This window comes from Eriocheir sinensis, chromosome 20, assembly GCF_024679095.1.
Source record: "Eriocheir sinensis breed Jianghai 21 chromosome 20, ASM2467909v1, whole genome shotgun sequence".
NCBI classification, from domain to species: domain Eukaryota; kingdom Metazoa; phylum Arthropoda; class Malacostraca; order Decapoda; family Varunidae; genus Eriocheir; species Eriocheir sinensis.
Window position 1 is genome coordinate 16085219 of NC_066528.1, and position 70022 is coordinate 16155240.

The 70022-nt window shown below is 42.9% G+C and overlaps 5 protein-coding genes and 2 long non-coding RNA genes across 12 annotated transcripts in view; 3 read left to right on the forward strand and 4 right to left on the reverse strand.

The window, feature by feature from the left end:
• Positions 1-7400: 7400 nt before the first annotated feature.
• Positions 7401-22893, forward strand: LOC127001262 (probable caffeoyl-CoA O-methyltransferase 2). Of its 3 annotated transcripts, XM_050865624.1 has the most exons (6): positions 7401-7468; positions 10157-10248; positions 19989-20073; positions 20850-20973; positions 21560-21671; positions 22161-22892. In XM_050865624.1, exons 3-6 carry the CDS (start codon positions 20006-20008, stop codon positions 22520-22522), a joined length of 666 nt encoding a protein of 221 aa, XP_050721581.1. In that variant the 5' UTR covers positions 7401-7468; positions 10157-10248; positions 19989-20005; the 3' UTR covers positions 22523-22892. The 3 variants fall into 3 exon arrangements, with proteins under 3 accessions (XP_050721581.1, XP_050721580.1, XP_050721582.1); XM_050865623.1 differs by lacking the exons at positions 7401-7468; positions 10157-10248 and adding an exon at positions 18495-18820; XM_050865625.1 differs by lacking the exons at positions 7401-7468; positions 10157-10248 and having other exon boundaries at positions 19997-20073; positions 22161-22893.
• Positions 11598-17803, reverse strand: LOC127001264 (uncharacterized). Its single transcript, XR_007754978.1, has 2 exons — positions 13052-17803; positions 11598-12968 (listed from the first exon to the last, which is right to left on the reverse strand). It is a non-coding gene; the product is annotated as an uncharacterized LOC127001264 (long non-coding RNA).
• A 1131-nt stretch (positions 22894-24024) lies between the features above and the next one.
• LOC127001266 (cytoplasmic tRNA 2-thiolation protein 1-like) lies at positions 24025-57818 on the forward strand. 2 transcript variants are annotated; one of them, XM_050865630.1, is made up of 8 exons: positions 24025-24176; positions 47157-47215; positions 48082-48208; positions 49773-49877; positions 51496-51614; positions 53638-53826; positions 54942-55146; positions 57472-57818. In XM_050865630.1, the coding sequence occupies exons 2-8, from the start codon at positions 47168-47170 to the stop codon at positions 57768-57770; spliced, it is 1092 nt and encodes a 363-aa protein (XP_050721587.1). In that variant the 5' UTR covers positions 24025-24176; positions 47157-47167; the 3' UTR covers positions 57771-57818. The 2 variants fall into 2 exon arrangements, with proteins under 2 accessions (XP_050721587.1, XP_050721586.1); XM_050865629.1 differs by lacking the exon at positions 24025-24176 and adding an exon at positions 44900-45085.
• On the reverse strand, positions 27234-33173 carry LOC127001269 (cytochrome c oxidase assembly protein COX20, mitochondrial-like). Its single transcript, XM_050865632.1, has 5 exons — positions 33022-33173; positions 30607-30759; positions 29489-29661; positions 27499-28803; positions 27234-27333 (listed from the first exon to the last, which is right to left on the reverse strand). Exons 2-4 carry the CDS (start codon positions 30625-30627, stop codon positions 28680-28682), a joined length of 318 nt encoding a protein of 105 aa, XP_050721589.1. The 5' UTR covers positions 30628-30759; positions 33022-33173; the 3' UTR covers positions 27234-27333; positions 27499-28679.
• Positions 37847-43327, reverse strand: LOC127001265 (uncharacterized). 3 transcript variants are annotated; one of them, XM_050865628.1, is made up of 4 exons: positions 42604-43327; positions 42400-42504; positions 39013-41330; positions 37847-38890 (listed from the first exon to the last, which is right to left on the reverse strand). In XM_050865628.1, exons 1-3 carry the CDS (start codon positions 43265-43267, stop codon positions 40912-40914), a joined length of 1188 nt encoding a protein of 395 aa, XP_050721585.1. In that variant the 5' UTR covers positions 43268-43327; the 3' UTR covers positions 37847-38890; positions 39013-40911. The 3 variants fall into 3 exon arrangements, with proteins under 3 accessions (XP_050721585.1, XP_050721583.1, XP_050721584.1); XM_050865626.1 differs by having other exon boundaries at positions 42400-43327; XM_050865627.1 differs by lacking the exon at positions 37847-38890 and having other exon boundaries at positions 38988-41330; positions 42400-43327.
• A 2798-nt stretch (positions 57819-60616) lies between the features above and the next one.
• The window catches only part of LOC127001267 (paired mesoderm homeobox protein 2B-like), a 132660-nt gene continuing 123254 nt past the window's right edge, over positions 60617-70022 (forward strand). The window contains exon 1 of the mRNA XM_050865631.1: positions 60617-62008. Coding sequence (XP_050721588.1) covers positions 61711-62008 — 298 coding nt within the window. The 5' untranslated portion in view covers positions 60617-61710. The remainder of the gene's footprint in view (positions 62009-70022) is intronic.
• Positions 61872-70022, reverse strand: part of LOC127001270 (uncharacterized) — an 88566-nt gene continuing 80415 nt past the window's right edge. The window contains exon 4 of the long non-coding RNA XR_007754980.1: positions 61872-62001. This is a non-coding gene — a long non-coding RNA (uncharacterized LOC127001270). The remainder of the gene's footprint in view (positions 62002-70022) is intronic.

Consider the following 70022-nt stretch of genomic DNA (forward strand, 5'->3'; position numbering starts at 1 on the left):
CGCAAATACACCTTCAAACTACTACCAGAGGATATAAACTTCTAAGGTAAACTTTTAGGAGTCATACGGAGCAATCTTGAGAGTGGGCGGCGATGGGCTTGTACTGCATATTCAAACTCTTCCGCGCACAAACACACACATTTGGCAAGGCTTTCGTAGGAGTGGCGGGCATTTCCAGGGGTAGTTTTATGACCCTAGTGGCGGTTTGATGAGATTTCTGCACCAAAAACTCTTCCGCGCCCAGACACACATTTGACAAGGCTTGTTTTATGACCCTAGTGGCGGTTTGATGAGATTTCTGCAGCAAATACTCTTCCGCGCCCAGACACACACATTTGACAAGGCTTTCGTAGGAGTGGTGAGCATTTCCAAGGGTAGTTTTATGACCCTAGTGGTGGTTTGACGCGGCTTCTGCACCAAAAACTCTTCCGCGCACAAACACACACATTTGACAAGGCTTTCGTAGGAGTGGTGAGCTTTTCCAGGGGGTAGTTTTATGACCCTAGTGGTGGTTTGATGAGATTTCTGCAGCAAATACTCTTCCGCGCACAAACACACACAGTTGACAAGGCTTTCGTAGGAGTGGTGAGCTTTTCCAGGGGTTTATTACTATGACTCTGGTTTGATGATGAGATTTCTGCAAATAGCTTTCGTAGTTTTCGTAGGGTGAGCTTTTCCAGGGGGTAGTTTTATGACCCTAGTGGTGGACACATTTGACAAGGCTTTTCTAGGAGTTGTGGGCATTTCCAAGAGTAGTTTTATGACCATAGTGGCGGTTTGATACACATTTGACAAGGCTTTCGTAGGAGTGGTGGGCATTTCCAAGGGTAGTTTTATGACCCTAGTGGTGGTTTGACGCGGCTTCTGCACCAATAACTCTTCCGCGCCCAAACACACACAGTTGACAAGGCTTTCGTAGGAGTGGTGAGCTTTTCCAGGGGGTAGTTTTATGACCCTAGTGGTGGTTTGATGAGATTTCTGCAGCAAATACTCTTCCGCACACAAACACACACATTTGGCAAGGCTTTCGTAGGAGTGGTGAGCTTTTCCAAGGCTAGTTTTATGACTCTAGTGGTGGTTTGACGCGGCTTCAGCACCAAAATCTCTTCCGCGCATAAACACACACATTTGTTTATGACTCTAGTGGTGGTTTGATGAGATTTCTGCAGCAAATACTCTTCCGCGCACAAACACACACAGTTGACAAGGCTTTCGTAGGAGTGGTGAGCTTTTCCAGGGGGTAGTTTTATGACCCTAGTGGTGGTTTGATGAGATTTCTGCAGCAAATACTCTTCCGCGCCCAGACACACACATTTGACAAGGCTTTTCTAGGAGTTGTGGGCATTTCCAAGAGTAGTTTTATGACCATAGTGGCGGTTTGATCAGTTGACAAGGCTTTCGTAGGAGTGGTGAGCTTTTCCAGGGGTAGTTTTATGACCTTAGTGGTGGTTTAATGAGATTTCTGCAGCAAATACTCTTCCGCGCCCAGACACACACATTTGACAAGGCTTTCGTAGGAGCGGTGGGCATTTCCAGGGGTAGTTTTATGGCCCTAGTGGTGGTTTAATGAGACTTCTGCACTATGAACTTAAAACACACTCATGATAACCCGTCTAATCTTTTTTGTGGTCTTTAAAAATATTTGCTATGAGCGCCAAGAGCGTTTGAGAATAGGGGCCACTATATATACTAACCTCTAACAACTTCTCCAGCTAGCTTCATCAACTTAACTAACTTCATTTCACTTCACTAAACTTAACTTCGCTGTCCAATCTTCCCTACCTTCCTCGACTCAAACATCTAACTTCCCTTATTTTTTTGACAAACTAACCTCTAACAACTTCTCCAGCTAACTTCACTACCTTACTAACCTCATTTCACTTCACTAAACTTCTTAACTACGCTGTCCACGCTTCCCTACCTTCCTCGACTCAAACATCCAACTTCCCTTACTTCTCTAACTGACAAACTCACCTCTAACAACTTCTCCAGCTAACTTCACTAACTAACTAATTTAATTTCACTTCACTAAACTTCTTAACTTCGCTGTCCAGTCTTCTCTACCTTCCTGGACTCAAGCATCTAACTTCCATTACTTCTCTAACTGACAAACTCACCTCTAACAACTTCTCCAGCTAACTTCACTAACTTACTAACCTCATTTCACTTCACTAAACTTCTTAACTTCGCCCTCCAGTCTTCTCTACCTTCCTGGACTCAAACATCTAACTTCCCTTATATTTCTCTAACTAACTGACAAACTAACCTCTAACAACTTCTTCGGTGTTATCAGAGAGGGGAGAGGGAGGCAAAGGGAGAGGAAGGGCAGGTCAGAGAGCAGAGAGGTCACCAGGACTTCCCAAGACTGAAACTTTTCCTGATTTGCGTAAAAAAAAAATGTACTGAGATCACAAAAATCCTCAAGGAAGAAAATTTACTGGGAGTGATTTTCCGTGAAGCAATTCTTTCTATCGGGGAGGAAATCCAGTCCGGGAGATATTTTTCCAGGAGATATGTCCCACCCCGCCCCTCGAAGCCTTATCAAGACAGATCTGAATGCGTTAAAAGTGTGGTCCATATATTAGAACCTATCGCACTGTCATCACGTCTGTTTTCCAAGGCCACAGAGATGATTGCCCGGGTTTCCATGGATGATTTCCCCCGTTCAAGACACAGAAGTCGGGTAAAGATAGATTTTTTTTTTTTTACAGCTAAAGAAACAGCTCAAGGGCAACAAAAAAAAAGGTATAAAAAGAAAAAGCCCGCTAATCGCTGTTCCCAAAGAATGAGTTTATTTTTGCAGGTACCTAAACAACAAAGAAGAAGGGAGGAACATATCATCCTAGCCCCCAGGCGGTACATATATAGTTTGACGACTAGTATAATACATGTGGAGGTATTTAGCACCATGAAACGAAAAGGCACAATGGTTGCCCGTCCGCTAAGATTGGCACGGATTTCGCCTTCACTGGTAGCCTGGTTACACATACTCCCAGGTCTTTCTTTGCCTCTGTGGTGGATAGTGGAGTGTTTCCCATGTGGTATTGGTATGCTGGATATTCCCTCCCAAGGTGCAGGACTTTACATTTGTCTTCGTTGAATTGTAGCAGCCACTTTTTGTTCCATTCCTGTAGCTTGGGGATGTCTTCTGGTAGGAAATCCGCAGTCAAAGGGGTAGAAGACAAGTCCTAAAAAAAAAAAGAGAAAAAAAAGCCTTGAACTATCACCAGCATTACAAAACAGGCCATGGAAATCACAAGAACTTCTACGAGATGCTTTTCAGACAGGCGAAGTGAGGCGCCGATACGATTAAGCACAATGGTAGGAGACAAGTGCTAAAAAAGAATAAAAATAAAAACTTGAACTATCACCAGCATCACAAAACAGGCCATGGAAATCACAAGAACTTCTACGAGAGGCTTTTCAGACATGGGAAGTGAGGCGCCGATACGGTTAAGCACAATGGTAGGAGACAAGCGCTAAAAAAATGAAAATAAAAACTTGAACAATCACCAGCATCACAAAACAGGCCATGGAAATCACGAGAACTTCTATAGACGAGAGGCTTTTCAGACGGGGAAGGGAGACGCCGATACGGTTAAGAATACGTGCTCATATGTCATCCCAAGCATATAATTATCAAGATCCTGGACGAACAACTGTGAAAGAAACCAATTTTCCGTGAGGCAATTCTTTCAGACGGAGAGGAAATCCAGTTGAATATATATTAAAGTTTCCTAGAGACAGATTCTTTCGGGGGGTACACACACACACACACACACACACACACACACACACACACACATATTTGAGACGGCTTTCGTATATGGATAGTTTTATGAGCCAAGTAATGGGATGACAAGGCTTCTACACCGTGAATGTGAAAAAAATATATGTAAGTTTCATAGAGGCAGACTCTGGTCCATATTCTTAAATAGTTCGGGGCATACACACCCATATTTGATAACGTTTTTCGTATATAGGGAGTTCATTAGCCTAGTATAGTAAGGTTTCTGCACCATGAATGTGAGAAAAAAAAAGAGTATATGTTTCCAGACTTATAAGTCCATTTTTTTCCGACATTTCGGGGCGTACACACCCATGTTTGATCAGGCTTTCGGATATGGGTAGTTTTATGAGCCTAGAGATGGTTTGACAAGGTTTCTGCACCATGAATTACTATTGCGTGTATACAACAAAGGAAAAGGGGGAGAGACACGCCAGTCCTCGTCGACAGAACGACTCGGTCGGCTAGATTTCGATCGCCGATAGAGTCGGTCTGTCGGCACCCTGCTACGGGCCGCGAGTAGGCTAAGCCCGCGCTCCCCCGCGCAGGGAGGGAGCATCTTCGGACAAGGGCCCGTTCCCCTAGTGATACAAGGGGTAAATCTTTAACAACAACAACAACAAAGGAAAAGGGAGGAACCTGCCATTCTAAGCTCCAGGCAATACATAGTGATAGTTTGACATAGCCTCTGAAGTGATTGAGTAGTCGTGGCCGTGATCGGCGTCTTGCTCCACGCGGAAAGTGCTTTGTCGACATGATGGCTGTCAGGGCCAAGGGCGTGAAGGATTTGTGTTACGTTTGTGAGGATTTCACAGGCGAAAGGTGGACTGGATGCTGTTTGTGCCCGAAATGGTGTCATGTGAAGTGTGCTCATTTGTCTGGAATTAAGCAGGAGAATAGTATAGAGGTTTTGCAGTGACGTCACGAAATAGCGTCGTCTGCACCTTGTGCGTCGTCTGCAAACCCGCTGGTGGTCACCTCCCCAGCAGAGTGAGCAGACGGACCACGTGTGCCCCATCCCCAAGTCACTACCCGCGGGCAAATGGCAGGACCTTCAGCATCATTTGTGTTAAGTGATTACGCGAGATCGCTTGAGAATGCCGCGAAGCTAAGATACATCGAAAAAAATCAGTGCTTTTGGAGGAGACTGGTAGACTGGCTGTCTAGCTGGCTGGCTGGCTGGTTGACTGGTGGGTTGACTGGTTGCCTGGTGGGTTGATTGGCTGGCTGATTGGTAAACTGACTGTCTGTCTAACTGTCCGACTGGATGGCTGACTGGTTGACTGGATGACTGACTGGCTGATTGGTTGGCTGGCTGGCTGGTCGACTGGCTGATTGGTTGGTTGGCTGACCGTCTGGCTGGTCGGTTGACTGGCTGTCCCTCTACCTGGCCGATCTCCTGTTGCTGACCAGTGATGCCCAGGTAGGCAGCACAGGCAGGCAAACAGGTGAGGGCAAGTGACGACAGGTGAGGGCAGGTGACGGCAAGTCACCTTACACTACGCACTCTTGGTCACTTCCCTGCGTACACTTATATACTCCGCCCAGCACTGAGCTCTGTCCCTCTGTGCACTTTGCTTCCACTGAGTTTCCTTTCCTATTTTCTTCCCCTGCTTGAACACCGCCATGCGTGTTTACCTCCGCCAGTTCATGTGAATCCCGTTCCGGAGTAATCCCCCGCCACACAGTAAGCTAGGGGACCCGGGGCAATACCTAAATGAGTGTTACCTCATACAATAATCTGATCAGTCTTGCCTGTAATATTTACCTCTGACAAAATGAGCACTGCAGAGTCGAGATGTTGCAGACGGCCGCCAGTTTTCCCTCCTCACAGCTGCTATCCACTTCCCCCGCTCTTCTGGATTCGCTGGAACTCTATAAAATGACACAGCATCTCTCCCGTGTCGGTTAGAACATCCAACCACACAGCATACTTATCCCATGACGAACACACAGAGCATTTGTGCAACCGCCACCAAGGTTTGCTTTGATAAGTGACCACCACCACTGACCACCAAGATGGCCGTGCAGACCAACGCTACCCCCGCACCCCCACTGATGACGTCAGCTGCAAAACCTCTATACCTAAAATTCTTTACTTCTGTTCTTAATTTCTTATATATCAGTGCTGCCGTGTCCGCTATCCGGGGCTTATTATTCTGCGGAGTCTTGCCTACCGATACCCTGCTGGAGAAAGGCTGATTAATGTGAATAACAGAGAAAATGTCCAATGTTTACCTTCAAACTTGGTGAATGGACTCCTCTTCTTCTTCTTCTTCTTCTGGGTCTTGGTCTTGGTTTAGGAGAGTGTGTAATATTTGGCTCCTTCTTCTTTTTTTATATTGTCTAATTATTTATCTATATTATTTTTCAAGCAGTCAACCTTCGTATCTCTCCTTTTTAACTTCCGGTGATATATTCTCCTACCATTATCGCTAACAGTATTATTTCTAACCTTCCCGGGAAACAATACTGCCCTAAATAAAAGAATTAACCCTTAAATTATTCTTTATTAGGGGTTTATAGTGATTTATAAAGGTTTGTACGTGAGATAGGATGTCTGGCTCCGTATCCGCTTTGCTCTTCCCGCTTGTGATATAATTCTCGTTACCATAATCACAAACTTTCTTATTTTCTTACTTCTGGATAAATAAAAGTTCAAACTAATGAGACTTAAGGAAAAGATTCCTCATATATTAGCTTTGTTTATAGTGGAGTTGGTTTAGGCTCGTGGAAGATTGTCTATGGCGGGTAATGTCTGCCAGTTACTACTGTCGTACGCAAACCTGTCGTGTTGTAGCCGTATTGAGTTATGAAACCAATATTTGTGGTAGGAATACATCATTACAGTTAATTCGCGCTTTTTTGTTCTCTTTCCTATGGTCCTTTGGGATATTTTAAGGTCAGTATAGAAGATAGCTCAGTACTAGTTATTTCGTATTTGTAAGGGAAGCAAGGGTGTGGACGCTTTGATATAACCAATTTCAACTGTAAATAACTTTTTTTAATGCCAATGTCAAGACAGTATAGCACACAGTAGGGGCATATTGAAATGGCGTTGATGGTATCGTTATCGTATATCGTATCATTATCGTATTACCTACATCATTTCGTTGTCGTTATCGTTATCGTTTCGTTCTCGTTAATGCATTGTATCGTTGTCGTACTGTCTAGTTATCGTTACTATATCGTTGATGGTATTGTCAGCAGGGATGGAGTATTTGTATTCGGTATTTGCAAATACATACGATTACCGTATTTTGGTGTATTCGTATTCGTATTCGAATAATTATTGATATAAATCAAAGTACTCTCATTCGTATTCGATTACAAGGAAAAATTATTCGTATTCTGCGAATAATCTGACGAATACTTCAATATCTGTTATCAGAAATAGCATCCGTTGTTCTTACACATTACAACCATCAATCAATCTTGCAACTCCACCCTCCTGGGCGGACGTGTAATCGTCGAGTATAGTACAGGTTCATGAGCTCATATTACTCCTGCATCTTAATTAAAGTATTCCTATTCGAACACACAACAACTCTAGTATCCTCGCCTCCCTGCTGGGGTGGAGTTATCGTACCCGTGTGCTGATCATCGTACATCTGTCCCCGGTGGTGATGTCTACCCCGTGAGCCGCCACTGATGTTAAAAACCTTCTTCACGCCACAAGCCGTGAGTGACCACCAATAACCAGCACATGTTTCATTCCTGGAGTCTCATGGAAGCATTAAAAGCAATTGGCGCCATGATATAATGTACGGGTTGGAAATTACAGGTGTTTGTGGCTGGAGTTTCACGGAGACGATTTTTTTGCCCATTATTATCCACCCCTTGCCTTCTTCCTTTTATTTCTTCCCTTCTTCCTTTTCCTTCTCCCCTTCTCCCCTTCTTCCCATTAATATCCATCCGCTCTCTTATTCCCTTCACTTCTTCCCTTCCCTTCCCTTATCCCCTTCCTTTTTTCCCTTCTTTTCTTTCTTTATTCCCTTCCCTTCTTCCCTTCTTCTTCCTTTATTCCCTTCCCTTCCCTTCTTCCCTTCCTCCTTATCCTTGCTTCCCTTCTTCCTTCCCTTCCTCTCTTCTCTTCTCCCTTTCTTCCTTCCCTTCCCTTCCCATCATTATCCATCCCTTCTGTTCCCTTCCCTTCTTCCCATCATTATCCATCCCTTCCCTTCCCTTCCCATCATTATCCATCCCTTCCCTTCCCTTCCCATCATTATCCATCCCTTCCCTTCCCTTCCCTTCCCATCATTATCCATCCCTTCCCTTCCCTTCCCTTCCCATCATTATCCATCCCTTCCTTCCTTTCCTTCCCATTATCCATCCTTCCTTCCATCATTATCCATCCCTTCCTTTCCCATTATTATCCATCCCTTCCCTTCCCATCATTATCCATCCCTTCCCTTCCCTTCCCATCATTATCCATCCCTTCCCTTCCCATTATTATCCATCCCTTCCTTCCCATCTTCATCCCTTCCCATCATTATCCATCCCTTCCCTTCCTTTCCTTCCCCTTATTATCAATACCTTCCCTTCTTCCCATCATTATCCATCCCTTCCCTTCCCTTCCCATCATTATCCATCCCTTCCCTTCCCTTCCCATCATTATCCATCCCTTCCCTTCCCATTATTATCCATCCCTTTCCTTCCCATCATTATTCATCCCTTCCCATCATTATCCATCCCTTCCCTTCCTTTCCTTCCCATTATTATCCATCCCTTCCCTTCCCATCATTATCCATCCCTTCCTTTCCCATTATTATCCATCCCTTCCCTTCCCATCATTATCCATCCCTTCCCTTCCCTTCCCATCATTATCCATCCCTTCCCTTCCCTTCCCTTCCCTTCCCTTCCCTTCCCATCATTATCCATCCCTTCCCTTCCCTTCCCATCATTATCCATCCCTTCCCTTCCCTTCCCATCATTATCCATCCCTTCCCTTCCCTTCCCATCATTATCCATCCCTTCCCTTCCTCTTCCCCCTTTCCTTATTTTTCCACTTTATCCTTATTCCTTTATTTTATCTAACTAATTATCTCTTATTTTCCATTATTAAACATTTGCCTCTCAATTAACATTACTCTTTTTATTTTATTCTTTCCTTCATCAAAATCACCAATAGTATTATTTCCTCACTTCCATGAATACAAAAATGACTTAGATATGAGAATTAGCCTTTGAATTCTCCTTTTTTAGTGACTATAGATTTTTTGTTCATGATTTTTGTGTTTTAAGGCTTGGGAGAGAGCGTGTGTGTGTGTGTGTGTTTGTGTGTGTGTGTGTTAGGTTATATTTTGCTAGCTATAATGTCATTCCTAGTCTTCCTTATTATGTCATTTTATTTTTATTTTCCCGGCTATTATAACAATCTCATCCTGTTATTTTGATTATTATTGTTATCTTATTATTCTCTATGTTATTCACTTCCAGCAATTATCTCATTCTCAATCTGTTCATTATTTTGTGTGTTCTTCTCTGCTGGCTCTTATAGTTATTCTCATTTCTCTTCTGTTTCTTATTCTCTAGTAATTCATATATCATTCTCATCCTGTTTATCATACTTTGCCAGCTCCTTTATCATTCTCGTTTTACTTATTTTTTTACCCTGCCAGCTATATATATTTTTATCCTGCTTGTTATTTCATTTATTTTAACTTTCCAGCTGTCACATATGTCCCCAACTTTACCATTAACCCGTCCGCTGCGATTGGCACGGATTTGGCCTTCACTGGTAGCCTGGTAACATACACTCCCACGTCCTTCTCTGCCTCTGGTGGATAGTGGAGTGTTTCCCATGTGGTATTGGTGTGCTGGATATCCCCTCCCAAGATGCAGGACTACATTTTTCTTCACTGAATTGTAGCAGCCACTTTTTGTTCCATTCCTGTAACTACCACATCCTTCTGGTAGATCCTCCTCCTCCTCCTCCTCCTCTCTCTCTCATTTACCATTTGCCGTTGATAAGGTTTCAGACCCGCTCTCTGTTATGGCAGGCTGACTGGTATTATCCTATGTTCGTGTTGGGCTGTGTATTTTTTTTCCAGGATTGAGTGAAATTTGTTGTTTTCTGTCGTTTGAAATTATTTTGTTATATAATTTTTTTTTTTTTATTGTTTATTTATTTACATTTTTTTTTTTTTTTTTTTTTTTTTTGTGTGTGTGTGTGTGTGTGTGTGTTTTTCTCTTTCTCTGCTGCACCCTCCTCCTCCTCCTCCTCCTCCTCTCTCATTTCAATTTCTTATCCTCTCTGGTCCATTTTAGGTCCAGATACACACACTTCATTTTACATTCATTCTCTTACTCTATCTCCTGTAAGTTGTAAGTGAGTAAGAAAGTAAGTAAGAAATCTCTACTTTTCAGCTGGAGGTGTCTGGACCGAGGACCGAGCAGTCATGACTCCATTTGACGACTTTGTGTATCTTGTCAATTCCATCCTTTTAGGGGAAGAACCGGTGAGTACAAACACACACACGTACATATATACAAGAACACCCATCATCACCTTCATTGACTAGCTACGTAACCACATATCTTGCAGTCGAGGTAATGGTTAGGCTGAGTACTATTATTGTTATTATTCAAATCATTATCATTATTATGTATTTGAATCTTTCGAGTGACCCGCAGCAGACATATACTACCCCAGCCTTTTTTATTACATTTATCCTGTAGCTCTGGTAGGTCCTCTTGATGGGGTCTGCTGGTCGCCCCACTATGGTGCAGGCGAGTGTTTTATAGTGGCACCATCTCGCTTGGCTCACTAAGACTAAGAAGTGTTTCCCTCCCCTCCAGACCATCGAGGACTTCATTCTCCTCATCGGGACGTTTGTGGCATTCATTGCGTTCATACTCTGGTGCTGCTTCCCAATAGTCCCCAAGGAATCCAACCCTCCAGCGCAGTATGACACCCAATACACCAAGTACAAGAAGACAGACTCGCCCTACGATGAGAAGATGTGAAGCTCTCGTTCTGGCGCCTCTCTCGCCCTCTCCCCGCCATGCCCGCGAGAGTCAGGCATGGGGGTGGGATGGGCCGAGGCTGAGGGTGTCGTCTGCACATCCTCCCCAAGGTGTTCGGTAGTGATGTAGTGTGCTGGAAGACTCTGCCCTTAGTGTGTATTGATGATTTGTACATATTATTTATACTACTCGAGATACTTTGGTGTTAAGACGCTGTTTGGTTGGTTTGTGACGTGCGATGGTGGTGGTGGTGGTGGTGGTGGTTGACCTGTTTTGTTTGCTCAGACGGATGATCGGTTTTCGCGCTGGAACCTTGTTTTTTGGGGCGCCCGGCAAGCGGCGTCGGTGTTTGGCCGAGGTGCGTGATTGACGGTCGTGTTTTTTTTTTGTGAATCTCATTTCGTAATTTAGTATCTCATGGTAGACTGGGTTTTTTTTTTTTTTAGGACTATTATTGATCTGTCAGCTGCTGTGTGGTGAGTGAGGTATGCGTGTGTGTGTGTGTGTATGTGCGTGTGTGTCTGCATTCGTTTTCCCTCACCTCTATTTGTGATTTCAATTATTATACCTTTCTTTCTAATTCTACGAGTATGTACCATTACTTGCTGTATAGAGTAACCTTAGAATATTCCCTAACACACAGACACTCGTAACCAACCTCTTTTTTCACGAAGGAACCTAACACGAAAATCATTAAGTTGGTCATGTATTTAAACCACACCAGAGCTCGTGGAAACTATTACCCCATGACTCAAATAAGCTTCACTATAATAATACAGTCGACCCTCAAATAGTACGGTCTCCAATAGTTTGGTTTCAGTTTTATACGAATTTTCATAGAAGATCTTTCAGGATTTTTAAATTTCCTACTTGTCGTGAAATTTAAAAATCCAAAAAAATCTTCTTAGAAAATCCACATAAAACCAAAACCGAACTATTGGAAACCGTACTATTTGAGGGACGGCAGTACTTGTCTACGGTAGGCAGACAAACACAAGGTACTAGTTGCGTGTGTGGAAATCAACCTGGCACCATTATCGTATACCCAGCGATGGACTAGTCACGGGATGGACTCAAGATTCCCCTGTTGATAATTCTCGTAACATTGCTTTGCTTCATACGACACCGAACTGGAGGGGACAATCAGTAGTGGGCTGAAACATGGCCGGAAGAAGACTTTGTACATGTGAAATAAGTGTTGTGACGTACCTCCTTGTGACTTCCGTAACTTATGGGAGAACGTGACGGGTTAGTTTGACTCTTGGCACTCACATGTGTACTATCAAACATTCGTGGCTTCTGTTACGCGCTTTTTTCAAGGCCAGAGAGGAGGTACAGCGGATTGTCATGAGTGTTTGTCCCGTTCACAGCACGGAAGCCTTGCAGAACCACCACCAGGCTCAAGAAACCACCCACCCGTAGAAACGCCGACAACTTCCGCAAGACCCTTTTGAAATATGGACTAAGCCTATGAAGAGTTTGACAGTGTGGACCTTAAGACACATGTGGGGTTTGAAGCCTTGGTGATGAAATACTAAAGAATTTGGTCATCTTAAATCATTACACCCAGACACTTGTGAGAGCTGAAGTATTGGTGACGAGAGTAAAATATTGTCATGTTAAATCTCTACTCCCAGACTTGTGTGAGAGAGAAACCTTGGTGATGAGAGACTGAAGTATCGTATCATCTTCAATCTTTGTACTTGACACTTGCGAGGACTGAAGCATTAGTGGCGAGAGTTCAGTATTGTGTCATGTTAAATCTCTACTCTCAACTTGTGTGAGGGGAAAACCTTGGTGACGAGAGACTGAAGTACTTTATCATCTTAAATTTGTACACTTGACACGTGGGGGCTGAAACCTTGGCGACCAGGGATGTTTCTCGTAACCTCATTTTCTGAGTTCTCATTTCACACCTTCGACTTTCTCCTCAGCATATAGGGCAGCATGCGTTTAGCTTCCCTTGTAAACTGTAGAGGGAGATTACATTGAAATACGGCTCTGGTGAAGGAACTTGTACTCAGTTTTTTTGTATGTGTTGCACTAAAAACTTATGTCTGCAGCACACACCATCATGTTTGGTGTGTGTGCAGCTTTGCCATTCACCAGACACTTGCTTAACACTGAGAAACTCGCCAGAGGAGGTTCCTATCAAACTAGAAAAAAATATCTCTCTTCAAACGCCTCACCAACTGTTACTCTAGCACAGCACCTGTTTAGCATCTGTCCCAGGCATTACACATTTTCTTTGACGATTCTAAGCAGAGGAACTTACGATCAAACAGCACTGAGCACCTGTTTAGCATCTGTCCCAGGCATTACACATTTTCTTTGACGATTCTAAGCAGAGGAACTTACGATCAAACTTTAAAAAATGTCCTTCTTCCTTTTGCTTCTTCTTCTAATGCCTCACAAACTGTTACTCTAGCACAGCACCTGTTTAGCATCTATCCCAGGCATAACATTTCTTCTTTTGACGGTTATAAGCAAAGGAACTTCCTGTCAAACTAGAAAAAAATGTCCTTCCTTATGCCTCACCAAGTGTTACTTTAGCACTGAGCACCCGTTTAGCATGTCCCGGGCCTGACATATTTTCTTTGATGGTTTTAAGCAGAGGAACTTCCTATCGCCAAGGTTGAAGCGAGATATGGAGAGGAAAGGAAAATATTGAAGGAAAAGTTTAGACGTTGAATTTGTGGGTTGGATTAAAATTCTTCATCAGTATCATCATAAAAATCTGGTATTTGCATGAAGCACAGTCAGGGTCATAATATTCCAGCCCATTCACTCTTCACAGGTTACATTCCACCTCCATTGGCGTGTCTACTGGTCCATAGCCGTAAAAAAAGTTGACTAAAGTTGCCGTCAAATAGATGGGAACACATGACGACTTAGTGGACTTGAGTTGTCGATCGGAATTTTTTTTTTTTTTTTTTTTTTTTTACAGTAAACAGCTCAAGGGCAGTAAAAAAGAAAACTAATGATAAAAAAGCCCGCAAATCGCTTCTCCTGTAACACCCACTGAAATAACATACAGAGGAAACATATGGAGTGAACCATCGAACAAATAGATCGTTAGGTTTAAGAGAAGCCTTCGTAGTTAATAGCCACGTTTTTGGTTGAGGTGGGCGAGAGATTCCTTATTACAATCTCTAAGTGTTGTAATCCTTCCAAGATAGCAATGTTAGGCCAAGAAGAAGCATGGGGAGATAAGATAACGCCGGGCATGTATTCAGAATAGAGGAGAGCGTAAATTGACCCCGGAAATTAGGTGACCAGAAAATGTATTGAATCGTTAGTTGTAATCATATTCTGTTGCGCATACGTAACTCATAAGAACATTCGCTTATTGCAGTTTAAGAGATCAACTTGAGTATATAGTGATTATTCTAGTCAAGTCCTTGTTCCCTCTTCTCTTAGATGTAGTGGTCAGTTCAAGTCTTGCCGAGTGCATGTGGAGTCTGGCTGTGCCTCCCGTGGTGGTGGACGGCCCCTGTGTTCTTGCCAGCTCCTGAGGGAATTCCCCCCAAAGAATATTCATTGGAGATTAGTAATAAAATATTCAGCACAAACAAACCCCAAAAAATAATTGCAAATGTTAGTCGTGTATTTGTCTCAAGCGAGCAAGAAAATAATCGGAATTGAGACTGCTGTTTCATTCCGAATTGTGCAAACTAATCTTGCCTCAAGCTAATCAGAACCAGTTTTTTCCCAGCATACACTCTCCTGTAAAGGGGCTGTTACGCTGGGCAAATTTTCCTTGGATCTTCAGTCAAACCACGATTTCCGCTGGCGTGGTTCTTATACTTCCGTGGTTTTCTGACGTGTCCACGATCTTCCAAAGCTATGGTAGATTTCACTGAAGGACGATGGTATTACTCACCATCATCATCATCAGCAATAACAAGAAACCAATGAAAACCACGCTAGCGGAAATCGTGGTTTGACTGAAGATCCACGGAAAATTTGCCCAGTGTAATAGCCCCTCAAGGTTAACGTTGCTTTCACACACACTTGCTCCTGTAGCTGCAGCGCCCCTGGCCATGGATGCAGTACCAGGCGCTTGTAAGATATGAATAATTGATTTCGGATCATAGATGTTTTTCTGCTGGTAACTCTGGAGTCTGTAAATAATAAGTTGAATACAATAATGAGAAATTTGATTCTGTCACAAAAACTGAGATGTAATAGTTTTTAATTATGTGTAGTAATCAGGTTGCATATATCAGGGGAAGCTTCAATTACATTAGGATACATAATGGTTAGGTCACATATAACAGTATCAAGGGAAGCTCGTCTATTTAGAGAGGTTTCCCGCCCTTCTTGTATCTCGTAGATCTCTATGGTAAGGACTAAACTCATGTACTATAACAATGCTGTGCCAAGTTCTCTAGGACGTTTCTGGTAATGTAAGATATCAGGTTTACCATAGTGGTTGTTAATGATACAGTTTGTCCAGTTAGTTGAGATCTGTAGTTGTGCGGCAGCTCGGGCCCACCCAGCGACAGTATTGCATGGATTTTATAGTCCCACCTAAACCTCAAGTGGTGTTCCGCATGGCATACCTGACGTCACTGGCCTGTGTTATAAGACTCATGCATGTGAGAAAGAGGAGACATACTATAGTGCTCATTACCCTCAGCTATTTACCGCTTAGAACGTCTCCGTAAGTAACACAGGACTTAAGACTTCTATTACGCGAACGCCAGGAAGTAAGGAAATGCGAAAGGGTTACATTTTCCTCCTTTGACCATGTAGGTGTGTGAGTTTCAACCTTTGCCACTGCTGGTAGTATTACATCATCTTCATTGCGGAGTACAGGGAACAATGCACTACTACCCTAAGGTTTATTTGAAGATCTGTGTTGTTTTGTTGCAGCTTTGGATTGTATTTGAGTGTAGTTGATAGACCTTGTTAGCTGTTTACTGTCTTGGCCACTGTGGAAGGGTGTGTGAGCGGCCCTTCGGTGTGTGTAACATATAGAGGCAGAGATTGGTGGTCTCTCATGTATATTAGACTCTCAGACCTGTCTCCGCCGCTGTAAGGGTCTCCAAGCTCCCCTGCATGCCCTTGTTCGCCGTGTGTAGGCCTCGGAACAGCTCTTGGTGACGTGTGACATGTACAGACAGAGAGCTGATGATCCCTTCCTCATGTACATTAGACTCTCAGACCTGTCTCCGCCACTGTGTCAAGGCCCATTGGTGGTGTAAGCATGTACATTAACGTTTGACACCTTGCTTGCTTCTACAGCGATACAGGGATTTACACTCGTTTATCTATGGTCTTATAACCTAGTACAATGTCCACTGTGTTCCGTTGCCTGTAACTGGCCGAGACTGTATTACTTGAGGTGATATCTTGTGTACATGCTGTATAGTACCTGTGTTAAGTATGCTAACACCAAAGGGATCACTGCACTGACGGGTCTATCTAATTCTGCTGTTGTGGACGAGGTGATCGCTGTGCAGGGCTTACAGACACCTAAGGGATCGTCACGGGGACAGGTCTTTGAGTCCACCCGTTGCACACTTGGTAATCACGGCTTTATTTGTATCGTTTTCCTCTGGTTGCAAGCTCTTCCGACTCATCACTGATAGTTTAGGAGCCTGAGTTCTTTCACCAGATTAATGTTTGTAGCTGTAAGGTTCGGTAAAGTCACTACGTTCAACTTAAATCTCACCGGAAAACGTTTGAATCTGTTGTGCTATTCGCTATTGGTTTGTAGAATGCGGCAAGTTTCTGTGGTGACCTTGCTTGCTACGTAGATGATACATACGATTCAGCATAGTAATGTTATGAATACCGACGACAATGTTATGATGATAATACAGTTTTATAATCCACTAGTTTACCGGCTGAAAACCCAAACACACTGCTATGGCAAATACCCGTAGGTCAGCGTTCTAGGTCGCTGTTGTGTTGCGTAGCGTGGAGATCCGCTGCTTGAGTCTTTTTATAGTGGAGGTGACATGCCAATTACCAGCTCACAAACAAGGGATTCTCAAGTTCGATTTCGTTCCTTGAAGCTCATTTTGTTCACTGTAACGTCATATTCACATTACCATTAGTCGGTAACGCGTTCTTGTAAACACTGTGTACGTGGGCAGATCTAGGGGTTGGCCGCACGGCACGACCCTTATGTTTGCCTGGCCCGTGTTAGGTGCTGGCCAGACAGTGCTCCTCAGTTGCCTGTTTGAGGTTCACACACCAGCACATTATCTGTTCAGGGCCTGAGTCTTGTAATCATAACACAACCATGAATATCCAACACCCAGTACGACGCAAAAATCTCAACCAACCGTCAAATGTGGTTTCCTATCAGGTTCAGAATGGAGGACACTGGTGTATTATCTTCTAGTGCTACAAGTGTGCCCTATGGTGCGACCCTTGTATTGGTCAGAGCTCTCAGATGATGCCCATTGGTGTGAAACTGTGTACTAATATTTTTGTATTCAAATAAAAATTGTTTGCCCTTAAAATCGAGCTCTCACTCCTTGCCGTTTTAGATTTAGTGCTTCCTCATGACCCACCTTTGTAGGATCTCATTTTCTTTACATTTAATTGTGGAAGAGGTTAAAGTTATTATTGTCAGATGCTTCAACTATTTCAGCTATATTTCCAAAGGCCAAAATGGTGATCAGTCGGGTTCTAATGAGAATTTTTTTACGTTCATGGTACAGAAGGGTCATACTACTACCAGGGTCATAAAACTACCCCTGGAAATGCCCTAAACTCCTATGAATGCCTAGTCAAGTGATGATGCTACAGAGGGACTGACCTTTTTAATAGTGAGTATTTGTTGTATTCAGACCCATAGAGTGCAAAAGTTGGATACTATGTTGTTACCAAAGACCAACATGAAATTCTGCTGATACAATAATGTTTCTTGTGTGCTCTGCGTTTCGTCACAATCTCGAAGAAGCACCTTGAGCTAAAAAGAAGATTAAATAGAATGCTCTTCTCCAGCATAAGTTTGAATTAGTGGAGCAGGCGAATTTTTATAGTGGCTGTCGTGATGTATAACTTGCTGCAGAAGCCTTGTCATCACCATGCTCATAAAACCCCATGGAAATATTGTTGGTGTTAAGTGAGTGTTCTGATGCTAATTGGTTCACGGATACAGAAAGGCAATATCCGTCAGGGTGATTTATTTGAACAAACATACGAAGGTCATTGAGACAAACACAACACACAGAAAAGGTGTTTGTGTGTGTATGCGTTTATGTGAATGTTGTGTTGTGTAATTGACATTGAAGTGTTGGTGTAGATGTGGAACAATATGTATAAGTTAAAAATAGGAGGACGAAGACAGACAGTTGAAGATAACCGAGTAACAGGAAAGACAAACAATTAGGACGCACAAGACAGAAGGCTTAGATGGCACAGGAGAGCAACAATGAAAATATTAATAAATTGAGTCTGTGCTGCCACACCATTTTCGTTGTCACCAGGGAGAAGAGCACACGGCTGTTTGTAGGGGTTACTGCTACAATACTAACACAACAACCTCTACGAAAGCCTTAACAAATGTGGGTGTATAAGCCTCCAAAGATGGCGCCACTATAAACACTTGCCTGCGCTGGGGCCGAACACCATCCAGGCCCCTCAAGCAAGCCTACCGGCGCTAGAGGCGTTGAAAAAAAAAAAGATTCTAATATGGGTAAGTGAAGTGGTATTGCAGGATAATTACTTATATAACAGTGACATTACATAACAAGATAACATGAAGGACGAGCAAAATAGTCATGTTACAAGTAGAATATTCATCTTTATAAGAGTAATATAGACTGTTCAGAGTGGATGTTTAGCCGAGAGATGAAACGTAGACTTCAATTTCCCTATAAAAAGCAATGCTCTCAACTCTGTCTTGCAATCTCTCATTCCCACCCAGATTGAAAGTTTGTAGTGCGGGGCTTAGAACCTAATTGACCACCGTTGGCATCTATGGTTGGCAGATTCAGTAGACTCTTGACTGGCACATAATAGCAGCTGCCTCAATACACCGCTGGCTCGTCCTTTACCACACCACAACGTCACTATCTCGCATCCTCAACGCCCCCAGTGGTAAGTTAATTCCTAGGTCTTGTAAGTTCCCGCGGTCATCAATATATCAAACTTGTGTCATGTGATTGTACTTGCTTGTAATGGTCAGACATTTGATTTGCGCTCTCTCACAGTAGTTAACTATTCCCAACGGACGAAAAGGAGCGGGTAGACTATATTGAGTTTTCATGAGGGTTTTTTTCAGTATGGGGTGAGGGAAGAAAGGAAGGATCGAGGAAGGGAGAGAGGGGAAGAAAGAAGGAAGGAGGGAGGGAGAGAAGAAAAAAAAAGGAAGGAGAGGGGAAAGAATTGAATTGAAAGAAGGAAAGGAGGGATCGAGGGGAAGAAGGAATTAAGGAAGGAGAGAGAAAGATGGAAAAAAAAGAAGAAAGGAGGGAGGGAGTGAAGAAAAAAAGGGAAAGAGGAAAGAAAGATGGGAAGGAAGGAAGGAGGGAGAGAAGAAGAAAAAAAGGAAGGAAAGAAGGCAGGAAGGAATTTAAGAAAGGGTCGAGGCCTACAAATGTTTAAGAAAATATAATTCTAATTTATCGTGGCTCCTACTTCGATCCTATACCGCCCCTTGCCCTTAATTCTCGCACATACCAAACGGGATATATATAACAAATTTAAAAGTTCTTCTCAGTACATTTTGTGGTATATTTTTTGTTTACAACTTGTTAAACACATGTTGCAAGGTGCTGTCTGTCATCTGTGCTCTCCAAGTATGTGTGTACGTGTGTGTGTGTTCCGTGACCCTTTGAGGACAGAATTAAGTATAGGATGTAGGATACTCTTTAATCCTACCGAGATCCTACACCCTCTGCCCCCCTCATCACCCCCTATGTACCCTTCCTGCCCCTCCACCCTCCACTACTCCATGCCCTGCTCCGCCTCAGTGACTCGACAGATTATTTAGGACTATCTTTTGGGGTCAAGGGTGATATATTGCCTCTCTCTCTCTCTCTCTCTCTCTCTCTCTCTCTCTCTCTCTCTCTCTCTCTCTCTCTCTCTCTCTCTCAAAATGCAGAAAATCAATAGCATATGCATTTTTTTTACGGCTATTAAGTAAAGCAATAGTTTGACCACAAGAAAAGAACAAAAAGAGAGAAGCAGAAGAAGAAGGAAGAGGGATCGAGGCTTAGCAAGGGCTGTTGATGATCTTATTATAATTACTTTCATTTTCTGGCAGAGGACAAGAATTAAGAGATGGCGAATTTGAAGAGCTATGGAAGTGAGGACCCGCTGGTGAGGTACACTGTGGACCACTCCCTCAGGTGAGCTGCCTCTGTATATACCCTTAGGTCGCTTCTTCACAGAGCCCTCCACAGCACAACCATCAAAAGCGTATTTTAAGCCTAAGAACCACGTACGCGCAATGCCGACTCTGGGCCACGACAACCCAGCGACTCAGGGTACACGAGGTCATGGGTGTGAAATGTTGATGTGAAAGGGTCGCACATGGTCGGGAAGAGGTCTTGAAACGATCGCCGGATGCTGAGTCGGCACAGTTTGAAGGGGGCCTATGAGTCGCAGGGTTGTCGTGGCCCAGATCGAGTCGGCACAGTGTGAAGGGGGCCTAAGAGTCGCAGGGTTGTCGTGGCCCAGAGTCGCCACAGTGTGAAGGGAGCCTAAGAGTCGCAGGGTTGTCGTGGCCCAGAGTCGCCACAGTGTGAAGGGAGCCTAAGAGTCGCAGAGTTGTCGTGGCCCAGAGTCGCCACAGTGTGAAGGGAGCCTAAGAGTCGCAGAGTTGTCGTGGCCCAGAGTCGGCACAGTGTGAAGGGAGCCTAAGAGTCGCAGGGTTGTCGTGGCCCAGAGTCGGCACAGTGTGAAGGGGGCTTAAGAGTCGCAGAGTTGTCGTGGCCCAGAGTCGGCACAGTGTGAAGGGAGCCTAAGAGTCGCAGGGTTGTCGTGGCCCAGAGTCGGCACAGTGTGAAGGGAGCCTAAGAGTCGCAGAGTTGTCGTGGCCCAGAGTCGGCAGTGTGAACAGGGCCTCTACCTAGATGCCGACCACCCAAAGGAGAGCACTGATCTTTGCTTCCCCGTCCACCAGACTCACGGAGGGACAGAAGAAGCTGATGGCCCTCACCCTCACGCTGCCCAGGTACGTCATGCTCGGGGCGCCGGAGGTCCTGCAGCTCAACGCAAACCTCATCCGGAGCATCGGCGGAAGGAAGGTCAGTGCGGGGCGGGGAGGGGCGGGGGGGGGACATGCCGCAGATAAGGATTGAACATGATGGAGCGGACTGGATGAGACGATGGTGAGGCCTGGTGCAGGGGCGTTGGTCACTGCATGGGTAGCTAGGGGGTTGGAGTCGGCAACATTTACTTTTCACTACATATCAGGAGTTCACGCCATTGCAGTATTGCCAGCTGCTGCCATAATCTGCCTTAATCTGTAATCAAAATGCAGTTATCAGTACTGTATTTCCGTCCAATTATATTTCCATATTTTGGGGGTTAGGGAACTGATATGAAAAGGCTATGATGCGAGTTCTGGCGCAGTGCCGCTCAATGAAAACTTTGTAGAATATACTTCCCAGGCCGGGCGGACCCAGAGTGAGTGATTCGAGCAGCCTCTTTGGAGCAGTCTTCGTGTCGTTGAGTTCTTGGAGTGAAGAAATGAACCACTGTTAGCAGAACTATTTGCCGGTTGCCCTACAAGTTTGTGGAGCAGCAACCCCATAACCATGTAGTGATAGGCACGGATTTAAGAATATAAATATCTCTGTGATCTCGGCGTCATTGGGTCCTGGTTTGCAGGTGTTGGACGTGGGGGTCTACACAGGCGCTAGTGCCTTGTCTGCGGCGCTGGCGCTGCCCCAGGACGGCGAGGTGCACGCCTTGGACATCACCGAGGAAAACATCAATTTAGGTAAAGAATGGTGCGTCGGGGATAAAGGCGGCCATTGTTTCTGGTACTACCGCTATTACATTACTCCGTTCAGGCTAACTTGGCGAATAGGCCCCCTTCCCATTCCCCAACAAGTGCATATTATTGGCCATGGTTCACGAGCAAGCAAGCCACGCCCCCTCTTCATCTCAGGCTACTTGTTGATTATTGGTTGATGATGGGAAAGGTTGAATCTTAGTGGTGCTCGCTGGGCTTTGGTGGGCGGGGCTTATTTGCCTTGATACTTTGAATAGACTAATGCGAATGGTCTTCTCTCAACAGGCAGGCCGTTCGGGTGCTTATTATTGGCCATGTTTCACGAGCAAGCAAACTTCGCCCCCTCTTCATCTCAGGCTATTGGTTGATAATGGGAAAGGTTGAATCTTATTGGTGCTCGCTGGGCTTTGGTGGGCGGGGCTTATTTGCCTCGATACTTTGAATAGACTATAGCGAATGGTTTTCTCTCAACAGGCAGGCCGTTCTGGCAGGAGGACGGCGTGGCTGACAAGATCCACGTCCACATCGGCCTGGCCACGGACACCCTGCAGCGGTTCATCGCGGAGGGCCAGACCGGCACTTTCGACTTCGCCTTCATCGACGCCGACAAGGCAAACATTGATCGCTATTACGAGCAGTGCCTGGTGCTGGTGCGGCCCGGCGGCATCATCGCCTTTGACAATACGGTGTTGAATGGCAGAGTCCTGAACCTTGACGACCAGAAGCCTGACGCTGTAGCAATAAGGAGGATAAACGAGAAACTGAGGGACGACGAGCGTATCCATCTGTCGTTCCTGAAGGTTGGCGATGGCCTCAGCTTATGCTTCGTAAAGTGAGGCTGCTTATATGCGCCGAAGAGGGAGGGAGGCGACGTGGATCCGAGTTGACCGTCTGGAGTTTTGCCTTTTTGTAACACGTACGGCGCTCCCTGATATGTAGCTCTTCACTGTCTGGGTCTCATATTTTCCTCTTTTCCTCTTTTCCTTCTTTCCTCTTCCTCCTTGATGTGTATCCGTGGCTTCATTACCCTTTCAATGGGGCTACAAATTAATGAGTGTGAGAGTAATATTTCTCAGGATCTCGCCATCCGTGTTAAGGATTAAAGTGTTCGTACCTCTAAAAGGTTTATATATCTACCATAACACACTCCCTTGACCGTGGAAAGTCTATTTGTCCACTAAAGGAATAATCCATGGAAAGTGTTTTTATTTTCAAGAAAAGGAAACAGCTCAGAGAAAGTGTAAACGAGGGGAAAGAAACTCGCTAACCAGAATAATTTTTTAAAGGCCGCCAATCATAAGAAATAAAAGAATCTGCTATTCACAAAAAGTCCGCTAGTCACCTCAAAAGAATCTGGTCATAAGAGAAAAAATGTTAATCAAAGAAATACAAAAGCCTGCAAATTAAAAAAAATGCAATAGTCACCCCTAAAGCCCGCTAAAAGATAAATACTTGTAGTAATCATAAGACCTCGTAAACTATTCAACTTATGTTTTAACCACACAAATATCATAAGACTTAACTCTGGACTTCATGAAATAGCTCGTTTTCTTTTATTTTATTTTATTTGGAGGGAGAGGCGGATCTGGTGTGAGACAAGGCACGCTTAATTCTCAGTACAAAGCTTCCTACCCCTAAATATTCACTACTAAATCACCTTTGAGTCCCAGTAAAGGCATTTGGTTATAGAGTTGTCTTCCCTGTTGGCCGTTTATGGGTATGATTCGGTTGATCAATGGCTCGAACCAGCTTCACTGCATCGTTCAGGTTGGTATTTTCAGACTCCTCCGCCTCTCACATCAATTAACAATTTCCAGAGGCCGAGTAAGGGATTAATCGTATTGCAATGTATTTTTTTTTTAGGTTCATGGTACAGAAACTTTGCCAGACCACCAGAACCATAAAACTACCCAAGGAAATAGGCTACCCGGAAATCCTACACGAAGGCTTTGTAAAATGTCTGAAGTTTAGGTGTGAAATTTGGGTCTGAAGTCTTGAATCTAAAGTCTAGATCTGAAGTTTGGAGTCTAAAGTTTTGGGTCTGGTTTTGGATCTGAAGTTGGGGTCTAAAGTTCTGGATCTGAAGTTCGGATGTGAAGTTTTGGGTGTGAAGTTTGGATCTGAAGTTTTGGTCTGAAGTTTAGGTGTGAAGTTTGGGATCTGAAGTTTTGGATCTAGAGTTTGGGATCTGAAGTTTAATTAGGTCTGAAGTTTGGGTCTATAGTTTTGGATCTGAAGCTTGGATCTGAAGTTTGGTGTCTGAAGTTTGGTGTCTGAAGTTTTGGGTCTGAGACTGGTAAGTTGGTAACACTGCTGGCCACAAGGGATTTCAGGCAGTGACCGTTGTGACCTCGTGAGGAGAAGGTCAGTGTGTGTTTGAGTGTGTCCTGCAGCCATTTAATTGTTCTCCACGTCCTCCTCTGAAGCAATTAATCCTGCAGACTCATATTTGCTGTCCTAAGGCTCGCCCAATACAATGAAGATATGAAGGTAAAGAAATATAATAAGGTATAAATGTGTGTGTGTGTGTGTGTGTGTGTGTGTGTTCACCTCGGTATCGTAGGAATTATCTCGCAACCGTAAAATAGCTCGCAGGGAGAGGTCCAACTATCTAACTTTTTTTTCCATATTTCACTCATCGCTATCGTTTACTCGTCCTGTTTCGGCTTCAATACACGGTACATATATCAGAGCAACCCTTTTAATTAGTAGAAAGCTTTATAACAAACGAATAGAGTAGATTTTATTGAAAGAATTACACTACGTTGACATTCTTGTTTTTTTGGTCTTGGTCTGGTGTGTTAATGTCTTACGAGGAATATTAACCCTCACAAAGATCAAAAGTGGACAAACTATAACAAAACCAGACAAATTAATAGGTTTTCCTGCTGTGTATTCCCGAGTGCGCATGCGTGGTGGACAGCAGAGCAACATATTTCTCCAAGGAGGTATTTCACGCAACACCTGGAGCCGCCAAATTTGAACATGGTGTGACTGGACGTGTTTTCTCGCTTATCTAATTCCTTTTTTAGCGCGACCCGAAGGTGTTACAAGTGTTTAGGGAAGGCGGTGTTTCTCCTACCACCATTATCTGCACCTGTGACGGACATTGCAGTCTTAAGCCCGTGTTAGATAGGTTAGGTTAGGTTGGGTTAGTTTAGATTTATTCGGAATGCTCTGTGGGCCAGCGGGGGGCGGGGTGGGTATTGCTGGGTAGGGAGTCTATTACTGGGGGGGTCCTTTACTGGGGAGGGGGTCCATTACTGGGGGGGGGGGGTCATTGCTGGGGGAGGCTATTACTGAGGGGGGCATTGCTGGGGGGTCAATTACTGGGGGGAGGGCATAACTGAAGGGGGCATTGCTGAAGGGGGCATTGCTGGGGGGTCAATTACTGGAGGGAGGCCATTACTGGAGGGGGGCATTGCTGGGGGGGGGGGGCGGGCATTAGTAGGGTATCTTCAAACACATGATTGCCAGCACCTTATGGTATGAATCAACAAAGAATGACCTCACTTTGTTGTATAGAAATCTCATTAGTAAGGAAGCATATATGAATTTTCTGAGTCAAGACCTGTAGTAACTGTTTGAGGTTTTGTTAGGTTAGGTTAAGTTTATGGTATCTTCAAACACATGATAGACAGGAACTTATGGTATAAATCAACAGAGAATAACCTCACTTTGTTGTATAGAAAGTCTCATTGGTAAGAAAGCATATATGAATTTTCTGAGTCAAGATGTATAGTAACTGTTTGAGGTTTTGTTAGGTTAGGTTAAGTTTAGGGTATCTTCAAACACATGATAGACAGGAGCTTATGGTATAAATCAACAAAGAATGACCTCACTTTGTTGTATAGAAAGTCTCATTGGTAAGGAAGCATATATGAATTTTCTGAGTCAAGATGTATAGTAACTGTTTGAGGTTTTGTTAGGTTAGGTTAAGTTTAGGGTATCTTCAAACACATGATAGACAGGAACTTATGGTATAAATCAACAAAGAATAACCTCACTTTGTTGTATAGAAAGTCTCATTGGTAAGGAAGCATATATGAATTTTCTGAGTCAAGATGTATAGTAACTGTTTGAGGTTTTGTTAGGTTAGGTTAAGTTTAGGGTATCTTCAAACACATGATAGACAGGAACTTATGGTATAAATCAACAAAGAATAACCTCACTTTGTTGTATAGAAAGTCTCATTGGTAAGGAAGCATATATGAATTTTCTGAGTCAAGATGTATAGTAACTGTTTGAGGTTTTGTTAGGTTAGGTTAAGTTTAGGGTATCTTCAAACACATGATAGACAGGAACTTATGGTATAAATCAACAAAGAATAACCTCACTTTGCTGTATAGAAAATCTCATTGGTAAGGAAACATATATGAATTTTCTGAGTCAAGATGTATAGTAACTGTTTGATGTTTTGTTAGGTTAGGTTAAGTTTAGGGTATCTTCAAACACATGATAGACAGGAACTTATGGTATAAATCATTAAAGAATAACCTCACTTTGTTGTATAGAAAGTCTCATTAGTAAGGAAGCATATATGAATTTTCTGAGTCACGACCTGTAGTAACTGTTTGAGGTTTTGTTAGGTTAGGTTAAGTTTAGGGTATCTTCAAACACATGATAGACAGGAACTTATGGTATAAATCAACAAAGAATAACCTCACTTTGTTGTATAGAAAGTCTCATTAGTAAGGAAGCATATATGAATTTTCTGAGTCAAGATGTATAGTAACTGTTTGAGGTTTTGTTAGGTTAGGTTAAGTTTAGGTTCAAACACATGATAGCCAGCACCTTATGGTATAAATCAACAAAGAATAACCTCACTTTGTTGTATAGAAAGTCTCATTAGTAAGGAAGCATATATGAATTTTCTGAGTCAAGATGTATAGTAACTGTTTGAGGTTTTGTTAGGTTAGGTTAAGTTTAGGGTATCTTCAAACACATGATAGACAGGAACTTATGGTATAAATCAACAAAGAATAACCTCACTTTGTTGTATAGAAAGTCTCATTGGTAAGGAAGCATATATGAATTTTCTGAGTCAAGATGTATAGTAACTGTTTGAGGTTTTGTTAGGTTAGGTTAAGTTTAGGGTATCTTCAAACACATGATAGACAGGAACTTATGGTATAAATCAACAATGAATAACCTCACTTTGTTGTATAGAAAGTCTCATTGGTAAGGAAGCATATATGAATTTTCTGAGTCAAGATGTATAGTAACTGTTTGAGGTTTTGTTAGGTTAGGTTAAGTTTAGGGTATCTTCAAACACATGATAGACAGCACCTTATGGTATAAATCAACAAAGAATAACCTCACTTTGTTGTATAGAAAGTCTCATTAGTAAGGAAGCATATATGAATTTTCTGAGTCAAGACCTGTAGTAACTGTTTGAGGTTTTGTTAGGTTAGGTTAAGTTTAGGGTATCTTCAAACACATGATAGACAGGAACTTATGGTATAAATCAACAGAGAATAACCTCACTTTGTTGTATAGAAAGTCTCATTGGTAAGGAAGCATATATGAATTTTCTGAGTCAAGATGTATAGTAACTGTTTGAGGTTTTGTTAGGTTAGGTTAGGTTTAGGGTATCTTCAAACACATGATAGACAGGAACTTATGGTATAAATCAACAAAGAATAACCTCACTTTGTTGTATAGAAAGTCTCATTGGTAAGGAAGCATATATGAATTTTCTGAGTCAAGATGTATAGTAACTGTTTGAGGTTTTGTTAGGTTAGGTTAAGTTTAGGGTATCTTCAAACACATGATAGACAGGAACTTATGGTATAAATCAATAAAGAATAACCTCACTTAGTTGTAAAGAAAGTCTCGTTAGTAAGGAAGCATATATGAATTTTCTGAGTCCAGACCTATAGTAACTGTTTGGGGTTTTGTTAGGTTAGGTTAGGTTAGGTTGGGTTAACTGGAGGGCGGCACGAGCCTCAATAGATGTCACTTGAACAATGGTTAAAGGTTGATTGTTTGACCTTTTCTTTGTGTATTTTCAAGTGCCTTGGGACACCTGGTATGAATTGTACTGTTGCAGTATTAAAATGCTGTGTATTATAATTATTTTGCACGTGTGTTCAAGAAGAATCTACACTGTTTTCACCATAAAAGGAAATAATTGTTAATAAAGTCTGCTATTATTTAAACTTTTGATATAATCAGTATCTACAAGAGATTAACTTAATTGAAATCAACTGTCATTGTATTATATTGCTATAACAATCTTTTAGAGAAATGTACCACGTCAAGCACTGCCTTGATGAGTCAGCATCTGTGTAGCGTGAGGACAGGACTCAGAGGATCGCCTCCTACCATTCACTTGAAAACTGCACCACTGAATAAGTGAATAAACTGACCCAGCCATGATGAAAAACTCGCCTGTGTTTTGAGGGCGGACAGTGAGTGCTTCCAGAGAATGCTGAAGGGCTTTGAAGGTGGCTCAGTCCCTTCCTGATAGACTGAGTGAATAATTGTGGCTATCTTTAAAATTACATTTTAGATGATAGGGCAAGCATCACATATCCTTTGAAATGCATCAAGTATGGTGTTCAGTCATTATATGTTGGAGTTTCCCCCAAAATTAATTATTTAAGGCATTCAACTAGGGATGCTCTCATGTGTATTGGGTGATAGGTCAGTCTGTGTTTTTGAATGGCACTAACAGACAGACAGACATCAACAAGAACATTACAACCCTCCTCACCCCAAGAGTGGGCCAGGCAATAAAAATGCTTTATACCCTAGGTCTGGCCCTGTTCAAGTATACAGATAGATAGATATAGATAGATAGACAACTTAAAATGTATCCATATATATATATTATCAAAGATCAATACATTTCTATTTCACTGCATGATAGATGCAGAGCAAATATGCTGTTATTTGCAATAAATGTGTTTACAGTTGGTCATATATACAACATAGCTCCACGTAACAAAGCCTTGGTTCTGCATATAAACAAGCGTCTAAAAATTACATTTATATTTCCTTCTTTAACTGTTTTTCCATCTCGGTGCCTTCATAGAGAGCTTGTTTCTGCATGGCCTCCTGAAGCTGCCCCATGTTGAACTTCTGGAGGGAGTAGTTGTAGCGGCAGTAGGTCCTGAAACAACAGACAGCCGCCTTATGACCTGTGACGAGTGTGATTGGTATACTTGTCTTGTGTCTGAAGGGAAGAACGGCAAGACTGGGATGAAGACCTACAAGAAAATTTAGGTATGAGGGTATTTGAGATTTATATGAGTTGAGCAGCTGAGGTGGATATAGGCTGTGTGCAGGAGAAAAAAGGAAAAAGAAGCAGCTGAGAAGAAAAGGGAGGCCTACAAGAAAATTAAAGTATGAGAGTACTTGAGATTTATAAGAGTTTAGTGGTTTGCATTTCTACTTTTGTGAACATCAAGTTGAAGGAAGTGTTGGTTGAGCTTGTCTTTAAATGAGTCAATCGTGTTGCACTGGACCACTGAAGTTTCCCTCGCCTTCTTAGTCTTCCATTAACTGATTATAATTATTTAACCCGTCCGCTGCAATTGGCACAGATATGGCCTTCACTGGTAGCCCGGTAACATGCTACCAGTCTTTCTCTGCCTCTGTGGTGGATGGTGGAATGTTTCCCATGTGGTATTAGTATGCTGGATATCCCCTCACAAGGTGTATGACTTTATATTTTTCTTCATTGAATTGTAGCAGCCACTTTTTGTTGGTGATGTCTTCTTGTAGGAAATCCACAGTCAAGGGGTTAACATGTCAGTGACCTAAGCATTCCAAGCAGGCCATGCGAACACACTTACCAGTATCCCAAAGTCACACATCCGTAAGTCCCAATAGCTACATGCATTGAGCGCTGAATTCTGGACGTCATCATGAAGTGCAGGAAGCCCGTTGCCAGACCCGAGCTGATACTGTACAGGAAGGTCTCACGAAAACACGGCATCTGTGATACATTCCTTCCCATCAACTTCACCTGTTGGTTGTAAAGATATTTCAGCCAGAGCAGTTCCTTCAGTATAACATACAGTACTAAATTAAGAAAACTGAAGCATATAGAAAGTGTGTGATGTTTTTGCCTCTATAGTTTTTAGCAGGGGCGGGAAGCTGGAGTGGGAGTTGCTGGAATTGCCTATTTTTGTCTGCATTTGCAAAAACCTGCTCTCTGTTTCACTCGCTATTGTTAGAAATGTTTTTTTTGGGGGCGGGAATCATTGTTGGTGAAATCCTACAGTATGAAAACGAAAACAAAATCTTGATAAATCCTTCTGTGTCTGGTATCTTTGAGTGGTTTCATGGCAAATTAATTATACTCAAGGATAGTAATGCTGGAATAGAATAGTAAAGTTTTAAATGTAACAAAAAAAGGTTTCTATTACTATGATTTAGTCTCGAATAACAAAATCTTAACCCGGTAGCAGCGGGGATCATGTTTCAGGCCCCTCTAGCGAAAAAAATTAGAAAAAATCATAACTCACGCAAACCATTTCATAATATATATCAACACATTTGTGATCAGTTTATGTATCATCTATTTTGGGGGGTTTACATCATGGCAGAAATTTGGCCCGTCACTGGTACACCATACAGCCACAAATTTGGCCCGTCGCTGCTAAACCCAGTAGCAGTGACGGGCCAAATTTGTGGCTTTACCATGTAGCAGCGATGGGCCAAATTTGTGCCATGATATAAACCCCCCAAAATAGATGATACATAAACTGATCACAAATCCTTTGATATATATTATGAAATGGTTTGTGTGAGTGGTGATTTTTACTAATTTTTCTCGCTTAGAGGGACCATTAAGAAACACGATCCCCGCTGCTACCAAGTTAAGAATAGCTTACAAAATGCATGATGAAAATTTGGCTCTAAGAAGTTGTAGCTTGATCATACTAAATCTAAGAGACTGTTTTCTTACATCTTTTTTCTCCTCTTCCATGATGACTGACTTCTAGCAACCAGTCACTCAATAGGGGTATATGCCGAGAGGGTGCGTCGCCTCACCCACCACTGACGTCAAGCTCTCGGAATAATCAGGATTTCAGTGTCATGAAGTCATATCATTCTGAAACTAGACAAAATAATTAGGCAGATGCATAGAAGATGGAAGACTTAATTTGGAAGGGCAAGAGTATTAATAGCATGCAGAAATGGAAAGGACGATGAGGTATTTGAGATTTATAAGATGACTCTCAAGTGTTCTGATCACAGCTTCGTTTAATAATAATAAGCCCTTGATGCAATAAGTTAAGGTATGATAAATTCCACCACCCACTGACCAAATAAACTACCTTCATCGTACCTTAAAAGTATCACCTAACATCAAGTGGTAAAATTCCACTAGTATGTTCGTCGACTGCCAGTAACAACCAACAGTGCAGTGGAAAGCATATCACGTATTTTTCATAAACAGTTAAATCTAATCAAATAAAATACATCCAAACCTGATCTAATTGAAGTACGTCTAACCCAACCTGTCCTAACTAACCTAACCTAACCTGTCGTAACTGAACTTGATCTGACCTAACCTGACCTAAATGAACCAAATCTAACCTAACCTATCCTAACTAAACTAAATTGAACCTAACCTAACAACTTAATCTAACCTAACCTGTCCTAACTGAACTTAATCTAACCTAACCTGTCCTAACTGAACTTAATCTAACCTAACCTGTCCTAACTGAACTTAATCTAACCTAACCTGTCCTAACTGAACTTAATATAACTTAACCTGTCCTAACTGAACTTAATCTAACCTAACCTGTCCTAACCAAACTTAATCTAACCTAACCTGTCCTAACTGAACTTAATATAACGTAACCTGACCTACCAATAAACTAAATCTAACCCAACCTGATCTAACTAAACTAAACCTAACCCAACCTGTACAAACTGCTGACCTAAACTGACCGAACTGAACTAAATCTAACCTAACCTCTCGCCCGCTTCCAAAATGCGATAAATGAAAATAAATCCCTTGATACTCACTCATCCGTGTCATATTTTAAGAAATCAATATCTTCAGGAATCAGTGTGTCGTATATGCACAAAGTACTTTATATAGCTCAAAGGTGTCCCTCACAGTGAGACGGGTGTACTTATGTATTAACATCCCTCAAATAAGGGATAAAAAGAATGTTAAACTCTCATGCTTCTAATCTAAGACCACAAAACACAGACCTATGGGATTTTTTTTTTTTTTTTTTACAACTAAGAAATCAGCTCAAGGGCAACAAAATGAGTAAAATAAAAAAGCCTGTTAATTGCCCCAAAAACACTGAAGAAGGGTTGGCAACATCACTGGGTGGGGGAAGGTTAGATAATTGTTTTTTTTTTTGTTTTTTTTACTTTACTGAGTCAGGTTAGGTTTTATTATCCTAAGGGAGTCAGGATTTACATGATAGAGTTAGGGTATGGATTTGGATGTTAGGTCTGGATTTATGTAGAGTTAGGTAAGGATTTGGATGTTGGGTTAGGATTTAGATGTTGGATTTGGGGTTAGGATTTAGATGATAGAGTTAGGGTAAGGATTAGGATGTTGGCAGGATTAAAATGATAGTTAGGATAAGGATTTAGATGGAGTTTGGGTAAGAATTAGGATGTTGGCTCGATTTGGAGGTAATAATTCAGGAGATGTGGGAACTATTTTTTCTAGGTAATGTGGTGCAAGTGGAGATAGTCTTTTTTTCCGGAAACTATTAGGAAAGGGGCTATTTCAATTTTCTTGATCAAGTCACAATCCTAATATTTCCGGAAAAAAACCATCTCCACATGAAAAAAACACCACAAATTACCCAGAAAAAAATAGTTTGTGCCTAACCTAACCTAACCTAACCTAACCTAACCTAACCTAACCTAACCTATCCTAACCTAACCTAACCTAGCCCTAACCAGCCCGAGGCCGTGGCACTGCTTCTGCGACAATCAGTCATGCGCGGTATGTGATAAAGGGAGGGTGTATGTCTCTCGGGGTCCAGGAATAATTTTTTTTTTATGTATTTATTTTTTTATTTTTTATGGTTTCCGGAAGTGAACAGGGTCTACACTATATACTGATACAGAAATAATGCAGAAAACGTGAGTATTAACGGCGGTAGAGAGAGCCCATACCTCCTGAATATTATCCGATTTGGATGATGGAGTTAGGATAAGGATTTAGACATTGGAGTTAGGGTAAGGATTAGGATGTTGGAGTTACGGCCAGGACTTAGATGATGGAGTTAGGGTAAGGATATAGATGTTAGAATTGGAGTCAGAATTTAGATGATGGAGTTGGGGTCGGAAATTACATGTTAAAAACTTGTCATGTAACTCGTTTGCCGGTAACACACACCTTCAAGGACCCGTTAAAAACACTAACACGAAGTTGGTCTTGGTCTGGGTTTGTTTACATCTGCTGGTCTTCTTCTTCTTCTTCTTGAGTCCTTCAGTATTATTTACCGTCCTTATTTGGGATCGTATTATAAGAGATTTCGCCGCCCAAGAACACATATTTGAAAAGGCTTTCGGAGGAGTTGTGGGCATTTCCAGTAGTAGTTTTATGACCCTGGGCCCGAATTCACAATTTAAACAGACTCAATAACTACGAACTAACATAACTACGCATTATTGATTCAGCTACCGACGTTAGTGTCAGATTCACGAAGCAAACCTTAGATTGTAGTTAGAGGCGCGCTAAGTCAACGAGGCCGCTGATTGGTTGATGACGTCATTGGCCTTGCAGCGAATCGCAAGCACGTTTACAGAACCGTCAGGCAATTCTAGGGAGCCCCCTCCAGCTGCTGGGTCAAGAAACACATTCTTTTCCCATTTTTCTTCCTTTCAAGGCAAACTGTACTAAATCGTAATCTACGAATTCAATTATTTCGTTGTTTGCTGCACATTTACGTCAAAGTAACTCTGCTGTTCGATGTCTTGTTACCTACGAACATGCTTAAGATGAAGAAAAAGAAGATACGGAGGAGATTGAGGCAGGAAGAAAGCAAATAGAAATATGGGACAGATATCGAGGCAGACAGAACGGAGGACGGAAGGAAGGAATAGGGAAAATTAAGACTGTCTTGCCATATCTGCGGCCCAACTCATGGGATAGCGGTCACCCGACAAAGGTCCATGGTCCCTCCACGGATGGGGGCGGCGTCACGGGCAAATTTAAGCCCGGACATCCACATGCCTCTGTTATCTTAGCTCAAGCTCGTGTATGTAGGGTTCTTTTCGACTGATATGGCGTCTAGAACTAGCATAATCATCATTCTTTATTGTGATGACAAAGACCATGTCAAAATTTGCCTCATTAAATAAGTACATAAAGCGGCAGCTTTCCCTCGTCGCCAAGCCATCCTCCAGAGCAGCACTCCGACACCCATGATCGCACATTCATTTTTCTCAGAAAATAGGATACCAATCACATATACATCAATATATTTCCACAGGTGAATACTTAGAGCATGTTCACACCAAGTTGCGACACCTGAGATTCATTAATAATGACAGGGGAAGGAAAAATATAGGCCCCTGTCATCGATAAAATTGAGCCTCGGGCAGAATTGAGTCTGGGCATCTATATGCCTCGGATTTCTTCGCTATTATATATTGTAAGATCGTTCTGTTGACATGTATGGGTAGATGAACGCTTTCTGTATCTACATATAGAAGGAAAACGCAAAATTCTCCCTAGTAAATCAGAAATTACATAAAGTTCGGCAACTTTCCCTCGTCGCCAAGCCATCCTATCCTCCACGGCAGGCAGAGGAGGGAGGTCTGGCAATCCCCCGGCCGGGTGTTGCCATACCGCCCACACTTATCATATACCTCTCAAAGGGTGCATATCAACATTTTATAAGGAAATGGGCCTCCTCTACTCGCAAAGTTATATTTCAAGTTGAAAAACGCGATTTATAAGCATTTATACGTAAATCTGATAATATTGTTAGCGTTACCGTCAGCTCCGAGGCAGTAGTTATTTAACAACAAATTTAACGTCACACAGAGCGCGGTAAACGTTTGTAGATCCGCGCGCTATCCCGTGACGTCATCGATTGGTTTGTAGTTAGCTCTGTGAATCTCGATGTTCTCAAAACTACGCACTAAGGGCCCAAAACTACGAACTAAGCCTTTGTGGTGTTAGTTTGACCCTTCCTCTGTACCGTGAACCTAAGGAAACACTCATTAGAACCCGACTGACCCCCTCTTTAACCTTTAGAAATTGTTAATGTGAGAAGGGAAGTGTCTTATATTACCAACCATATCGATTTCGGTCCATACAATATACTTGGGACAGCCACATCTTCTTTCTCTTCCCTTTCTACTTCACTCTGCTTATGAAGTATACCTACATTATTCAAGCTATGTTAATTCTTTCTCTTCTCTAACTACTTCACACTGCTTCTCTCTCTCTCTCTCTCTCTCTCTCTCTCTCTCTCTCTCTCTCTCTCTCTCTCTCTCTCTCTCTCTCTCTCGTATACCAATTGGAAAGGGAAAGTTGGAGAAATGTTAGTTTCCTTCTTCCTTTCTTTTTCTTTCCTCTTTTTTTTCATGTATCTATTTTTATATGAAGTGTACCTACATTATTCATTTTTCATATGGCATCGATTTCGGTCCATACAATATACTTAAGACAGCCATCTTCTTTCTCTTTTCCTGTTGCTTCACACTGCTTTGACGAGGCGGAGATAAGATACGGAATTATCGCATTTGAGGCGTCTGGAGGAAAAAGGGCGTAAGGGACAGGCTATACACATCCCGGAATGAACAAGATAATAGGTGCTAGGGAAAAGCAACCCTCGGTACACCATTTACAAGGGCTCTTTTCCCTTGCAAACTATAATAAAAGATGACTTTGTGCCTTAATTACGATACTTCTACTCCGGACGCCTCATATCCTGGAGAGAGAGAGAGAGAGAGAGAGAGAGAGAGAGAGCGGTGACGAATATTCGGAAAATCCTTCAGCAATTAGCGGCTTAAAATATCTGAGGAAAGGGTGCCTTGATACACTTAACAGAGAGAGAGAGAGAGAGAGAGAGAGAGAGAGAGAGAGAGAGAGAGAGAGAGAGAGAGAGAGAGAGAGAGGATATCAAGATGTTAGAATCTGTACAGAGAAGGATGACAAAAATGATTCAGGGTGTGAGAAACTTGCCTTATGAGGATAGACTTAAGCATTTAAATCTACACTCTAGAAAGGCGAAGGTTGCGAGGGGACCTTATCGATGTCTATAAATGGATGAAGGGCTTTAATACAGGGGATGTCAATAGGGTTCTGGTAGTAAACGAGCAGTGGTCTCAAGTTAGACAAATTCAGATTCAGCGAAGACATAGGCAAGAATTGGTTCACAAATAGAGTGGAGGATGAACGGAACAGGCTAGGCAGTCATGTTGTGGGTACCATTACCATAGTTACATGCAAGAAGAGGTTGGATAAATTCATGGATAGTGAGGTAAGGTGGGGTTAGGATTACAGGAGCTGCCTTGTATAGCCCAACCGGCCTCTTGCAGACTCCTTACGTTCTTATGAGAGAGAGAGGTAAAAACCGTTGATAAGGACCTTTGTTGTACTGCAGTGGAATAGTAATTGATGATGATGATGATGATGACTGGCACAGAAGATGTATGTAGTGCAAGTGTCTCACAGGATAATAGATATGCCAAGAATAACGTTTTTATCAGTCAACGTTTCCTGTGTGGTGGGAATGTGTCACGTGTTCTTCTTCTCTTTAGAACGCAGTACTTTTTTTTCTTGAACCTTTGTCTGTCCTCGTAACACTGCCATATTTCTGAGACCCAAACCACGATGTGCGATAATGAAGTGTTGACATAATGAAAAAAAAAACAAGAGATTATCAGACGTGTCAAAATTACGGCACAAGAAGGGATATTAAGCTTTCTTGAGAGAGAGAGAGAGAGAGAGAGAGAGAGAGAGAGAGAGAGAGAGAGAGAGAGAGAGAGAGAGAGAGAGAGAGAGAGAGAGAGATGTAAAATACTGGGGTAATACTGGGAATGTACATTAGGGCACATCATGGCATCGTTGAGGTAACATTGGGGTAGAGAGAGAGAGAGAGATGTAAATACTGTAATACTGGGGAATGTACATTAGGGCACATCATGGCATCGTTGAGGTAACATTGGGGTAGAGAGAGAGAGAGAGAGAGAGAGAGAGAGTAAAAAAAGATAAAATAGAGAAACGAAAGAGAGGAAGGAAAGAAAAGGATGATAATTGATGGAAAAGAGAGAGAGAGAGAGAGAGAGAGAGAGAGAGAGAGAGAGAGAGAGAGAGAGAGATACAGCAACGCCTCCGCAAACGCCAGGTTCACGCCCGCGCCCCCAGCACTCACGCTCTCCCCTGCTTCCCCCGTGCTGCTCGAGGGGGGCAGGGAGGGGGCGCGGGGGTCGGAGGCACACGTTAAAGCTGCGCATGGCCTCGGTGCTCCTCTCCGTCACATTAGCCCTTGAGACCGTGACGGGAGGGAACGCAATACCCCGGGACAGTTGCAGACCCTAGAAAAGCCAGAAATCCCTAAAATAAAAATAAAAACACCTGTTGGCTCCCATAGAAGTAGCATTAGAGTTTTGTTTGTGTTAAGTGATGGTATTGTCTATGTTAATGCTTATGTACAGTTGGTCACGCCCCGACCTGACCTCGAATCGTACGTACTGGTGTGTGTGAGAATTTTAACTCTATATGATGACAGAGTGAGGTCAGCCCCCACCCCCCCACCCCTTCCCCCGCCCCTCCATGTCCCAGGCCTTCTCTCTTTGTGGCCTTGGCGTGACTTGCCTAAATAGAGTGATGCCAAGCTCTTTGTATAGTTTAAAGGTCCTATTTGACGGGTGGCAATGGTTAGGAGAGAGCCCGGGTTCGATTCCTGGCGGAGTGGAAAAATTTGGGCGGCTTTTCCGATACCCTACGCCCCTGTCCACCCAGCAGTGAATGGGTACCAGGTATTAATCGGGGGTTGTGTCCCGTCTCCTGGGGTCTGTTCCCTTCTCCTATAATTCCTTCCCCTTCTGTCTCTCTCCGGTATATGATCACAGATGTTGCGCCGACTAAACGAAACTTTCCAAACTTACTTCCTATTTGACGGTGACTACAGTGGCTTCTCAAACTACACGATCAAAACAAGCAACAGAGGGCAAAATAACATGGCGACTGATGCATTTTGGTTGATGATTGATAGTTTATTGTTGCAAGTAAACAACAAAGGAGAAGGGAGGAACATGCCATCTCAACCCCCAGGCAGTACAGAGTGTGATTATACAACTAAGGATACATGTAAGTAGCACCAGGAAACTAAGAAGATACAATGGTAGGGGACAAGCATTTTGTTGTGTTTTTATTGATGTCAAGTCACAGGATCAGATAAGATGGGGGACAGGCGGGACTCAATCATTAATCATACTGTACAAGCTGAACCCCGTGGACAGTCTGAGGGCCATATATATACATTTTTTTTTTACTCTGGCTCCCATTACGATTATTTTCCAAGGCTATAGAGAAGATTTACCGGGTTTTCATGGGTAATTTTTTCGTTCAAGTCCAGAAGTCGTGTACAGCTATCACTGGCATCACGAAACAGTCCAGGAAAACCTCAGGAACTTATACGATTGGCTGTTCACGTTGGTAAGCATGAAATACGTTCCCGCTCCCCCTAAAGAAAATGTTTGACTATCCAAATCAACAGCAACAAGTACGTAAACATGAAAGCCCCCCCCCACTTATTTATGAACCTAATAACAACAACAGCAACAAGAAAAGATATAAAGGCGTGCCCAGTGTGGTGCTGCAGACTGATCACATGTCTTAAATGCACGCACGTCAGGGCTCCAAATATGTCGAGGCCGGTCTGGCGTTGGCTCCCGCGGGTCCTTTCCTCCCCTCTGCTCTGCCACACACTCCCAACACCTATCTCTTCCTCTCATATGTAAGCTATAGGTAACACATGAGAGGAAAAAATAGGTGTTGGGACTGTGTGGCAGAGCAGAGGGGAGAAATGGACCCACGGAAGCCAACGCCAAAACGGACTCGACAATTTGGGCCCACGGTAGCATAACACAGTTGGGGAACACTCACATGGATAAGTCAAAAAGCAATACAGAATATAAATGTAAATGCACTAGTATTATGGATCAAAATAAGTACATCTGAACAAAGCCATTTTGATAATCATTGAAAGTATTTCTTTAGATCTATTTTTTCCTTATTTGCTAACCTTTAAATAGTGGAGATATACAGGTACTAGTATTTTAGATTGAAAAAAGTGCATCTGAACAAAGCCATTTTGATAATCATTGAAAGTATTTCTTTAGATCTATTTTTTCCTTATTTGCTAACCTTTAAATAGTAGAGATATACAGGTACTAGTATTTTAGATTGAAAAAAAGTGCATCTGAACAAAGCCATTTTGATAATCATTGAAAATATTTCTTTAGATTTTTTTTCCTTATTTGCTAACTTATACAGTAGAGATGTACTAGTATTTTAGATTGGAAAAAAAAATATTTGAACAATGTCATTTTAATAATCATCGAAGGTATTTCTTTAGATCATTTTGTTCCTTATTCGCTAACTTATTAACTAAATCATCAAGATCATAAAATCAGCAACAGGTTCTCGGTAGATCGCTGTAGTTGTATCTCCACTGTCCACTAAAGGTCCCTTCGGCGCCTACAACAGGACCTGGAGTTGCTGGCGTCCCTCCCGGCAGGAATCCAGGGTCTGGGTGTGCCTCTTGGGGGTCATTGCCACACACAGACAGACGCCAAAGAATCTTCAGCAGTAACAAGAGTTTTTTCCTGCTGACAACTGGGATCAAACGCCTCAGCTCCATTTGGTGAACACGAGCAACACATGTCTTCAGCACCCCAATCGGTACCTGGCGACTGGATGAGCCTGTTGGTCGTATTGCTGTTAAACAAAATGTCATCCTATAAGTTACCTGCTAACACAAACGTCAGAGAGATCGCCTTCCCCTGGTGGTGTCGCGTTGTCTTATTTCCCCAAAGATGTTCTCACAGCCAGGCGAGTTTCTATCCTTTCCCGTGTGACCGTCTAATCGTGGCTCCCATCTCGTGTCCGGTAGACGTGTCATTGTTACAGGCGCACAGTCTTCAGGAACAGCCCAGTGATTGGTGACTAGAGGGATAGAGTGGTAATCAAGGCTAGTTTCCATTCCCTTCCCGTATTCCTGGCTCCCATCTCGTGTCCGATAGATCAATGGTTGTTATTGGCGCATAGTCCTCACGAACAGCCCAGTGATTGGTGATTAGTGGGTTGGAGCGATAGCCGACCCTTGAGATGTCGTGGGCGATGGCTTAGTGGGTTCAAGTATCAATCCATGCAAGTGAAAATTCAAAGCGAGGCGATTCAAGCCCCAGTGCCGCCGGGTAGTGACAGGAAGGGCATCCGGCCTTACTAGTCGTATTTTAAAATATTTTGTCCCCCAAGGTCACATATTTGACAAGGCTTTCGTAGGAGTTGTGGGCATTTCCCTGGTGGGGTAGAGTGACCCTTCCTCTGTACCGTGAACCTAAAATAAACTCACTATAACCCGATTGATCCCTTCTTTGACCTTTAGATATAACTGATGTGAGAAGCGAGAGCGTCTTAAAATACCAGCAACCTCGGAGCCACACCCTCAAAATAGCGACAACCCAATAATCATGAGCATGGGTTAACACTGGCAAGGGGAAGGCATGTGAAAGCGATGAGAATACTAAAGACATGATGATATTCTCGATGACGCAGTGAGGTGGGAAGATTGTTCTATTTTAAAGCGCCATTTCTGCGATGTTAACCAGTTCGAGTCGCCGAGTTGATGGGATGTTCAGGATTCCTTTGGCCGCGGGGACCTCCTGGCCATTCGGAACAGTGTTGGGGGACGGAGAGTGATGGATACGATACCGAGCAGGCAGGGAAGGCGTACAAGTATTATAAATGGCTGGGGATGGCCGCCGACAGGACAATGTTCACGGCTTCCTACAAGAGTCTGCCTGGTGTCATATGAATCACCATTAACAAGGTTTCCGAAGTCGAGTGGAGCGGGAAGCGTCATTCTAGGCATGTTATATACGGACAAAGTGGCCGTGGAATAATGGGTGTGCTTCTGACATGCAATGGCTATAGAGGTAATCCCTGTTGACCGGTTCGTACATTCTGTTCTACACGACTTATGCCTCTCCCTGTTCACTCAGTGGTGGGTGATGTCATGGAGCCGGGGACTGTTTTCCTCGACTATCTTCTCTTCCTGTTACTGGTGGGTGCTGTCAGTGAGCCGGGTAGGGGTTCGTACAGACTGTTCTCGACGACTTCTGTCTCATGCTGTCTGGCGGCCGCTGTCAGTGAGCCGGGTAGGGGTTCGTACAGACTGTTCTCGACGACTTCTGTCTCATGCTGTCTGGCGGCCGCTGTCAGTGAGCCGGGTAAGGGTTCGTACAGACTGTTCTCGACGACTTCTGTCTCATGCTGTCTGGCGGCCGCTGTCAGTGAGCCGGGTAAGGGTTCGTACAGACTGTTCTCCACGACTTCTGTCTCATGCTGTCTGGCGGCCGCTGTCAGTGAGCCGGGGAAGGGTTCGTACAGACTGTTCTCAATGATGTCCGCTGAACCTATCTCCGGTGAGGCTGGAGAGGACTGTGGACGATACTGGATCTCTGTCAGGGTGTAGATTAGCATTAGTAGAGGTAGTAGTAGTAGTAGTAGTTAGTAGTTGTATTTGGGTTTAGTAACAAAACAACAATAAGAAGAGGAGTAAATAACCTGCGGAATGTAGTTACTGAATGTTAAACAATATTATGATCACTTTTTTGGTATGGGTGCTTATACTGGGTTAGGAGGACATACACAGAACCTTTATTTAATCATTTTAGCGTGTCCTACGTTAAGGTGGTGGCGGTAGTTAATTAGGACGGGAAAAACATACGAGTACCCCCTCTCTCTCTCTCTCTCTCTCTCTCTCCTTCTTCTTCTTCGCTTCTTCAGTGTTTTAAGGGGCTGGTTATCTCTCTCTCTCTCTCTCTCTCTCTCTCTCTCTCTCTCTCTCTCTCTCTCTCTCTCTCTCTCTCTCTCTCTCTCTCTCTCTCTCTCTCTCTCTCTCTCTCTCTCTCTCTCTCTCTCTCTCTCTCTCTCTCTCTCTCTCTCTCTCTCTCTCTCTCTCTCTCTCTCTCTCTCTCTCTCTCTCTCTCTCTCTCTCTCTCTCTCTCTCTCTCTCTCTCTCTCTCTCTCTCTCTCTCTCTCTCTCTCTCTCGCTCTCTCGCTCTCTCTCTCTCTCTCTCTCTCTCTCTCTCTCTCTCTCTCTCTCTCTCTCTCTTCCTTCTTCAGTGTTTTAAGGGGCTGTTATCTCTCTCTCTCTCTCTCTCTCTCTCTCTCTCTCTCTCTCTCTCTCTCTCTCTCTCTCTCTCTCTCTCTCTCTCTCTCTCTCTCTCTCTCTCTCTCTCTCTCTCCTTCTTCTTCTTCTTCGCTTCTTCAGTGTTTTAAGGGGCTGGTTATGTTTCTCTCTCTCTCTCTCTCTCTCTCTCTCTCTCTCTCTCTCTCTCTCTCTCTCTCTCTCTCTCTCTCTCTCTCTCTCTCTCTCTCTCTCTCTCTCTCTCTCTCTCTCTCTCTCTCTCTCTCTCTCTCTCTCTCTCTCTCTCTCTCTCTATATCTCTCTCTCTCTCTCTCTCTCTCTCTCTCTCTCTCTCTCTCTCTCTCTCTCTCTCTCTCTCTCTCTCTCTCAGTACTCACCCTGCCCCTCTCCCTGTCCACGTCGTCGCCTCCGGTAGGTCACACACACCACAATGGCCAGGATCACCGCCGCCACCACCACCGCTATCGGCACCGCTATCACCACTGTCGAAGAGGAGAGAGACAGAGTGACCTTTCCTTGTGGCGGCGAAGGTGTGGACGTGGCTTTGGTTGTCAGGCTGGAGGAAGGTCTTGGAGTAGTACCTGAAGATTCTGTGTTGGCTGTGGTTGTAGTAGGTGTTGTGGAGGTAGTACCTGGAGTTGTTGTTGTTGTTGTTGTTGTTGTTGTTGTGGTGGTGGTGGTGGTCGTGATAGGCTGATCCGCGCAGGTGGCTGGGGTCTTCTGGTTCGAGAATTCTCCTGGACCGAGACAAGTGCCGTCTGTCTCATTGGGTTCGCTTGTCCACTTGGAAGAGCCGTGAGCCACAATAGTCAGGCCACGAATGTAGAAGAGGTAATCTGTTGTAATCCTGCCGCAGTTTCCATTGTATTCTCCAATTTTTAGTTTGAATTGCAGAGTAGTAAGGATGCCTGTTTTTGCATTTGCTTTCACATCCACCTGCAGTTTAATCCACTTGTTGTCCCCGTTGTTACACTTGCTAAGGTTGAACCAGGCTACATAACTTGTATCATTGGCTTGGGTCACTTCAAGACTAACTCCCTTGAAGTCATCTCCCGGCTTCACGTACACTGTTCTCGACACATTATTTTGACGTTTTCCTATTGTCTCATTACAAATTATTTCCTTACTTCCTTCACTGACCTCGACCACTCCACTAAGTTGCATACAGTTCGTGGCCGGAGTGTTGCCGTGGGCGCCTCCAAGACGCAGCAGGAGCACCGCCGCCACAGCCACACGCCCCGCCATCTCCCCAAGACACGCCAGGCCTTTGTGTCTCTGGTGTCTCCGGGTGTCAGGGTGAAGGAGTGAACCAAGATGGACGCCGGATATCCTCTCCCTGATAATTTGATGCGGACACACACACACACACACACACACACACACACACACACACACACACACACACACACACACACACACACACACACACACACAAAATCTACGTGGTCATGACAGCTGGTAGAAAGACTTTGCTTTTGACTTTTGACATTATTTACAGGAGTCCCCGCAGTGATTGATTGACTGATAAGTTTATTGTTGATTTTCACAAGAAAGGAGAAGGGCGGAGCATGCCATCCCTTCCCCCAGGCAGTACATAGTGTAGGTAGCATACAGAACAGGATGGCAGAAAACTACAGACAGATATATATATGATGGAGCACATGAAGCTTAACCCGTCCGCTGCGATTGGCACGGATTTTGCCTTCACTGATAGCCAGGTAAAATATAGTCCCAGGTCTTTCTCTGCCTCTGTGGTGGATAATGGAGTGTTTCCCATGAAGTATTGGTGTGCTGGATATCCGCTCCCAAGGTGCAGGACTTTATATTTTTCTTCATTGAATTGTAGCAGCCACTTTTTGTTCCATTCCTGTAGCTTGGTGATGTCTTCTGGTAGGAAATCCGCAGTCAAGAGGTTATAAGAGGTACAAATGGCCGGTATAAGACTCGCTTCTCACATCAACTCTTTCTAAAGGTCAAAGAGGGGGTCAGTCGGGTTCTAATGAGGGTTTCTTTAGGTTCATGGTACAGAACGAAGGGTCAAACTACCACCAGGGTCATAAAACTACTACTGGAAATGCCCACAACTCCTATGAAAGTCTGGTCAAATTTGTGTTCTTGGGCGACGTGATGTAAAGATCGAAGTGATGTTGAGTGGGATGTAAGAAAGTGGAAGAATGTGATAGATATGGCAGTTAAAGATGAGGGATTGAGCAAGTGGAAGAATGGGATGGAAAGAAAGGAAACGAGGTAGGGTATGAGGGAACCCTGGGAGGTGATCTTTTCCGTGCTAGAGCGCAGTGTCTGGATGTGAATTGAACGAAGATGATGCAGGTGTTTCTGAGCGAGATGGGACGTGGAGTGAACGGGAGGACTGGAAGGTTTGCTGCTGGGGCTTAGTGGAGAGACGAATGGACGATGATGCAGGTGTTTCTGAGCGAGATGGGACGTGGAGTGAACGGGAGGACTGGATGGTTTGCTGCTGGGGCTTAGTGGAGAGACGAGTGGACGATGATGCAGGTGTTTCTGAGCGAGATGGGACGTGGAGTGAATGGGAGGACTGGAAGGGAGTGGATGGCTTGCTGCTGGGGCTTAGTGGAGAGACGAGTGGACGATGATGCAGGTGTTTCTGAGCGAGATGGGACGTGGAGTGAACGGGAGGACTGGATGGTTTGCTGCTGGGGCTTAGTGGAGAGACGAGTGGACGAGTGATTGAGGCAGTGAAAGAGTTCTTGGAGGGCATGTGGCGTGCAAGATGTTGGCAATGATATCTTGCCCCTAGTAGCTGTGAACACCGATTTTCTGTATGTTTTGTTTATATTTCACTGGAGGTGCCGATACAAAGGCCTGGCTGAGGAGAAATCCCAAGCCACCTGTGACATCAAGATCAAGGTCGAGATCAAAACAAACCAGCGGTGGACGAAGGGCCCCAAACCTTGCCCCAAGCCTTGCCCCAAACCTTGCCCCAAAGCCTTGCCCCAAAGCCCTGCCCCAAAGCCTTGCCGAAGAAGCAGCGCCGCCACGGTCCACCTGCCGCTGCTCGCCGTGGAAGGTGGAAGAGCTGCGGTGAGGCGGCAGGAACAGTGGAGGCGTGGAGCGGCTGATTTTCTTATGTGCTGCCTGTGTGTGTGTGTGTGTGTGTGTGTGTGTGTGTGTGTGTGTGTGTGTGTGTGTGTGTGTGTGTGTGTGTGTGTGTGTGTGTGTTTACCTATGTGTAGTCTACAGGGCCTGAGTTAAGCTTTAATAGTCCCGTCTCCATGTCTACATTCATCCAGCCTTGTGTATGTGTGTGTGTGTGTGTGTGTGTGAAGGCCAGCTGGGTGTGTGCGTCCCTCCCTCATGCTGTGATTCCCTCGTCAGTACCACAGTGATACCAGTGGCGTAGTGAGGGGATCTGTCGCCCGGTGTGTGTCGAGTTTTGTCCAAACTTGATGTGCGCATGCATGGGCTTTGCTATTTAGGTCCATTGCATTCACTGTACTACCTTTTAACCCGGTGTTTCTTAATGGGGTAAAGATTCGTATTAGGTCCGTGCCAATATCTCATAATCTACTTTATGAAACATCAGTATCTCTTCATATATCTTTTCTACAAACCTTCAACAGTGATGGAAACCCTTTGAAAATCCAATTCAAGGACTTTTTTTTTACTCTTGAAAATATGGGATAATGTTTACGAAAGTGCGTCGCCTCCTCTGCTGGCCGCGGCGACGCTGCAGCCGCCGCAGCCGCAAAATAGCTCGCAGAGGGCTTAGGGTCGGGGAGCATATTTAAACTACTCCAACCAAACTTTATGACCTACTAACGGGGGGGCTGCGCCCCCCTCGACCCCCCCTTCTAACCAGAGGGGGCTACGCCCCCCCCTTGAACCCCCCCCTCATGTATATGTGACTTATTTCAGCGAGGAGGTATTTCTCGCAACACCCGCTGCAGTGTCGCCGCCAGCACCAGAGGAGGCGACGCTCAGTAAACATTATCCCATATTTTCAAGAGTAAAAAAAGTCCTTGAATTGGATTTTCAAAGCATTTCCATGACTGTTGAAGGTTTGTAGAAAAGATATATGAAGAGATACTGATGTTTCATAAGGTAGGTATTAGGTAATGAGATACTGGCACGGACCTAAAACGAATCTTAACCCTTAATGGTCCCTCTAAGCAAGAAAAATGAGAAAAAATCATCACTCACACAAACCGTTTCATTATTTATATCAGAGCATTTGTGATCAGTATATGTATCATCTATTTTGGGGGGTTTATATCATGGCACAAATTTGGCTTGTTGCTGCTACACGGTAAAGCCACAAATTTAGCCCGTCGCTGCTATACGGTAAAGCCACAAATTTGGCCCGTCGCTGCTATCTGTAAAAAAACCAATTTAGCCCATCGCTGCTGCTATCTGTAAGTAAAGCCACAAATTTGGCCTGTCACTGCTACATGGTTAAAAGCTTGTACTAAGCTTACCCTTGATCTTATGACTGTCCTGTCTTCTCAGAGTTTTCACCTGATTGGAGGTCAGGTTTATGGGACACTCCATTCATAAGAGCATAGGGAGACTGCAAGAGGCCTAATGACCTACACAAGGCAGCTCCAGCTTCCCCCCCACTGCCACCTGTCATCCTCGTCCATGTAGCTATCCAGTCCTACTGCCAAAATCCGATAAAACAGAGATATTTTTGTGAGATATATAATAGAAACAATGGATCCAGAATGACAAGCTCCACAATATAAGACAGATGAAAGCAGTTGGCAGCAAAGGGAACAGTGGTTGTACAGATTAGATATAGAGACTTAACCCCTGGACTGCGGATTTCCTACCAAGCTACAGGAATGGAACAAAAAGTGGCTGCTACAATTCAATGAAGAAAAATGTAAAGTCATGCACCTTGGGAGGGGATATCCAGCATACCAATACCACATGGGAAACACTCCACTATCCACCACAGAGGCAGAGAAAGACCTGGGAGTGTATGTTTCCAGGCTACCAGTGAAGGCAAATCCGTGTCAATTGCAGCGGATGGGTTAAAGTACATGTCATGCTGTGAATACTCTCTTGTCTGGAAGTAATTATTGGAGGAGATGATTATTAAAAAAATGTGTACTGTTTTGTCAATCCGTAACGATGTATTTTTTTTTTCCAGAACCTCAAGTCATGCCGATACAGTGCAGCGCCGGGTGTGAGAAGAATGCTGTCTTGAAGGTGAGGGTGTTTCAATGTGTTTATGCTCATTGTACGCTTGAATTTGCATCTTAGGAGGAGAGTATCAAGACGCCTCTCCTCCTGGAAGTGACCTCTCTTTTGGCCACTCTTCAATACTCATTTTTTCATAGGAGTAGTGATTAGCAGTCTTTTTTTATATATTATTTTGCCCTTGAGCTGCTTCCTTTACTGTAAAAAAAAAGATATGTAGTCCTTCACACATCCTTACGTAGCTAGTCTTGTATTTCCATGGTGTTGACATTACAAAGAAGTCATGTAATCAGTGTTTATTCCTCCATAGTTGTTGACGAGGGAAGAAATACAGTTTATATATATTCTGAGCTGTGGTGCTGCAGTGTATGTGAAAAGCTGTTGGTTTGCCTGAACTCTGATGCTTATTTCACACCCTTATGGTAGCCGAGAATTGCCTCAGTTTCATTTATTATTTTTTTTTACATCAAAGGAGACGGCTCAAGGGCAACAAAAAGAGTGCAATAAAAAAAAGCCCACTACTCACCTACTATGTCTCCGCTATGTTTGAATATAGATGCACACTGGGAAGGGAAGGGAAGGGATACTGTAAACCCAGCTGGGAGTTAGGTTTAAGGAGATAGTTTTACATGTTAATCTGTATTCTTAAACATTCCTAAGACACTGGCAATCTCTCTTCTGGGTTAAGTGATTGTTTCCTGGTATATATCTACAATTTCACCCATAACCCGGTAGCAACGACGGGCCAAATTTGTGGTTACGGTATAGAGTTCCACTGCCATCAAAGGGTTAATCCTCCCTGCGGCCTTGGAGAATAGTTGTAGTTGGAGCCTCGATACATTTGAGAGTACAGACCCTAATCTCTTCTTTGGCAGAGACCCAAGACTGGGGATGCTCTGTGCAAGGAGTGTTTCTTCCACGCCTTCGAGGAGGAGGTTCACCACACCATCACTGCGGCCAAGCTCTTCGTGCCAGGCGACTATGTGGCCGTCGCTGCCTCGGGTATGTCAACGGGAAAGACGGGAGCAGTTCCATCACGTTACAAAGAAAAGAAAAAAAACAATAATAAAATGAGGCTTATAACTCAAATTGCGTTACGTTTCACTTGATGTCCAGTGTGCGTTTTGATGCAGAATATGCATTTGTTTTTTATAATTTCATATACACTTAACTCTCTCGCGCACCATAAGTTTCCAATAATTTTCTGTTCCACTCATACATTTCTCAGGCCTGATCAGCCTTTTTTTGCCGCTGCGATACTCTACATTCCCGGACGTATTTTACCCTCACAGATATATCGTACCCCAATAAATTTGGTATCAGTGGCTTCATAAAGACTTGTACTAAAACATGCACAAATAAAAATAGAGGAAAGTATATATATATATATATATATATATATATATATATATATATATATATATATATATATATATATATATATATATATATATATATATATATATATATATATATAAGCAATACAAACTCATTTCAAGTCTCCGTATAGAGTATTGTAGACAATAAATCTGAAGTACCAACTCTTCCCCACTCGCTAGCTCGAAATTTTGTGGGCCAACATTTTTAGCCAAATATGTTTCGAAGCAGAATTTAGTGAGGATTCTTATGGTATCCTCAAAATCCTCATAAGCCTATTAGTTCCTGAGTTAACAGAAAACTGTATTATTAAAAAAAATAAAAAAATAAAGATTTTCCTTTCCTGTCAGAGTAGGCTCACAAATAAAAATCGCTCAAAGCTCCTCATCTGCGCTCCTTAGAAAGGTTGCCATATGTTACCATTAAGAAACTTATCCCAACAAATGACGCTCCCAAATTTGACGCACTTTCACCGAAAACTTAATTTTTAAAAAATTTTTTTTACTTTTATGACGCGTTTCACGTCATCGTGCGCCAGGACCTTTTACCCTTCGATGACGGGAAACACGTCATCGTGCGCGAGAGGGTTAACTTATCTACTGTTGCTTCTTGTACTTATTATTTAGTCATGGAAAGCCCTCTAAGGCACTGGCCATCATAAAGTCCTCATTTATAGATTGTGTAGATGTACGTGTTCCCTGCTTCTCCCCGTGCAGCAAACTCAGTTTAGTGGAGAAACTTTGATGTTTGTTGACAAAGCCTAAGTTAAATGTTTGTTTGGAGTCCATGAAGGAAGATGTGTAGCAATACAAAGAATTTAATCTACCAAATGGCAAAGTTGATCGTTGGAGAAGCCTCTGTGTGTAGGAAGCGGCGAGTAGCTGGCTTTTTTCTCCACTTTTTGTAACCCTTGAGCCGTGTCCTTTGATGTAAGAAAAAAAAGTTGTACTGAACAGAATCATCTTCAGTTTATGGAGAAAAAAATGGACTCAGCAGCATTTTCTTTAGTGCTGTGGTCATATTTTGTTGCCCTTGAGTTGCGAGTAGCGGGCTTTTTTTATTATTGTTTCCTTTTTTGTGTGCCCTTGAGCTGTCTCCTTTGTTGTAAAAAAAAAAAAAAAAAAAAAAAAAAATTGCTATAAGAAAAGAATAAATAGAAATATAAACCCATCATTCCTCACTCTCACAGGCGGCAAAGACTCCACCGTGCTGGCCTACATTATGAAGCTGCTCAACGACCGATACAGCTACGGCCTCAAGCTGGTCCTGCTGTCCGTCGATGAGGGAATCACTGGTAAGCTCTCAGACCCCCAAGAGAAGAGAGTCACTTGAAGGCTGCGAGGGAGGGAGGCTGGATGCATTTGCTGTGAGAGTAACCCTTTCCTAAGAGTCATTGATGAAGAAGTGTATAGTCTGTTCACTTAAGTCTGACCCAAGCTGACAACAAAAACCTAGGCGTGTTCGTAAGCACAGTGCAGATTAGCCGAGAGTGCTGTGTGAGATAAACACAAACAGAGGGTAAAGAAAACTTGGAAGCCAATAGTAGTCAATCAGTAGCCAATCAGCACTCAGCTTGCAAACACACTTAGGTTTATGTTGTCAGCTTGGGTTGGACTTAAGTGAACAGACTTTAGTTGTAGGTGATGTACATTTCTTGTGAGTAGAGAGACACTTGAAAGCTGCCAGGTGGGGAGGCTAGATGTGTTGGCTGTGACATTAAGGGTTGTATTATGGGACATTTCGGTGCCCAAGAACACATATTTGACAAGGCTTTCGTAGGAGTTGTGGGCATTTCCAGGGGTAGTTTTCTGACCCTGGTGGTAGTTTGACCCTTCTTCTGTAACATGAACCTGAAGAGACACTCATTAGAACCCGACTGACCCCCTCTTTGACCTTTAGAAATAGCTGATGTGAGAAGCGAGTGTGTCTAACAATACCAATCTGACCCTTTCCAAAGAGTCACTGATGGGGGAGTGTAGTCGTGGGAATGTACATTTGTTGTGAGAAGAGAGACACTTGAAAGCTGCAAGGGAGGGAGGCTGGATGTGTTGGCTGTGACATTAACCCTTCCCTAAGAGTCATTAATGAAGGAGCGTAGTTGTGGCCTAACTTATGGGTGATGTACATTTGTTGTGAGAAGGTATCCATGGCAGTGTGATTTTGGTTGGTATTATAAGATTCTTTGGCGTCTCATATCAGCTATTTCTGAAGGTCAAAGAGGGGATCAGTCAGGCTCTAATGAGTGTTTTTTAGGCTCATGCTACTGAAGAAGAGTCAAACTACCACATGGGTCATAAAACTACCCCTGGAAATGTTTAAAACTCCTACAGAAGCAGTCAAGGGGTTAAGTCTTCTGTTATGCTTCATTTGATTCATAGGAAATAGAGATAAACAGCAGGAAAAAGTAAAATAATAACTGGAATGGTTTTGTAGATAGTTCTCTTACGCGTCATTTGATTCATAGGCAATAGAGATAAACAGCAGGAAGACTGGTATTGGACAAAGCGTGGAGAAGTAAAACAATAACTGGAATGGTTTTGTAGATAGTTCTCTTATGCGTCATTTGATTCATAGGCAATAGAGATAAACAGCAGGAGGATTGGTAGTGGACAAAGCGTGCAGAAGGAAAATAATAACTATGGAATGGTTTTGTAGATAGTTCTTTTGATTCATAGGCAATAGAGATAAACAGCAGGAGGATTGGTAGTGGACAAAGCGTGCAGAAGGAAAATAATAACTATGGAATGGTTTTGTAGATAGTTCTCTTATGCGTCATTTGATTCATAGGCAATAGAGATAAACAGCAGGAGGATTGGTAGTGGACAAAGCGTGCAGAAGGAAAATAATAACTATGGAATGGTTTTGTAGATAGCCCTCTTATGCGTCATTTAATTCATGCTCGACATCCTCAGGCTACCGAGACGACAGCTTGGAGACAGTGAAGCGAAATGAGCAGCAGTATGGAATTCCCCTCAAGGTGGTGTCATACGAGGAGCTGTACGGCTGGACCATGGACCGTATAGTGCAGCAGGTAAGCCCCACCACCTGTGTGTTTGCCAGTGAGAGTTTAGCATGTAGCTGTAACCAGTCGTAGAATAGGAGACTTTGGGTCGTATTATAAGACATTTCGCCCAAGAACACATATTTGACGGAATTGACCTCTCTTTTGGCCACTCTGTAATTTTAGGAGCAATACATAGCAAGCTTTTTTCATTTCATTATTGTTTTATTTTTTGTGTGTGTCTTTGAACTGTCTCCTTTGCTGTAAAAAAATAGGCTTTCATAGGAGTTGTGGGCATTTCCAGTACTAGTAGTTTTATGACCCTGGTGGTAGTTTGACCCTTCTTCTGTACGACGAGCCTGAAGAAACACTCATTAGAACCCGACTGACCCCCTCTTTGACCTTTAGAAATAGGTGATGTGAGAAGCAAATGCAATCACAGGCGCCATGTTGTCACCAAGAGAGGCGCCCGAAATTTAAACTGAAGCGGATACAACAGATTTTTTTGTGCTATAGGTATCAATAAGATGTCGGAGAAGTACCGAGATTGCAAAAACACCAATGTACCAGCTCTTTCGGTCACAACATGGTGCCTGATGAAGCTGGGCAAACTCCCCTCTATTCTATGGCTCTGTATATCTATGGCACTCTATATCATTAGTCATCCTCAGCAGTCACATTTCCATGCTGTCTGTTGTTTCGTTACCTGCATTTTGTGTGTGCGCCGTCTCCACCCTTTCTTTACTTCACTCCTTGACCAGTATTCGTAGTTTTGAGGAAGGTTGTAAGGTTGAAGGTTGATGTATGTGGGTTCTCTGAGGCTGTACATGTTGCATTAGCCAAGTCAGCTGATTGGGCTAAGGTTCTTTAAACATATCAGGACTACCGTTCGCATATTATCGTACTCAGAGCATAACATTTAACCGGTTTCTGAGATGTGCACTGAACTTTGAGGTAGAGGGCAGAAGACCACCAGGAAGGCCAAGGAAGATGCGGAGAAGGGTGGTGGAGGAAGATATGAGGCTGAACATCACGGGAGAAATGGCTGTGGACCGGCAAGAGTGGAGGAGCCTCATGATCCGTCCAACCCCACCATAGGGAATAAATGGATGTTAAATGATGATGATGATGATGAGTATTTAACCGGTTTCTGATGCATAACTATTGCCGAAACATCAGGAATTATCTATTTATTGGGGCCCAGGAGACACTTTTGGGGTCGGAGGTTTGTAAATATAAGAGGCTGAGTACGACAATCTGGAAACGTTGATCAGGACTTCCATTACAGCCGTTTCCCAAGCCCACAGAGAAGATTCACCGCGTTTTCATGGGTGTTTTTTCCTCTTCACGGTGTGGATGTCGCGTGGAGCCATCATGCGGATCACAAAACAGTTCATAAAAATCCCAGTAGCTTCTATGAGAGGCATTTCAAACAGGTGAACTGATTTTACGTTTAACAAGAGAAGATGGCGCCACTATAAACCACTATAAACACAAAGCTACTATATCTGAGGAAGAGATATATTGTATAGGGATATAGCAAATGTTTTGGAAATGGATATACACTTACAGGAGAATTTACAAGACTTTATTATGATTTCATTACAGATTCAGAACCACTTCACTTTACAATGATGAGGAGAATGTGGCTGATTTCAAATTAATACAAATATCCCTTAGCATGAAGTTGATTTTTCAGTAGTCAGATAATTTTGAGGTCACCCAAATTATAACACAGCTATTGCTTTCTGTAACTTGTATCAATAATAATAACAATGATGATAATAATAATAATTGTAATAATAATAATAATAATAATAATAATAATAATAATAATGTGAAGATCATTCCTCCACCAATAACTTCTCTCTTTTGACTACTCCTGTTTAATTTTGCAAGGGCAGTGATTGGCAGACTTTTTTTTTTTTTTTTTTTTTACCTTTGAGTTGTTTCCTTTACTGTAAAAAAGGTTAACTCAGTCACTCAGTAATAAGGTAAAGATAATATATCCACCAATATAATTAACTCCATCGCTCAATAACTTCTTTTTTAGACAGGTCGTCGGAGCAACTGTACATTCTGTGGGGTGTTCCGGCGGCAGGCGCTGGACCGGGGGGCGGCCCTGCTGGGGGTGGACAAGATCGTCACCGGACACAACGCTGATGACATCGCCGAGACAGTCCTGATGAACATCCTGCGCGGGGACGTGGCCAGACTACAGCGCTGCACTGCCATCGTGACGGTAAGTGTTGCCTCGGTGGGATAGTCTGCGGCAGAGTTGCTGTTGTTGTGTGCATTGCCACTGGACTGCTGATTAACCCAGTAGCTGCGGGGATCATGTTTCTTAAAGGCGAGAATAATGAGAGAAAATCATCACTCGCACAAACCATTTCATAATATATATCAACGCATTTGTGATCAGATCTATTTTGCGGTTTATATCATGGCAAAAATTTGACCTGTCGCTGGTACACGGTAAAGCCACAAATTTGGCCCGTCGCTGCCACCAGATTAAGCTTCAAGGTATTTACTTGTTCCAATACTGTATTTACATTTGCAAACCTAAACCCTTATTCCTCTCTCTGCCTCATTACGTTTTTGTAGGAATATAGCAATTGTATCAGACACAAGGATGCAAATACACATGCAGGCCTTTGCAGTAATGAGATCAATTTTTCAGTCAGTTGTTTGCCACATTGACCACTGAGGACGTAGCAGGTCTTGGGTACCGCTGAATACTCTTGGTAGATTGTGACCTCAGGAGATAAGTTAGGAAGGAGATTCTTGTGAGGCAGATGAGGGTTCTCTTTAATGCTTCAAAGGTGGATTTAACGTACAAGAACAAATTACTCATTCTAAAACTGATTACATGATGGCTGCAAATATCATTAATGAGTAAAAAGATGGAAAAAACATCAAATGACTTCCGCTTACCATAATTGCTTTATTTTTTCATCCCACTGAGTTTTGGAAATCATGTTATAGCTGTAAAATCACTGCTTATCTAATGATGTCAACAAAATTTACATATCTTGTGTAGGTAACAGATGAGCGAAGTAAGTAAATGCAAATACTTTCTGAACTTCGGCTTGAATGTTGGGTGACGAGGATGTCAAACGCCCAGCCCGCCACCAGCATCCTTGCCTAATCAGCTAGGAGTCGGGCCTTCAGCTCGTGTGAATGGACTGTGTCTGTATCTAGAGATTGTGGTGGTGATGGCACCACTTGGTATCTGTATAGCACTGAGATGGCCCAAGGAATTTGATTTATCTACTTGACTTCTCTGCTACACTCCATTCATTCACCGTGGCCAGATCACATGCAGCACTGTCTAATATTAGATTGTTTGTTTTTCAGGGTTCAGAAGGAGCCATATCAAGGTCCAAACCCTTCAAGTACACATACGAGAAAGAAATCGTGATGTACGCCTACTTCAAGAGGCTCGACTACTTCTCAACAGAGTGCATTTACTCGCCCAATGCATATCGTGGCCATGCCCGGGCGTTTCTCAAGGACCTGGAGAAGGTGCGGCCAACTTCCATCATCGATGTCATTCACTCAGGTGGGTTGTGCTATGATGTTGTGTAATCTGATATAGCTAGTGGCAGCAAGGAATTTTAGTAATTGTTACATTCTACTTGATGGGTAGATAAGTTTGGCACAAAATGCATGAAAATAATTATAGGCTTATTTACAGGGAATATATACGTGAAATTGGGTTTAATGGGTATGATATATAGGCTTATTTACAGGGAATATATACGCAAAATTGGGTTTAATGGGTATGATATATAGGCTTATTTACAGGGAATATATGTGAAATTGGGTTTAATGGGTATGATATATAGGCTTATTTACAGGGAATATATACGCAAAATTGGGTTTAATGGGTATGATATATAGGCTTATTTACACGGAATATATACGTGAAATTGGGATGATAAACCGTGTTAAGTCCAAGATACCTAAAAGAGTCTAGTCCAAGATACCTAAAAGAGTCTCCGGAGAAAGACTGGAAGCATTTTGTGTTAAATTAAACAAGATGAATGTCCCAGCTAGGCCTTTATTGAGCAGCTCATTTTCTTAACATTGTACATGTAATTTTCACCCTATAAAAGCTTTCAGGATTTAAATTGCCCAGTGGACATCCTCTTAGTAAACACAGTACATGTAATTTTCACCCTATAAAAGCTTTCAGGATATAAATTGCCCAGTGGACATCCTCTTAGTAAACATTACTTCTGTACAGACTTGAAGGGGAAACAATAATTAGTCTTAATCAGACTTGAAGGGGAAACAATAATTAGTCTTAATTGACACTTATTAGGAGAGGTGACCACTCTGTCCTCATGTTGCCCTGTTTTACATTTATATAACTCATACTAGTAGTTCGCCTAATTATTTATCTAGATTGGGAGTGGCCAGGGTCTGAGGGTTCTTGAAATATACACCACAGACTGCCAGGAATTGAACTGAGCCTTTAGAATAGAAGCAAGAGCAGCCTACCAACCGAGCCACTGGTAAACTAAAAAGTCATACCAGAGGCCTAGGTGACTCCTGGCAGGCAGTGGTGTACATGTAAAGAATTCTCACTTCCTTATTGCAGTTTCTCGGATGACTTCAAAAGGTCTTGCACCTGGAACATCCTGAGTCTCTCGGAGGTTCATTAACCGCCTCATTGTTCAGCCGATCTCAGGAGGCTGGAGGGTGATGTAGCAGACTCTTGAGACTAGAAGGCCTCCAGTGGCTGGATCAGTAGTAGGGTGGCACACCTGGTGAGAGAGAAGGATAGATAGATCAGGTGTGGTGTCATGATATGGCTATCTGTTGTTATTTCAAAGTGGGGAAATGTGAAACAGAGCTGCAAAGGCAGGGATATGAGAGTGTTTTTGCCTCACAGGAGATGCTGGAAAATATTAAAGTCATGTTACCAGGCTTGCTGGGAATTGGGAACAGTACAGGGCTCTGTTGTGTACAACTAGAGCTCTCTTGAAGAGTGGCAAGGAGATGTATGTCAGGAGTCTCGCTGAGGAGGTTGATGGACATCCCCATGCGAATAACCTCGGACCTGCTTACCGAGCCCTGAAGAAGCTCCGCTCCAAGCCTCCCTCTTAAGTGAGCACTGTCCAAAACAGAGGATTGCCTCGTGTCAGACATGGATGGGCAGAGGGCTTGATGAGCTAAGTACTTTGATCAGTTGTATGTGGCAGACCCTCCAAATGGCCAGCGTCCAGTTGCTGGGTTACAAATGGCAGATAATGATCCACCCATAGATGAAAACCATACTCTCTTGACAAAGTCAGAGAGTCTGTGGCAAATTTGAGGGGTAAAAAGGAAGCTGGTATGTGTGACATCATTGCAGAGTTGGGTGGACCATTGTCTGCCATTTATAACCCAGTGGCTGGAAGATGCTCAAAGTACTTGGCCTAACAAGCCCTCTGCCCATCCATGTCTGACACGAGGCAGTCCTCTGCTGTTTGGCTGGCGCTCACCTGGGAGGGAGGCTCAGAGCAGAGCTTCTTAACGGTTTGTTAAGCAGGTCAGAGGTCATTCGTATTGAGATGGCCCTCGACTCCCTTAGTGAGACTCCTGACATACCTCTCCTTGTCTCTCCCGAGGAGAGCTCTGGGCCTACACAACAGAGCCCTGTACTGGTCCTGATTCCCAGCAAGCCTGGCAGCGTGACTCCTCGATATGCTCCAGTGTCTCCTCCGGGCGCTGTCCAATGCACTCCTTTTCACGTTTCACATTTGTGGGTATCCCACTGTTTTACAGGGTCCACAGTGGTGCTGAGCACATTGAACCAATATGAGTGTCACTGCAGAACTGGTGCAGTGGGAAGATCATAGTGAAAAATTATATTTATATAAATGTTACTCCTTGGCAGGCGAGAGTTTCTCCATCAGGGAAGGCGTGAAGCTTCCCACCCAGTCCCTGTGTGAGCGCTGCGGCCACGTGTCCTCCCAGGCGGTGTGCAAGGCCTGCGTGCTGCTGGAGGGCCTCAACAAGGGCAAGCCAAGGCTGGGTCTGGGGAAGTCATCAAAGGTGGATGAACACATGGCGCAGGAATCCAAAGCGTCCCCCAGCACAGCACCCACGGCACAAGGCTCAGTGGACTCGTCATCCTCAAATCCACATTCAGCGCACAGCAACATTCTGAAGAGTGTACACAACTTGAATTTCTGACATTATTTATATTACATAAAGGTTTAATAAAGTCTATTACACAAAACTCTTGTGACTCTTATTCATATGATTTAGCTCACACTTGTAATGACCACAAGAAGGGAGGGAGAGGAACAATCTGGTGAGGTGGGTATGAGGAGAGTAGAGCTAAGTTTTGAGCACACTCCAAGTTGCCACATCATTGTTAGTAAAGACTAAAGGCCTGTCCACACGATCGAGCAGTGCCCTCGAGCACAGGCGAGCGGTCTGTCCGTTGACGGGCTTACCGCTTGTGCCCGCTGAAAACCTAGTATTTTTTCAGCGGACACAAGCGCTGCACTTGAGGGCACTGCTTGATCGTGTGGACGGGCCTTTATATGATGTTTTGAAAAGTCAGGTATTAGTGTTGAATGTCTTTTGGGATTCTGGATTTTGGAAACTTTAAAAACAATTAGTATGAATTAAGATATAGATTAATAAATAAGTAAAATGAATATATCACATACATAAGCATATACAGCAGATACAAGAGAGAGAGAGAGAGAGAAAATATATCAATAACTATCAAACAAGAACAGAATCCAAGTGCTCTCCGGTAACCTGACCTTTCCTAGAAGTGACGCGGTGGAGGGTCATGAGGCATCGAAGTTCGGAACTGAAGAACAGACTGAGAAGTAGGTCTTCAGGCTCTTCCTCGGGAGCTTGAAGAAGGCGCAGGATCATCACATCGATTTGGAGAGACGTACCAAATCGAACCTGAAAAACGTACCAAATGAGATCCAAATGTATAGGACAATGCTTGCGGTACTTTTTGCCTCACTCCGCCTCCGGTGGTTGGGTTTCGTTACAAGATTGGTATTCGTCTCGTGTTAGGCTTGTTTTTTGGCTGTCAACATCATCACCATCATCAATCACTATTAAGGGGTTATTACACTGGGCAAATTTTCCGTGGATCTTCAGTCAAACCACGATTTCCGCTGGCGTGGTTCTCATTTGTTTCTCGTTATTGCTGCTGCTGATGATGGTGAGTAATACCGTCGTCCTTCGTTAAAATCTACCGTAGCTTTGGAAGATCGTGGACACGTCAGAAAACCACGCAAATATGAGAACCACGCCAGCGGAAATCGTGGTTTGACTGAAGATCCACGGAAAATTTGCCCAGTGTAATAGCCCTTTAAGTCTTCGTGGTTTATCATCTGCTTATCATCTTTTATATAAGAAAACGTGGATGTTGAACGCGCTGCCGAAAAAAAAGTGAAATAGAAGTACCGTAAAATTATCAGCAGCCAACCAGCGACTTCCAAATATATTCCGCGGACCCGCCGAACATGACCCAGTGAGGAGGCGGTGGCTGAGTGGAGCAGTTCGCGTCCCGCCCGCCGCGACAAAATTTCTCCCCACCAGCATCGCTCCCTTCTCACCTGTGATTGCATTCTAATTACCTGCCCCGTGACTCACCTGGGCATGATGTAGTGGGTGTGGGGAGAGAGAGAGAGAGTGAGAGAGAGAGAGAGAGAGAGAGAGAGAGAGAGAGAGAGAGAGAGAGAGAGAGAGAGAGAGAGAGAGAGAGAGAGAGAGAGAGAGAGAGTAATTAGCAAATTGTTTCAGTCACCGCCGAGTGGCCTAAGACTACCCACATGCTGTCCTGAAGCCCACCTATCAACCCAGACTATAAAACAATTCTCCCAAACCGAGGATCAAAGATGAGCTCCGAGGGGCAGCGTGGGCCTAGCAAGATGGCGCCACTATAAACACTTGCCTGCGCCATAACGGGCTGGGGTTGCGCAGCGTTAGTATTAGTTATAACGAAGAGTTTTGAAAATGGTAAAACGTAAATGAGGCGTTGAGTTTTAATGATGATAATGGTGACAATAATAATGATAATGATAATAATGATAATAATAATGAATAAAGGAATTGAAAAAAAAATATGTAAATTGTCGAAGCAGTTATTTATGTGTGTGTGTATGTGTGTGTGTGTGTGTGTTGCAGCTACTAATGTTTGGGGGAGTAGATAAATTTAATCCGTAATTTCCCAAAGGAGAACTATGTACGGGCCACACACACACACACACACACACACACACACACACACACACACACACACACACACACACACACACACACACACACACACACACACAAAGAAACACACACACACACACACACATTCAAACTTTTTGGTGAGAGAGAGAGAGAGAGAGAGAGAGAGAGAGAGAGAGAGAGAGAGAGAGAGAGAGAGAGAGAGAGAGACCTATAACCTAGATTGACAGGTTTACATGCAGTCTCTCTCTCTCTCTCTCTCTCAAAAAGTTTATTCAGATCTTCCTATCCATATATAACCAATTATATCTTTCCCCTTTCGTGCAGTGCTCTCTCTCTCTCTCTCTCTCTCTCTCTCTCTCTCTCTCTCTCTCTCTCTCTCTCTCTCTTCTCTCTTCTCCATTCTCTTCTCTCTCTCGCCCTTTTCTTTTCCTCTTCCGCCCACGTCACCGTCTGCCGCGCCAGAGGAAGGAAGAGAGAGAGAGAGAGAGAGAGAGAGAGAGAGAGAGAGAGAGAGAGAGAGAGAGAGAGAGAGAGAGAGAGAGAGAGAGAGAGAGAGAGAGAGAGAGAGAGAGAGAGAGAGAGAGAGAGAGAGAGAGAGAGAGAGAGAGAGAGAGAGAGAGAGAGAGAGAGAGAGAGAGAGAGAGAGAGAGAGAGACAGGGGGACAGACAGGCATACAGACACAGACAGAGATAGATAGACAGAAAAAGAGATAAATAGATAAATGAGAGAGAGAGAGAGAGAGAGAGAGAGAGAGAGAGAATATCAATAACTATCAAACAAGAATAGAATACAACCGTTCTCCAAAAACTTTTCCTTTACCTTTCCCAGCTGATATTTATTCACCTGTCAGAGCAACAGGAGGAGGAGGAGGAGGAGGAGGAGGAGGAGGAGGGGGAGGCTAGGTCACTGGAAAAAGAAGAGGGAAAAGGTCAGGTGGGGTCAGAACCAAACTCCCCGGACGCGAGAGGCAGAGACGGATATGGTGGAGGCGCTGTGAGGGTCTGCATGTGATAACTAAACGTATTCGCTCTAATGCACAGTGAATCAAGCTGTGGCGAGGCTGTGGTGACGCGCTGTGGTAGCCTGGAGGGTGGGGGGGGAAGGGGGGCGCAGCTGGTGGTGGTGGTGGAGGCGGATGAAAAAGGGGAGTGACCAACCCTCACCTCATCCATGCAACGCCTCCATCAGACCAGACCAGCTCTTCCCCTCCTCCTCCTCCTCCTCCCACCAGGCCAGATGCTCCGCTCAGGGTCCTCGCCCGTAGGAGCCTTCGTCAGTAGCACAGCGCGGGTGGGAGGCTGAGAGGGAGTGAGGGAGGGAGGGCCGGAGCGAGGGAGGCGCAGAGAGAGCCTGGTGGCGGCGGTGGCGGCGGCGGTGCTCGGCGTGTGTTGCAACCCCCCGCAGGTCCTGTCCAGACCACATTGTCTCCAAACTGGAACACGCCTCTTTTGCCGCGGCTCCTCCTGTAGCGGACTTTTGGCCAACAGAGTCTCCGCTTCGGGCCAATATTTCCGCCCAGTATTGATCGGCGGGGGGCGGCGGGCCAATGGGCGGGCGCGCTGGCCACCTCGCCCCGCCCCCAGCAATGGCCAGGCCTGCTGGGTTGCCGATGGCCCGGGTACAAGTGTGTGTGATTATTGAATTAAGCTTATCATTTGATTTCTCGGCGTGGTGGTGAGCACACGGCACTAAGACACCGCCACTAATATCATCACTAATAATTTGATATCATCTGTAATAATTTGATAGGAGCGCTGATTCAATTAGGCGAGTGACTTGAGGAGTTGCATTAATAACACAATTAGAAGCGGCCCGCCACCACCTTCTCACCTGAGGACTGTCCGCGTGGTCGCTGGCGGCGGTGTGGTCGGCGGCCTCCGGGTTCTGCTGAAGGTGCAGTAGCGCGCCGCCAGGATGGACTACGCCTACCTCAACCAGGCGGCGGCGGCGGGCTTCGAGGCCTCGTCCTGCAGCCTCGGGGGCACGCTGGGCGGCTCCATGGACGCCAGTCACGCGCCCTACACCTACGGGGACCTCACCTCCTGCTCCCAGATGCCCTCCGCCTATCGCTACACGGGCGCGGGCGTGCGGGGCTACAACACGGGCGTGGGCGTGGGAGTGGGCGTGGGCTCTCAGCAATGCGGGGTGATGGGCCGCCCGCAGGATCACCGCGCCATGTTCCCCGCCTCCGTCACCCCCGTCAACCTGCAGAGTAAGTCACCTTCATTTGTTACTGTAGTTGTTGTAGCTGTTGTTGTTGTAGTTGTCATTGTTGTTCCTGTCACGTTATGTCCTCGCGCGCTGTCTCGAGAGGACGCTGCAGTGTTACAAAGTCGAGAGCGTCGCCCCTTCCGCTGAAACTGTCCGCGTTACCGATGAAAAAACAGAGAAAATATGTAAGCTGTAATATTAGTGGTTAGGTTACTAATATTTCACTAATTCTTCACGCACAAAATGATTAGGTTATTTATATTTCTCTCTATCTCCACTCAAAATGGTCAGTTATTTATATTTCTCTCTATCTCCACTCAAAATGGTCAGTTATTTAAATTTCTCTCCACTCCAAATGCTTAGGTTACTTATATTTTTCTAATTCTCTACTCTCACGTAAAAATGAAGTGTGGTATAATTCCTTTCAACAACAAGAGTCTGGTGTTAAATTGCGATACAAAAAAATTCTCTTAATTCTCAATCTCAGTGTTTGTATAATTTCCAAACAAAAAATGAAAATAAGAGCTGAATAATTTATCGCAATATCTTTCCCCCCAAAAAATGTCTAAGCGATTAGCAAAGTTCTTAAAATTCTGAGTTTCTATACTTATCAAATTTCCACGCAAACAAGAAAGTAATTGTATAATTTCTTGCAATGACCCCCTATCCCTAAAAAAGAAATTCTGACGGTTAAATTAACAGTGGGCAAAATCCTTCAAATTCTGCGTTTCTATATGTGTCTAATATCTACACCCACACATACATACAAGCGGTTTAATTCCTTTTTTTTTTTATTTATACCGAACCTTGATTTTTTTCGAGGTCATTTTTCGGTAAGTACTTTCGGTAAGTACTTTCTATCTAAAGACCGAACCTCCGCTCAGCTTCACTATCACATCTAAAAATTAGCGTAATCTACAATATGACAAACACATCAGACGATTTGCGATGCGGTAAAACTCAAAACTCTAAGACTCTATACTGTTTTAATTTCAGCACAAAACGGTCATATAATTTCTGTCAATAACGAACACTTCAAGCGATGTTAGACACGGCAAAACTCTCAAAAATTCAAAGTTTCTGTATTGATCTAATTTCAACACGAACAAACAATAGTAATGCAGTTCCTGAACGATTTTACAAGCGCCAAAACTCTCTAAATTCTGTTTCTATACTGGTCTATTTTCAACACGAAGAAACAAAGAGTAATATAGTTTTTGGGAATAACAAACCCACCGAAGAATTTTAAATGCGGGGAAAACTCTCAATATTCTAAGATTCTATACATTGATCTATTTTCAACACGAGGAAATAATACTATAGTTCCTTGCAATAACAAACACACCACTGAACGATACGGCAAAACTCTCAATATTCTAAGTTATATATACTATTTTCAACGCGAAGAAATAATACTTTAGTTCCCGTCAATAACAAACACACACACACACACACCCGACAATTTTTGGTACGGTAAAACTCTCTAAATTCTAACATTCTATACTGGTCCATATTCAACACGAAGAAACAAGAGTAATATAGTTTTTTGCAATAACAAACAAACACACTCGACAATTTTAAATGCGGTATAACTCAAAATTCCAAGTTTCTTTACTAATATAATTCCAGCACGAAGAAATAAATAGTAATATAGTTTCGCCACACTGGACTTTCTAACGCATAATAATCATAAAAAAACCTCTATAATTAACATTTTTGGCAATAACTAGAAATGGATTCGGTTAAGTTTTATGGGTGCGACGGTTTTTGGTCTGAAATAGACGAATATAAAAAGCTGAGTACAACAATCTGGCAACGTTGATCGTCCCTGGTAATGGCAAAATTTAATGATACTAAGGTTTGACGACACGCGCGGCAATGCTCTTACTCTGAATGGCGCGTGACGGGGCTTGGCTAGTTTTCTTAGACGCTTCCTTCTCGTATATCTATCATTTCCATTGACCTAACAGAGAGGTTAAACGCGTTCCCATGAGTGTTTCCTTACGTTCACGGTGTAGAAACTTTGTCGAACTACCACCAGGGTCATAAAACTACCCATGGAAAGGCCCACAAATCCCACGAAAGCCTTTAATGTATGTGCTTCGCCGCCGAGAGGTTTAGGAAGATGACCCTCAGTGCGGCGACGTTGGTAAAGTACCCGAGAGGTTTAATAGAGCCATTTCTTAAACATTTCGTCGCACAAGAACACGCATTTGACAAGGCTTTCGTGGGATTTCCGTGACTACTTTTATGACCCCTGGTGGTAGTTTGACCCTTTCTTCTGTACCATGAACATTGAGAAGCGTCTGAAAACACCATCTCGGAACCTCAGCTCGCTTGTTTAAATAGCCTCTCGTAGTTTGACCCTTCCTCTGTACCATGAACGTGAGAAAACACTGATTATAACCAAGTCTCCTCGGGCTTTGGAAAGAGTTAATGGGAGAAGAAGCGTCTGAAAACACCATCTCGGGACCTCAGCTCGCCCGTTTGAATAGCCTCTCGTAGAAGTTGCTGGTGGTTTTCATGGGCTGTTTTGTGACCCTGGTGATAGTTTGACACGGTTTCTGCACCTTTGAACCGGGAAATCACTCTTGAGAAACCGGTTAAGCTTCTCTGTGGCCTTGGAAAGTAGTAGTCATGGGAGCCAGAGAGGTTTAAAAATATGGTTCACGGCATGAGTGTGGAACCGTCTGAGTTGTACGACGCACTTCGATATGCTATACAGTTACCGTCGATGCCACGCCCACCTCCCCCCTATACGCACACACACGCACACACACAACAGTATATCTCAACCCAAATGTTTGTTCTCTAAGTTCCGCAAATATATGGTAAAGAATATCCACGTTTAGTTTTGGTTCCGTAAAATCTCAAACTTGTAAGGAAATGAAGCGACAGATATCTTTTTGAGGTTCCGCTAATCATGATACGGAAAATGTTGAGAAGTGAAGTTGTGATCCGGGTAATGAAAATAAATATTGCTGAAAGTGATTCCGTATAAAAGAACTTGAAGCGATGGATATTTTTTGAAGTTCCGGTAATCAAAGAAATTATTTAAAAGTTTTGATCCGGAAAATAGAAATAAATAATAAAATAGATATTGCTGAAGGTATTGGATATTTTTTTTCCCACGCTGAACACGGTAAAGATTCTGTACAGGTGATATTGAAGGCTCGAAAAAAAATATCTATAGGAATTAAGAAAACGAAATACATGAAATAAAATAGATATTGCTTAAGGTATGAGATGTTGTTTTTGCTGTTGTTGTTGTTGATGTCACGCTGGTCACGGTAAAGATTCTGTACATGTGATTTTGAAGGTTCGAAAAATATGTCTATGGGAATTAAGACGACAGAATAAATAAATAAAATAAATATTGCTTAAGGTATGGGATGTTTTTTTGCTGTTGTTGTTGTTGTTGTTGTTGTTGTTGATGTCACGCTGGTCACGGTAAACTCTTTCCAGGTGAGGTTGAAAGCTCGCAAAAAATAAAAATATACATAAATTAAGAGAATGAAATACCACCGAGAGGTCATACATATTTACTGTAAGAAATAGAAGACGAAAAATTTAGGAGAAAAGAAAAAATAAAGAAGTTATTAGTATCCATATAAAAAAGTCGACAAATTACAGAAAAAAAAACTAAAGGACGTAAATCGTATTCACAGTAAAAAAAAAAAATAAATAAATAAATAAAAAAAAAAAAGATTATCCACTGGAAAAAAAAATAAAGAAAGACGAGAAATACGAGAAAGATTAAAAAACTAAGATCATTAATATTCACAGTAAAAAAAAAAGAGAAATTAAAAAAAAACTAAAAGAATGTTATCCACTGTGGAAGAAAATAAAGAAAGACGAGAAATAAGAATATGAAAAAAACTAAGAGGTCATTCGTATTTACAGTAAAAAAAAAGAAAAAAAAATTAAAAAAAGCAATATCTAGAAAATGTTATCCATATTCACGGTTAAAAAAATATAAATAAAGACGTGAAATTAAAGAAAAAAAAAAGAGGTTATCCATATTCACAGTAAGATAAATATAGACAACACAATAAAGGGAAGAAATAATAAAATTGAAAAACGTTATCCACACTCACGGTGAAAAAACAAAATAGAATAAATAAAATGGGACTTAATAGAAAAAAAATAAAACTGAGGTAATTCGTATTCACTGTAAAAGAGGACACATTTAAAAGAAGAAAATATAAAATGGAGATAATTCGTGTTCATGATTATATAAAAAGACAAATTTAAGAAGACAAATTTAAGAGAAAGAAAAACCCCAGATAATTCGTGTTCATGATTATATAAAAAGACAAATTTAAGAGAAAGAAAAAAGCCCAGATAATTCGTGTTCATGATTATATAAAAAGACAAATTTGAAAGAAAAAAAAACATAATTCGTGTTCATGATTATATAAAAAGACAAATTTAAGAGAAAGAAAAACCCCCAGATAATTCGTGTTCATGATTATATAAAAAGACAAATTTAAGAGAAAGAAAAAAACCCAGATAATTCGTGTTCATGATTATATAAAAAAGACAAATTTAAGAGAAAGAAAAAACCCAGATAATTCGTGTTCATGATTATATAAAAAGACAAATTTAAGAGAAGGAAAAAAAACCCAGATAATTCGTGTTCATGATTATATAAAAAGACAAATTTAAGAGAAAGAAAAAACCCAGATAATTCGTGTTCATGATTATATAAAAAGACAAATTTAAGAGAAAGAAAAAAAAACATAATTCGTGTTCATGATTATATAAAAAGACAAATTTAAGAGAAAGAAAAAAAACATAATTCGTGTTCATGATTATATAAAAAGACAAATTTAAGAGAAAGAAAAAACCCAGATAATTCGTGTTAATGGTAATCAAAAAAGGAGAAATTTAAGAGAAAGAAAAAATAAAACTAAGATAATTCGTGTTCATGGTAATAAAAAAGGACAAATTTAAGAGAAGAAAAAATGAAAAACAGATAATTCGTGTCAATGGTAATAAGAAAAGGAGAAATTTAAGTGTCAATGGTAATAAGAAAAGGAGAAATTTAAGAGAAAGAAAAAATATAACTAAGATAATTCGTGTTCATGGTAATAAAATAAGGAGACAAATTTAACCACCCCTGGAGATGCCCGAAACGCCTACGAAAGCTTTGTCAAACATGTGTAGATACTTGAGCGCCGAGATGTTTAAGAATACCTTAGTACATCTATTTCAAAAGGCTGTCGTAGAGGTTGTAGGGGTTTCCATGGGTGGTTTCTTGACCCCAGCGGTAGTTTTGGAAGGATTCTACGCCGTGAACGGGAAAAAGACTTATGACAATCCGACGTATATTCTTTTTGGACTTCAAGAACGACCGTAACGAGAGTCCGAGACGCTTGATCAGTCGAATTCTCTGCTCGTCTGGTATTTAATTTTTTTTTTACAACAAAGGAGACAGTTCAAGGGCGTAAAAAAAAAAAAGAAAACAATATTAAAGAAAAAAAAAAGAGCCCGCTACTTAAGTTATCTATTCAGTAAGTCGGTAATCGCGTCTCTAACCTCGAATAACAATACTCTTAACCTAAATCTAGTCTCCTTTCGCGGTGACATGTTTACAAGCTTGAAACGTTTGATAACACAGTCTAATTCTCTGCTCGCCTGGTGTTTAAGTTATCTACACAAGTCGGTAATCGCGTCTCTAACCTCGAATAACAATACTCTAAACCTAAATCTAGTTATCTTTTCGCGGTGACATGTTTACAAGCTTGAAACGTTTGATAACATGAGTCTAATCCTCTGTTCGTCTGGTATTCATTGTCTATCTATTCATATTCATATTCTATCTCTTTAGTAAGTCGGTAATCGCGTCTCTAACCTCGAATAACAACACTCAAAGCTAAATCTAGTCATCCCTTCGCGGTGGCATGTTTACAAGCTTGAAACGTTTGATAACATAGTATAATTCTCTGCTCGTCTGGTATTCAAGTTATCTGTTTACTAAGTCGGTAATCGCGTCTCTAACCTCGAATAACAACACTCAAAGCTAAATCTAGTCATCCTTTCGCGGTGGTATGTTTACAGGCGGGCGCAGGGCGTGAAAAATAAGGCGATATGGAGCAGGCAAGCTTTTATCATTCTCCCTTCCTCTATATTGTTTTGACCGCTCAGTGTAGTACCCGGCTTTCCCTCTCGCCCTCTCGCTGATTCGCTTCGTTCTCTATATTTCTCACCGTGTTCTCTTTTTCCGTATCGCTTATAGCTCGAAATATGGCCTCCCCTTCAGCCTGATACACATGTTAGCGGTGTTGCCAGAACGGGCGAGCTGGTGAAGAGGAGGAGTTGTGTTGCGGTGGTCCGTGTGTTGTCCTCAAATTCCGCCGCTATACCACACAAACGCACCCAAGAAACAAATGCAAAACTAGTATAATAAAAAGTAAACAAGCGAATACAAACAGCTGAATCACATGAGGGTTTAGAACATACACAATAGGACAAAGCAAGTCATACATCACGGCACCCACTATAAATACAATTCGCCTGCGCCACTACCGGGCAGGGGTCGTCTAAGGGGTCCTTCAAGATAGCTTACCGGCGCAATAGGCAACACGTGGAAAGTAAATACAATTGAATATACGAGAAATGAACGAGAAGAATAGAAGAACGACAACACAGCTGGTGAAATGAAGTCGAGAAGAACAAAAGAACGCCACAACACAACTGATAACGACAACACAACACAACTGGTGAAATGAAGTCGAGAAGAACAAAAGAACGCCACAACACAACTGATAACGACAACACAACACAACTGATGAAATGAAGTCGAGAAGAACAGAAGAACAACGCCACAACACAACTGATAACGACAACACAACACAACTGATGAAATGAAGTCGAGAAGAACAGAAGAACAACGCCACAACACAACTTATGACGACAACACAACACAACTGGTGAAATGAAGTCGAGAAGAACAAAAGAACGCCACAACACAACTGATAACGACAACACAACACAACTGATGAAATGAAGTCGAGAAGAACAGAAGAACAACAACACAACACAACTGATGACGACAACACAACACAACTGGTGAAATGAAGTCGAGAAGAACAGAAGAACAACAACACAACACAACTGATAACGACAACACAACACAACTGATGAAATGAAGTCGAGAAGAACAAAAGAACGCCACAACACAACTGATAACGACAACACAACACAACTGATGAAATGAAGTCGAGAAGAACAAAAGAACAACACAACACAACTGATAACGACAACACAACACAACTGATGAAATGAAGTCGAGAAGAACAGAAGAACAACAACACAACACAACTGATGACGACAACGCAAAACAACTGATGAAATGAAGTCGAGAAGAACAGAAGAACAACAACACAACACAACTGATGACGACAACACAACACAACTGATGAAATGAAGTCGAGAAGAACAGAAGAACAACAACACAACACAACTGATGACGACAACACAACACAACTGATGAAATGAAGTCGAGAAGAACAGAAGAACAACAACACAACACAACTGATGACGACAACGCGAAACAACTGATGAAATGAAGTCGAGAAGAACAAAAGAACGCCACAACACAACTGATAACGACAACACAACACAACTGATGAAATGAAGTCGAGAAGAACAGAAGAACAACGCCACAACACAACTGATGACGACAACACAACACAACTGGTGAAATGAAGTCGAGAAGAACAGAAGAACAACAACACAACACAACTGATGACGACAACACAACACAACTGGTGAAATGAAGTCGAGAAGAACAGAAGAACAACAACACAACACAACTGATAACGACAACACAACACAACTGGTGAAATGAAGTCGAGAAGAACAGAAGAACAACAACACAACACAACTGATGACGACAACGCAAAACAACTGATGAAATGAAGTCGAGAAAAACAAAAGAACGCCACAACACAACACTGATTAAATGAATGAGAGGAATAGATGATGATGATGATGATTATATACACACA

What these genes read in the sequence shown, in the direction of transcription:
- LOC127001262 (XM_050865624.1), top strand. Translation starts at nt 20,006, where the DNA reads ATGGCGAATTTGAAGAGCTATGGAAGTGAGGACCCGCTGGTGAGGTAC. An exon ending in ACTGTGGACCACTCCCTCAG is followed by an intron (nt 20,074 to 20,849) that starts GTGAGCTGCCTC and finishes CCCGTCCACCAG; the next exon opens with ACTCACGGAGGGACAGAAGA. An exon ending in CGAGGAAAACATCAATTTAG is followed by an intron (nt 21,672 to 22,160) that starts GTAAAGAATGGT and finishes TTCTCTCAACAG; the next exon opens with GCAGGCCGTTCTGGCAGGAG.
- LOC127001269 (XM_050865632.1), bottom strand. Translation starts at nt 30,627, where the DNA reads ATGGAAGAGGAGAAAAAAGAT. An exon ending in TGGAAGAGGAGAAAAAAGAT is followed by an intron (nt 29,662 to 30,606) that starts GTAAGAAAACAG and finishes TACAACCAACAG; the next exon opens with GTGAAGTTGATGGGAAGGAA. An exon ending in TGTGTGACTTTGGGATACTG is followed by an intron (nt 28,804 to 29,488) that starts GTAAGTGTGTTC and finishes CTGTTGTTTCAG; the next exon opens with GACCTACTGCCGCTACAACT.
- LOC127001265 (XM_050865626.1), bottom strand. Translation starts at nt 43,267, where the DNA reads ATGGCGGGGCGTGTGGCTGTGGCGGCGGTGCTCCTGCTGCGTCTTGGA. An exon ending in TGGACAGGGAGAGGGGCAGG is followed by an intron (nt 41,331 to 42,399) that starts GTGAGTACTGAG and finishes ACACCCTGACAG; the next exon opens with AGATCCAGTATCGTCCACAG.
- LOC127001266 (XM_050865630.1), top strand. Translation starts at nt 47,168, where the DNA reads ATGCCGATACAGTGCAGCGCCGGGTGTGAGAAGAATGCTGTCTTGAAG. An exon ending in AGAAGAATGCTGTCTTGAAG is followed by an intron (nt 47,216 to 48,081) that starts GTGAGGGTGTTT and finishes CTTCTTTGGCAG; the next exon opens with AGACCCAAGACTGGGGATGC. An exon ending in GCTGCACTGCCATCGTGACG is followed by an intron (nt 53,827 to 54,941) that starts GTAAGTGTTGCC and finishes TTTGTTTTTCAG; the next exon opens with GGTTCAGAAGGAGCCATATC.